The 71,822-nt window shown below is 48.3% G+C and overlaps 1 protein-coding gene across 1 annotated transcript; it reads right to left on the bottom strand.

Annotated features, from left to right (window-relative positions):
* Positions 1-18,084: 18,084 nt before the first annotated feature.
* On the bottom strand, positions 18,085-40,749 carry LOC120380837 (C-type lectin BpLec-like). The gene is made up of 6 exons (XM_039498750.1): positions 40,721-40,749; positions 39,334-39,413; positions 38,005-38,099; positions 27,635-27,775; positions 23,089-23,203; positions 18,085-18,384 (listed from the first exon to the last, which is right to left on the bottom strand). The coding sequence occupies exons 1-6, from the start codon at positions 40,747-40,749 to the stop codon at positions 18,317-18,319; spliced, it is 528 nt and encodes a 175-aa protein (XP_039354684.1). The 3' UTR covers positions 18,085-18,316.
* Positions 40,750-71,822: the final 31,073 nt, after the last annotated feature.

The following is a 71,822-nucleotide window of genomic DNA, read 5'->3' as shown; positions in this document are numbered from 1 at the left end:
GGCTTCTGGGAAATATCCCAGACAAGCTGGTGTTAGCCCTGCCTAGCTGGCTTGATGGCCCATTAAGGACCATCAGCTACACAATTGACCCATGGAGAGAAGGCAGACATGCCTTGTGACTCAGCAAAGTATGCAGAGACTTGTCCATGTGACTGCAGACTCCATTTTGCTGTAATTTTCCACAGTGAGGACAAAGAGATTCTTACACCTGGAAAAGTCTATATAAGGCTAATGCCTCATCTCCATTTTGTCTTCAATCCTGCTTCATACCTCTGGAGGGACTTTGCCACAAACTGAAGCTCTGCACAAAAGGACTGAGGACCCATCCCAGCGGGGGATGTTCTCCAGAGACTTAATCTGAACCTGCAGTTTACTCCATCACTGCTGCAAGCCTGAACTAAGAACTTTGCCATCACTGTATGTAATTGATTCCATTTAACCAATTCTACCTCTCATCTCTATCTTTTTCCCTTTGTAAATAAACCTTTAGATTTTAGATTCTAAAGGATTGGCAACAGCGTGATTTGTGGGTAAGATCTGATGTGTATATTGACCTGGGTCTGGGGCTTGATTCTTTGGGATCGAGAGAACCTTTTCCTTTTATTGGGGTGTTGGTTTTCATAACCATTCATCCCCAGGACGAGTGCGCTGGTGGTGATACTGGGAGACTGGAGTGTCTAAGGAAATTGCTTGTGTGACTTGTGGTTAGCCAGTGGGGTGAGACCAAAGTCCTCTCTGTCTGGCTGGTTTGGTTTGCCTTAGAGGTGGAAAAACCCCAGCCTAGGGCTGTGACTGCCCTGTTTGAGCAATTGGTCCTGAACTGGCACTCTCAGTTGGGTCCCGCCAGAACCGCTCCGTCACACCACCACTGCCCTGCAGGGCTGATGTCCTGCCCCTGGCCAAACCCTTTGGATGTTTGAGCTGCTCCCCTTGTATCACCCACCAGTCACTCACTGTTAGTTCTGGGGATCAGGCAGGCTGCACATGAAAATATCAGATGCTGCTCAACGTCCCACACTCGGTTTCTCATAGATGTGTAGACTTTGAGGCCAGAAGAGACCGATACATCATCTAACCTGACCCCTCCCCACCCGGCATATCACAGGCCTCCTGTAGAGCAAAGTGGCTAGTTGAGGACCAAAGCCTGGTCTTCATTAGAAGACACCAGTAGGTGGAGAAACCACCGCTTCCCTAGGGAGTTTGGAGGAAACTGATGCAGTGAGGGGAAGGGAAATGACGCCAAAGCCACACTTGTGAGTCTGTATCACAATACATGTGCACAACGTCACTGTGCTAAGGTTGTACAAGCAACCTCAACGCTGGCGTTTCCTAACTTTTAAAAGCCTGTTCTACACACAGTTCTTTGTACTAATACAACTATTTTGGTTAGGATGCATTAACATAAGAACATAAGAACGGCCGTACCGGGTCAGACCAAAGGTCCATCTAGCCCAGTATCTGTCTACCGACAGTGGCCACTGCCAGGTGCCCCAGAGAGAGTGAACCTAACAGGCAACGATCAAGTGATCTTCCTCCTGACATCCATCTCCATCCTCTGACGAACAGAGGCAAGGGACACCATTCTTACCCATCCTGGCTAATAGCCATTTATAGACTTAGCCACCATGAATTTATCCAGTCCCCTTTTAAAAATTGTTATAGTCCAGGCCTTCACAAACAAGTTGACTGTGCGCTGCGTGAAGAAGAACTTCCTTTGATTTGTTTTAAATCTGCTGCCTATTAATTTCATTTCATTTATGTATTTAGTGCTACCTAAATAATTGCTCTGGCACAAATTCTAGGGTGGACACAGCCGTATCTCTATAAAAGTGCTTTACAGCAATATAGCTTATTCCCCTCCCTGTACTGGGATATCCTGGTACAAAGCACCTTTACACCGATATGACAGTGTCCATACTAGGGGGGTTGCACCACTTTAACTATACTAGTGCGCTCGAGCAGCACAACTTTCTAGTGTAAACAAGCCCCTGCTCACCAGCACTCATGCACCTTTATACTGAATTAAAACAAGAGAGTCGGTCTCTTGTTCAGAGGGAAGAGAAATTGCCTCCCCCCAGGAAAAATGGCAGTCAGCTACTTGGCCCTCAGGTACTATGGTGATGGGCACCAACTGAAAACCTAGATAAATAGCTCCCGTGTTCCATGGAGACTAGTGAACGTCGGTGCCGAGGTGTCATGGGGTTTGCTGGTCCCTTTAAGGGGAATCTGGCCCAGGTTACGCATGGGAAGCTAATTTAAAAGGAAGGAGCCCGTGTAGCCAGTTGATTGTCTGTCGAGCACCTGGCCCTGACAAGGCCCAGCAGGACTCAGTGGCAAGGCGGTGCTCTTGGGGACAGGAGCGAAGAAGGAGAGCTACAGCCTGTCAAACTCTCTAGGCTGTCAGGTAAAATGATGGAGTAGAAAGGGGACAGCGTTAGCCCCCAGCTCAGCCAATCAGCGTTGAGACACTGAGGGCAGGAAGCTGAGGGTTCTCACCAGTGAGTCAGCTCATCAGATGATCTGAGCATTAAATGAACATGTCCTGGGTGGGTTGGCTTTGGCTGTAGCGCTAGCATTTAGATGCAGCATTTATAAGCACGATTCTGGGAAATTTATTCACTTCAAAGCACTTAGTGTAACCTACTGATCTGCATTCACAATAGTTTGTTTCTGTTGCTTTTGGGAGTTGAAGGGCACTTGTCATCTCCTTATTTGTGCTTTAAATGAAAAGGTCAGACAGCCCAAGTTTTAAAAAGCTGTAACCCTGGCTTCTGTAGCCTATTGGTCACCCCACTCGGAAACTGTATTTTGGAATGATTCATTCCCTACAGATTTAACAATCATTTTTCAGCTACAACCACTATTCATTCACTTTCTACCCCTGGGGGAATTATGTGCCCCAAATAAATAAATAAATAAATTATGCACCTAAAAAATACTGCACACAATATTTTAAAATTCTGCATATTTTATTTTTCCATATAACACAATATAATCACACTGGTTTCAATTATTTTGTAAATTTATTTCAAAATACCTGTCTGTGGTAAGGCGGTGGGATCCCCCACAGCCCCGCAGAGGGACGAGCCTCCCCAAGCACCAACGTGGGCGGAGCCAGCATGTCCTGCGCCCGCCCCCGCCCCCCCAGAGGGCAGGGCACAGGACAGGAAGTGGAAAAGAGGAACTGCAGAGGTCAGGTGCCTGTGGCCCAGCTCCGGGGTGGGACATGCCGGCAGGCTGTGGCTGACCTGAGGACTGGCCAGGCCAGCCCAGCCTACCCCTAGGCAGCTACCCCGAGGAGGAGCCGCGCCTACCCCTCGCCCGTTACCTGGAGGAACCAATGGTGCTGGAAACCTCCAAGGACACTGCCCTAGCCCAGATACCCTACAAGGGGGGGTCCGGAAGTAGCCCAGGGGCAGTCAACCCTGGTCTGGCCACAGGCCAGCCAGAACCGGTGTCAGTGTGTTGCGGTCAGGATCCCCACTGACACAGCAGCATCCCCCCCACCACCCCACTCACGGGTGGCATCTCCCCCTCGCACCCGACGCTCAGAAGCCGGAGCTCCTGACTGTGTCTTTGCTGCCTGGGGCTTGCCAGGAGCAGCTGCTGCGTTCTTGCACCACATCACCCTCGGGTGGGTAAAAGGCAGAACTGCAGCAATTTTTCAGTGGAAGCTATTTTCTGCAAAAATATATATATATAAATAAAAATATGAGCAGCACATGAAATATGGGTATGTGCAGTGGCTCAAAATTCCCCCAGGAGTAATTTTCTCTGGAGATGCCTTGGTTCACCTTCAGCCTATCAAGTACACATGTAAGATCCCTTTTCAAAGAGGCATTTATCAGTGAAATTCTGATGCAGGCTATTCACCTACTTATTGGAAGCAGGGAATTAATTCTCCTTTTTCAAACAAAGAAAACCACACTTTTTTAATATTCCTTGAGTTTAGATGTGGTTATAGAACCATATAGTGCATAAATTGTGATCATGATAATGTGACGCTTTCATCTGAGCTGGACGTAGCATCTGTCCACTATAATGTCGCGGAAATCTTGATTGATTAACGATCTAGACCTCTTTTTAATTACCGTACTTGGCAAGGGTTAATATTTTTCATCCAGGTAAAGAAGCAAACTCCTTCTCTGTGATCCACTAACTCACAGAGGCTGCTTTGCTAACAGGAGCTTTGCTGCAGCTTCACATTGTTTTTACTAAAAAAAAATAACCTGTTACTTTAAAACCTAGAGAAAAACTTTTTAAACTTGTTTAAAATCTTAAAACTCTAGGATTGGTTCATGAAAATGAATTCTATGAAACTGTTGTAAAACAAACTCTGATTGGTTCAATCCAAAGGTGGTAATAACAAGTCTGAAAGGGTCTGAACCAGGAAAGTTGCCTCGTTCTACCGAAAGACTAAAAAGGTAAGAATTCTCTCTCTCTTTCTCATTCTCTCTCTCATTCAACCCTGTGCTGTCTATCTTCCCCTTTGCAAAGGGGGCTCTCTTTTCCCTTTTCTTTCTTTTAACCTCTCTTTTTATTTACCCTACGCTGGTATTGAATAGTTTAAATGCTTTTTTATTCTCTTTTTTACCAAGTGCTTACCAAACAGGCCCTGCCTTAGTAAATTCTCTATTTAAACCTATTTTTATTGTTTTTAATATTATTTAATGATTTTAAAGGCTCTTTTCTTAACCTATAGTAAGTAAGTTAAATGCTTTCCTATTCACTTTTTTACCATGTGCTTACCAAACAGGCCCTGCCTTAGTAAATGCCCTTTTTAAACCTAGCTTTTAATGTTTGTAAAGACTCTTTTTTTAACCTACCCTGATAGTGAATAGTTTAATTGTGTTTTTTTATTTAGCAACCCTTTTACCATGGTCTTACTAAACAGGCTTTGCCTTGTAGCCTGATTTGGGGTGGGTTAGTAGTGTTGATGTAATTTATCCACTTAATTTAATCTTATTAGATTAATTATTTTTAATTAAATAATAATATTAATAATAATTATTGGATATTAATTAGTATGGGTTTGGCTTGCCAATATGTTTGATCAGAAGATAAAGTTCTTCCTAAATCAGGCTTCACAGAGTTTATAAAAGGAACTTCAGGGTCATGACAGGAGCTTACACTGAGACAGATATCACCATAAAGACCTTTTTATTAAAATCAATGAAATAATAAGCAAATGTTAAAACAGTTCAGGATTACAGAGTTACAAAATATCATAGTTCTTTAAGAGATATATTTATGATAATACACTGTTATAAGCTGCAGGCTTAATTGATACTCACACTCTGGTGCAGCAGCACCTTGGGCGTTTTTCACACCTAGAATCATAGAATCTCAGGGTTGGAAGGGACCTCAGGAGGTGTCTAGTCCAACCCCCTGCTTAAAGCAGGACCAAACCCAACTAAATCATCCCAGCCAGGGCTTTGTCAAGCCTGACCTTAAAAACCTCTGGCAGAGAAAGTTACTTCAAGATTGTTTGCGTTCTGATTTAACTCTATATATGCTAAATGCTTTAACTAAAATGAAATATAACGGAGGTTGAATCCCTTTTCACTTACAGTTTGAAAAGAAATAATACTACAGCCTATTAATAGTTAATAGCAGTCATAGATGGGTGACATCAATACGTAGATGAGGGTATCGGGGAAGGTGGAGGCAATGAAGGTATAGACAGGAGCAGATCGATGTGTAGAATTGCCTGTCTAATGGTGATTTGTTTCACCTTTTTATAGAGCATTAGTCGGAAATCCTTCCTCCTATGCCCAAAATTCATCTTTCCCCCACGGAAATGTTAGGGTACACTTGTCTCATAGGCTAACATGTATGTGCGTATGAATGACAGGTATGTACGCATTTGTGGTGTACTTGTTAGATTTGTGGGCAAAAATCCCCTTTTTCCACCCTTTACTGTTGTTGGTTCAGTTAAAGGTCTCCAGACATCTGCGTAGGTATTTTGTCTATTATCACTTTTCTGAGTAAGGGTCCCAAAATGTGCTGAAGTTGCCTTAGCGTCATACAGGATGTTTGGCTTGTAGGTCTCTTGAATTTCAGCCAAACTTATTCTTAATATAAATCTATAAGCCTATTACATCAAATTCTCAAATTCATGAGAAAGACATTTATACAGACCAGCAGATTAATCTTCAGGGCTACACGTCCCCCTTTGAAGAGGTGGTTTGCACCAAGAAACCCTGTCTCCTAACTAGGATTTAGTATCTGTGGGGCCCTTTTTAGTTTCATACCTGGGTAGATTTTGGTAGGTATCTGGAATGGGCACCATGTATACATAGTCATGTTCATCACCATGTGGTGCTTGTCTATGCGTTTGTCTAGGTGTCTGTCTAGGCCGCTCCCTCTGCCTAGTTTTTGGCTTGGGTTTGTAGAATTTATACTGCATGTAACCTAAAATAAGGAAATTAATTCCAATTCCAATTCCAATTCCTTGGATAATCACCCATCCTTTTAATCCAAAATTTTCCCTGGGAGTTGTTGCAGGTTCATTACCTTCATTCATTAATTGGGTAATAACTTGTTGGGCTTTGTCCATATCGTTAGTAACTTGAATGAGGTGAGTCTCCTTACGAGCCATTAATGATTTTAGCTGTAACCCTAGTGGTGGAATATAGGCCAGAAAAGTGGGTGTGCTTTGGATAGTTAAATCCTGATAATCAGGATTAGACTGAATAATGGTAATGTTCTCAAAAGTGGGGATAGGGGAAATAGCTTGATTTCCTATTACAGTGGGTTGCTTTGGGGTAAAACAGAAATTTGGCTCTGACAGGACACTCCAAGGGACCATATTGGTACCTCTTTTGGTTGGTAACCACGCAAAATTGGTTCCTTCCAGCATAGGTCACCCTCTCCATCAGAGTCTTCCATGTGGTCAGCCTCACCAGGCATGACGATGATGAATTCTGTGCTTTCTCTCCCTGTAGTCCACACAAAACAGTGTCTGATTCAAACACATTACACCTACAGATATACTGAGGCCCTTTCTCAGAACAACAGGCCATCTGTGGCACTTTCCAGGTCTGAGTTGGAGTGTGATAGACTACCAGGGGAGGTGCATTAATGCGTTCCCTGTAGATGTCTTCTTCGAGGTGACCTATAGAATGGATAGCAGCCAATTGCCTGTACACATCCCTGTCTGGGTCAAACACTGGTGTAACCCTTCTGCCCCTCTGAGTTGGCAGCAACAAGGGCCGGGTTCAGTATCCAGGGGTTCCGTGTCAATAACACAATGCAAAACCGGCTCGAGCCCCCACCCAGTGACCTGGGACAATTACACACCACCACCACCCCGGGTGCCTCTAGGAGGCAATACTTCCCCACTCGCAAGCACAGAGTCCGAGTGTAGCAAAATCCTTTTAATAAAGGAGGGAAACAATGCGGCATCACGTTGGAGAGACACCACAAACAGGACTATACACAAACCATAAGCAACAAAAACCCACCTCCAAGTACATTTGGCAATGTCCTTTCCCCCTTAGGGTCTTATGTCCAATCACCCCAAAGTCCAACAACCCGAAAGTCTCTGGTCAGTGCCACCCCAGAGTTCAAAAGTTTATCTGCAGAGTTTTACCCCCTCCCCCAGCCTGGGTGGAAATGGGGGGGCGCACACAGGGTGTTAGGGGCACCTTACGTGGGCCAGGGCCAACTACTCCGCCTCTCCATGGAGTTCAGCTGCAGCCTTCACCACGACTGGCTCCACTCCATCAGCTGTGCCGCTCCTCCAGCTGATCCGTGAGCCGCTCCAGCCATCCCCGCAAACCGCTCCACACTGCTCACTGTTCCATGGGCTGCTCCAACGTGCTGCAGACTGCTCCGCTCTGCCAGCCGCTTAGCGATAGATCTTCAGGCTCCCCCACTAGTTAACACAGCACTCAGTAAGATCAGCTCTTTTAGTGATTTCAGCTCTTAGTAGGGGAGCCCCAGTGCTGGTGCACTACTGGCCCAATGTGAATTCAGCTCAGCAGCCTCTAGATGGACTCCTAAGGGAATCAAAATTAGCTCTGCTCTTCAGCAGTGAAGCAAGAAAGATGTGCCATGGGTGTTCTAGGCACTCAAAAGGGGGCCATACCATAAAATACACACACCACTCTCCAACCTCTCTCAATTCACTGGGTTTTGGCACCCATGTCCCTTGTCTAGCAAGTGCTATTTAATGTAGGTTGAGTCATTTCTGTCATAAAGCAGTCTCATAGTTCCTCATTCACATAATTAGGGTGACAGCACTTTTTTTCCTTCCTGCCCCAATAACAAAGAAATTGGGGACCCCAGCTATCAAAATAACCATCCCATGCTGCCGTGGGCTTATGCGATGCAAATGCTTTGCCACTCCTTGAGATTCTTTCTACACTCCCCATAATTCACCACCAGATGTCAGGGTAAAGCTCATCCTGACTCTGCTTACACTGGTAAGGAGACCGTGAATGAAACATACAAAGATCGTGTCATTATACAATCTTTTGCAAGAGAACAACTCTCTCCATTGGGATGAGGTGTCACAGATCCTGCTTCTCTCATAGCACCCACTGACAAATGCTGGCATGAATCCGAACAAGTGGATCTTTCCTTTTCCAGCTTTTGAAAACATTTAGGACAATACCAGCTTAACAGTTGCTTATCTTTCATTAAGCCAGGAACTTCTCCGAATTTTAAGGATCGTAGTGCATCAGTAATTGTACTTAACGACATATTCTCCATATGCAGAGCATATAATTTCTTTTCCCCAATGTTGATCCCTTTTCTGATCATTGTTTAAAGCAATTAACTGATTAATTTTCTGTTGAGTTTCATTAAACAATTGGGTTATATTATGCATATTGTAGACAGTAAATCGTTCTTCCTGTGCCAATCTCTTTATTCCCTGTAACATTGGATTGACTACCCGGTTAGCTTCCTCTTTTAACACATAATCTATATGCTTGTGGATTTTCCTAATATCCACTTGGTTCCAAATTGACATTCCTGCACCAAATAGTCCTGTTAGGGATCCTAAACCTCCAAGGAGATTCAAGCTACGCTTTCTCCTAAGAGTCTGTGACTTAGGGACTTTATCATCCTTCAACAGAACAATATCTCGCACTCATTGCTGATAGGCTACAATTCTATCCACAAGTCATACTGAGAAAAAGGAAGCTACTTTAGTATGCTGACAATAGCTAAATTCTCCTAAGTACCAATTGAACAAATTTAGCACTACAGGAAATAAATTGAACTTGATTAATTTTCCCCATTATGGGCGTTGTGGTAAGACCACTAGCAGGTCCTGGGTTTAACACCGGACAATTTACATAATTTGTTATTGACTGATCATAATCATAGTCAATACCTAGGTCCTGAACCTTAAGTTCAAATGTCATATTTTGGACATATCTTTTGTTTCCTGTTTTGGTTTGAAAGGTAGCTATAATGAGTACCTTGGTCCTCATATTCAAGCTTATACAAGGTTAAACTTCCCCCTGTTATCAAATTATTACAGGTAGCTTTGTTCTTCCAAGTTCCATAAGATACACCATGTTTCAGGGAAGTTGAATTTGTTGATGTCTTGCATCCTCCCTTCTTAGAAGTTTCATCTAAGGGCCACATCTTTTTCCAACCACTAGAGGGTAATGCAGTTACTTCCACCAATTGATATTCAAAAGTAACATCCTCCCCCCTAATTCCCTTAACCTGTTGAATCGGGTTGTTGATAAGTTCTGGGTTAAGTATAATAGTCCGTTCCTTCTTTGTTGGTACGTTCTGTTGCTTGAGCTCAGGCAATTGAGCACGATTGGGTCGTCTGGTTTCCTGGGGTTGCAATAGTTCAGTTCCAGACTTAAGATTTTGGCTTAGTCCTACCCTTAGAGCAACAATAAGGGTGTAATAAGTCAGAAATATCAATGTCAATTTCATTGTTTTGAAACAATCCAGTTGTTGCGATTTCGTCTGATGCTGTTCACTTAAGTCCTGAGGAGGAAGTTGCTCCTGCGACCTGGACGATCGATACAGCTTTAACTGCTTAGCATGATAAATTTTGTCTTTATTATGCTTTCCTCCTGTTACTCTGATCTTATATACTGCTGAACTGAGTTTATCAATGATTTGGAAAGGTCCGATCCATCGGTTAGACAACCCATGTTCTGGTGACTTATGTGACAATAACATTACTTGGTCTCCTACCTCCCAAGTATTCTCTCTCTGGTTTTTGTCAAAGTAAGCCTTTGCCTTACGTCTGGATTTTCCCAATTTAGCAGCTACCTGCAAGTGAATGTGATTTAAATGTTTTTGCAGATTTTGCAGGTAGGTATCCATTTTTATTCCCTCTAATTGAGTGCCACTAGCTTGCCAAATGAAATGTTCTGGTAATCTCATTGTTCGGCCTGTCATCACTTCAAAAGGTGTTTTATCAGTAGATGCAGCCGGTGTCGCCCTCAATGCCATTAAAATTAAAGGCATGAGGGCGTCCCAGTTATGTCCATTGGCAGCAACCAGTTTCCTCAGCATCACTTTTATAGTCCGATTGGTTCGTTCCACCATCCCCGATGACTGTGGTCTGTAGGGGATGTGTGGTCTCTGCGGGACTCCCATTAATTTAAGACAGTCCCTAAAGAACTGTCCTGTGAAATGTGATCCCTGGTCCGATTCTACCTCTGCAGGGATCCCCCAGCGAGAGAAGACTTGTTCTACTAAGACCCTGGCAGTGGCCTTTGCAGTATTGGCTTTAAGAGGAAATGCCTCTATCCACTTTGAGAAAGGATCAATAATCACCAATAGATATTGGTTACCTCTTTGAGTCCTTGGCAAAGGACCTACAAAGTCAATCTGCAAAGCCATCCAAGGACCTTCATACACCTGGGATTTTAGTGGCGCATTTCTTTTGGATGGAGTAGGATTAGCTTGGGCACATGCCAGACAATTTTCACAATATTGTTGTACATCCATCCTAAGAAGTGGCCACCATCCTACAGATACAAGACTTTGGACAGTCTTGTCCACTCCCTGATGGCCTCCTGTAGGAGTGTCATGGACCATGTACATCATTTCCCTCCGTAGGTGAGCTGGAACTACCCACACAGGAAAAGGACCTCCTGTATACATGAGAACTCCAGCTACGACTTGTAACTGCTGTTCATGTCGTTTGTACAAAGGGTCTATTGTTAATGACCTCTCTTTTCCTGTTTTGGAAAGCTCTAGGATTACTCTCATTATGCCCTTATCCAATGTTTGCATATCTTTTAGATCTCTTATATTGGGTTGTACCAATTTAGTTGCAGCTATAGGACATTTAGGACTAGGGGTAATAACAGAATACTCCTGATCCTTTCCTTCCCAAAATTCTCCTGATCGGCCTCCTTCTCGGGCCAATTTATCAGCTTTCTTATTTTCCATAGCATAAGGGTCTAATTTCCAGTGAGCTTTCACTTTTTTTACTTTAATTGGCCGCTCTGGAACAGTAACTATTACTGCTAACCAATGGATAGATTTCATCAGTGATGCATACCTAATAGGTGTGCCGTCAGAAGATGTGAACACATTTGTTTTCCAATATGGTAGAAACTCTGTGAGAGAATTGCATACCCTCTCACATGCGACACTCCCCTTCCCCTCCAGCGCTCCCCTCTCCCCGTTGGTTTGCTGCAACAGAGAAGCCCCAGAACTCAGGGGTGACTCATGTGGCTTCACCTCCCGCCCTGGGGGTGCTGAGTGATGGCCCTGCTGCTGCCACTGCTCCCACTGTCGCTGCTGTCTCTGTCCCTGCCCCTTTGCTGTGGGCTCATCGCTGGTTCTGCCACATTTGCCGTTTGCCACTTCTGCCTCGAGCTGGGATGCTGAGTCCTGAGGCTCTGGCAATTCACCCAGCGCTTAGTGATTTCCCTGGGTACGGGGGGGACCCCACTGCTGCTGCATCCTGTATCGATCTGGGGCACGTTGTCTTTAAACAGAGCCCCCAGCCCAGGGAGGAGAGAACACCTGCCCCCCCACCTCGGGCTCTCACTGGATTTGGGGTCACTCACCCTGCTCAGCGCGTGAGGGTCCATCAGGCAGGCTGGGGACGGTTCTGCTGCCCTCAACTCGTACACTGAGGAGAACAACATTTCACACCCCTGCCTCCCATATTAACCCCGACCAGCCCAAACTGAGTTCCGTGGCAAAGCAGGTCTGTCTGCCGAGCACCTCGGCAGCCCAGGTGTGTCAGATACAGTCTGCTCCTGAGATCTGTTCCCCAGCTCACCCCACAGGGCAGGGGGGAGCCCGTTCAGATCCCGCTCACACACACAGAGCTGATTTAGTCCAGATTGTGCTAAATCAATGGATTCCTTGAAAGGAATTGTACTGGGGGTTGGTCCCTACCTCTGGTACCCCTGAGCCGTGCTTAAAGAGACTGAAATCCAGGACCTCTGTGGTGGTATTCTCCGAAATGCTTCCAGTTCCACACACAGGGCCAGGTAGGCAGGCAGAGCTTCAGAGTCTCATTGTGTGGATGAGACGATGGTGTAGAGAGGAGGGGTTTTCATTCATTGGGAGCTGGGGAAACTTTTGGGATGGGGGGAGCCTATACAGGAGAAATGGGCTCCACCTAAACCAAAGTGGAACCAGACTGCTGGCACTTAACATTGAAAAGGTTACAGAGCAGTTTTTAAACTAGGAGATGGGGGAAAGCCGACTGCTGCAGAGGAGCACGTGGATCGGACACAGATTTCTCTTAGGGGAGAGTCTGATGATAGAGAATCTCCAGGTTATAGTCAGGAGCAGAGGATGGAAGAGGATAAAATATGGGCCAGAGCAGACGAGAAACATTCACATAAAAAAAGAATGAGACACATTAGAAAAAGGCAGACAAATAAACAGACATGTTTTTAAAGTACTTTTACACAAATGCTAGAAGTCTAAATAAGAAGATGAGTGACCTACAGTGCCTCATGTTAAAGGAGGATATTGATAAAATAGGCATCACAGAAACCTGGTGGACTGAGGACAATCAATGGGACAAAATCATTCCGGGGTACAAAATATATCGGAAGGACAGAACAGGTCGTTGGGGGCGGGGAGGGGGGAGTGGCACTATATGTGAAAGAAAATGTAGAATCAAATGAAGTAAAAATCTGAAGTCAATCCACATGTTCCATAGAATCTCTATGGATAGAAATGTCATGCTCTAATAAGAATATAACATTAGGGATCTATTATTGACCACCTGACCAGGACAGTGATAGTGATGCGGAGATGCTATCAAAATTAAGAACCCAATAATAGTGGGGGATTTCAATTATCCCCATATTGACTGGGAACATGTCACCTCAGGACAAAATGCAGAGACAACGTTTCTCGATACTTTAAATGACTGCTTCATGGAGCAGCTGGTACGGGAACCCACAAGGGGAGAGGCAACTCTAGATTTGGTCCTGAGTGGAGCGCAGGAGCTGGTCCAAGAGGTAACTATAGCAGGACCGCTTGGAAATAGTGACCATAATATAACATTTAACATCCCTGTGGTGAGAAGAACATCTCAACAGTCCAACACTATGGCATTTAATTTAAGAAAGGGGAACTATGCAAAAATGAGGGGGTTACTTAAACAGAAGTTAAAAGGTACAGTGACTAAAGTGAAATCCCTGCATGGGTGCTTTTTAAAGACACCATAATAGAGGCCCAACTTCAATGTATACCCCAAAATAAAAAACACAGTAAAGGAACTAAAAGAGAGCCACCGTGGCTTAACAACCATGTAGGAGAAGCAGTGAGAGATAAAAAGGCATTTTATTAAAAAATGGAAGTCAAATCCTAGTGAGATAAATAGAAAGGAGCACAAACACTGCCAACTTAAGTGCAAGAATGTAATAAGAAAAGCCAAAGAGGAGTTTGAAGAACGGCTAGCCAAAAACTCCAAAGGTAATAACAAAATGTTTTTTAAGTACATCAGAAGCAGGAAGCCTTCTAAGCAACCAGTGGGGCCCCTGGACGATCGAGATACAAAAGGAGCGCTTAAAGACGATAAAGTCATTGCGGAGAAACTAAACAAATTCTTTGCTTCAGTCTTCAGGGCTGAGGATGTTAGGGAGATTCCCAAACCTGAGCTGGCTTTTGTAGGTGACAAATCTTAGGAATTGTCACAGATTGAGGTGTCACTAGAGGAGGTTTTGGAATTAATTGATAAACTCAACATTACCAAGTCACCGGGACCAGATGGCATTCACCCAACAGTCCTGAAAGAACTCAAATGTGAAATTGCAGAACTATTAACTATGGTTTGTAACCTGTCCTTTAAATCGGCTTCAGTACCCAGTGACTGGAAGATAGTTAATGTAACACCAATATTTTAAAAGGGCTCTACAAATGATCCCAGCAATTACAGACTGGTAAGTCTAATGTCAGTACCGGGTAAATTAGTTGAAACAACAGTAAAGAATAAAATTGTCAGACACACAGAAGAACATAAATTGTTGGGTAAAAGTCAACATGGTTTCTGTAAAGGGAAATCGTGTCTTACTAATCTATTAGAGTTCTTTGAAGGGATGAACAAACATGTGGACAAGGGCGATCCAGTGTACTTAGATTTCCAGAAAGCCTTTGACAAGGTCCCTCACCAAAGGCTCTTACGTAAATTACATTGTCATGGGATAAAAGGGAAGGTCCTTTAATGGACTGAGAACTAGTTAAAGGACAGGGAACAAAGGGTAGGAATAAATGGTAAATTCTCAGAATGGAGAGGGCTAACTAGTGGTGTTCCCCAAGGGTCAGTCCTCAGACCAATCCTATTCAACTTATTCATAAATGATCTGGAGAAAGGGGTAAACAGTGAGGTGGCAAAGTTTGCAGATGATACTAAACTTCTCAAGATAGTTAAGACCAAAGCAGACTGTGAAGAACTTCAAAAACATCTCACAAAACTAAGTGATTGGGCAACAAAATGGCAAATGACATTTAATGTGGATAAATGTAAAGTAATGCACATTGGAAAAAATAACCCCAACTATACATACAATACGATGGGGGCTAATTTAGCTACAACAAGTCAGGGAAGAGATCTTGGAGTCATCGTGGACAGTTCTCTGAAGATGTCCACACAGTGTGCAGTGGCAGTGAAAAAAAGCAAACAGGATGCTAGGAATCATTAAAAAAGGGATATAGACTAAGATGGAGAATATATTATTGCCCTTATATAAATCCATGGTACGCCCACATCTCGAATACTGTGTACAAATGTGCTCTCCTGATCTCGAAAAAGATATACTGGCATTAGAAAAAGTTCAGAAAAGGGCAACTAAAATGATTAGGGGTTTGGAACGGGTCCCATATGAGGAGAGTTTAAAGAGGCTAGGACTCTTCAGCTTGGAAAAGAGGAGACTAAGGGGGGATATGATAGAGGTATATAAAATCATGAGTGGTGTGGAGAAAGTGAATTAGGAAAAGTTATTTACTTATTCTCATAATATAAGAACTAGGGGCCACTAAATGAAATTAATGGGAAGCAGGTTTAAAACAATAAAAGGAAGTTCTTCACACAGTGCACAGTCAACCTGTGGAACTCCTTGCCTGAGGAGGTTGTGAAGGTTAGGACTATAACAGGGTGTCATAAACAGATAGTTAAGGGTTAATGCCTCTTTTACCTGTAAAGGGTTAAGAAGTTCACCTAGCCTAGCTGGCACCTGACCAGAGGACCAATGGGGGAACAAGATGTTTCAAAAGGAAGGAGGGAAGTTTCCTTTGTTTAGAGTCAGTTTCAGTTTCAGCCGGACTAGAAAAGATCAGGGAACCAGCCTCTTATCAGAGTAGTAAGGTTTAGAAAAAAATAAATAGGTTTATGTTTATTTTCTTTTTGTGACTTTGTCTTTGTGCAATTGGGAATTCTTTTGTGTACTAAGTTTTGCCCAGGGGAACAAGCTCTGTGTTTTGAATCTGTTGTCTGTGAGAGTAGCTGGTATGCTAATCTCTCCCAGAGGTTTTTTTTTTTACCTTTCTTTTCTTTAATAAAAAGTCTTATTTTTAAGTATCAGAGGGGTAGCCGTGTTAGTCTGGATCTTTAAAAGCAGCACAGAATCCTGTGGCACCTTATAGACTAACAGATGTTTTGCAGCATGAGCTTTCATGGGTGAATACCCACTTCTTCGGATGCAAGGGTTGCATCTGACGAAGTGGGTATTCACCCACGAAAGCTCATGCTGCAAAACATCTGTTAGTCTTATTTTTAAGAACCTGATTGATTTTTCCTTGTGTTAGAATCCAACGGGATTGGATCTGGACTCACCAGGAATTGGTGGGGGAAAGTAAGGGGCATGGTTAAATTCTCCTTGTGTTAAGATCCAAGGGGTTGGATTGGTGTTCACCGGGAAATTGGTGAAGTCGTCTCTCAAGACTACCCAGGGAAGGTAGTTAGTACTTGGGAGTGGTGGCAGCAAAACCAGATCTAAGCTGGTAATTCAGTTTAGGGGTTCACATGCAGGTCCTCATATCTGTACTCTAAAGTCCAGAGTGGGGGTGAAACCTATGACACAGGGTTTAAAAGAGAACTGGATAAATTCATGGAGATTAAGTCCATTAATGGCTATTAGCCAGGCTGGGTAAGGAATGGTGTCCCTAGCCTCTGTTTGTCAGAAGATGGAAATGGATGGCAGAAGAGAGATCACTTGATCATTGCCTGTTAGATTCACTCCCTCTGGGGCACCTGGCATTGGCCACTGTCGGTAGACAGATACTGGGCTGGAGGGACCTTTGGTCTGACCCGGTACGGCCTTTCTTATGTTCTTAGGACTTTGCCAGGAGGCCAGTTAGGTTTTAAAGCTGAAATCTCACAAACTCAGTTTGCCAGTTTAGTGACTATTCTAGCTGCTATTTGAATGGGATTGAAGCAGGAGTGCCTGTGACGAACTGGGACTGTTCTTACTGTGGGCTATGAATGCTGAGTTGGGAGGGTTGGCCTGGGAGGACAATCTGCTTTGACCTTGAGGGAAGATGCCTGAGCAGGTAACATGAGAACCCAGGAAGGGGTTAGAGGCCAGGTGACACCTCTGCCCGGGAAGCTGAACAAAGGCTGGGGAGTGAGAGGGTTTTCAGGAGCTGGCTGGGGAATGGAGGGAAGCACAGACAGGGTTCTGACCCTCCAAGAGGGCTGCGGTGCTCCAAGGACCCCAAGATGGACCTAATTGGGGAGTATCAGAGGGGTAGCCGTGTTAGTCTGGATCTGTAAAAGCAACAAAGAATCCTGTGGCACCTTATAGACTAACAGACGTTCTGCAGCATGAGCTTTCGTGGGTGAATACCCACTTCTTCAGATGCAAGTGAGCACTTGCATCTGAAGAAGTGGGTATTCACCCACGAAAGCTCATGCTGCAGAACGTCTGTTAGTCTATAAGGTGCCACAGGATTCTTTGTTGCTAATTGGGGAGGATCCTGTTGTCTATGCCTGCAAAACCTGTCTTGGACTGTGTTCCTGTCATCTAAATAAACTTTCTGTTTTACTGGCTGGCTGAGAGTCATGGTGAATTGCAGGAAGGTGGGGATGCAGGGCCCTGACTCCCCCACATTCCATGACAGAGCCCCCTTCCCTGGAGGAGAGGCCTGGGGCCAGCACAATAAGGGGAGGCTCTGGGAGAGGCTGTGTGGAGGCTGGGGGCAGAGAACACCCCGACAGTCAGGGATAGAGATAAATGTAACAGGGAAGAGGAGAAGGGATGTTCCCAGGGTCACGCAGGATCCCTCCAGCAGAGGTGGGATTGGAACCCAGGAGTCCTGGCTCAGTCTTTTTTGGTTTGTATTCCTGTTCTGCAAGATGGGCAGGTGCATGGCAGGCAGGCTAGACAGGTCCTGCTCTGGAGAGCGCTGAGATGAAGACAGGAGGGATGAGCACCCGAGGTGGAGGGTTGCGGGGGCAGAAGGGAGCGGGATGAATGGGCTGTGTCTCAGGGGTAGCGATGCCCCATAGTTTTATCAGAAGGTCAGGGCCCTCATTCCTTTTTCAGTCCCTTTCCTGCCCCTCAGGGCCTGGCTCTGGGGTGCTGAGGCTGGGGCCAGGCGACACAGGGAACTGTTCATGCCAGAGTCAGGAACACGAGAAAGGAGACACACACTGAGCTGAATGCTCAAGGGAAAGTTTATTATCACTGCACTGTGCTGAGATGGCTGAGAAGAGCAGAGCGTGGGTGCCACAGGGAGAGAAGGGGGCAGAGCAGAGCGGGAGTGACACAGCGTAACTCAGCGATGCTTTGCAGAAGGGACTTTGCAGCCGGGGACACAGGATCTGGTCTCCCCGGGGAGCTGGAGGGACACGATTCACTCACAGCCCAGGTACTGGGAGCCCCCAGGTGCAGGCGAGCTGCCTCCCCTAGGGTTTGCGCTTACAAATGAAGGGGTGTCTGTCTTCACAGGGATAATCGTGCCATTTCTGAAAATCTGGAAAGAAAAACAGAGATGACCCCTGGGGTGGGGCAGGCTGGGCCGTTCCTGCTCATACAGTGACCCCTCCCCCGCCCCATTCCCTGCCCCTGGGAGAAGATCCCAGCTCCTGTGCAGAGCCCTGAGGAAGAGGAGGGTGGGATGGAGCCCTGAGCACCCCAGATTGGGGCAGCCCCATCCTGCAAAGAGAGGCCGAGGCTCAGTGTGAAAGGGGAGACGCCTGGTCCATGTGCTACTGCTCCTACCTCCCCCACCCCACGTGCCCCCCACCCCAGCCAGAGGGCAGAGGAGAGAGCGAGAGCCCTGCCCCAGGACTGGGGCACCCGCTCAGGAACTGGGCTGCTGCCTCCTCCCTGCTGAGTGAGCTGCCCCCAGCCAGGCCCCCTCCATGCCCTTCCCACCTGGGTCTGGCTACACCCATGGGAACCTCTGTCCCAGGCAGGGCTCAGCCGCCGTGCAGAGGGGATGTGTCCCTGCCCCAGGAGTCAGTGTCACTGGCCTGCTGTGCACGGAGCAGCACGTTCCTCCCTCAGACCCGTTACCCCTCTGCTCTGGGGGTGTCTGTGCCCGTGCCCGGGGGCTGCCCGGCAGTCGGATTCCTGCGTAGCCAGGCCAGAGAGCGCCCAGGGAAGGAGAGTCCTGGGGCTGGGCTGGGTGGGCTCAGCCCCTCAGCAGCACCCCAGGCCCAGCAGGGAGCTCCGCGGGGGGCATAGGCTGTTCTCAGTGCCCTGTTCCCTGGGGTGCGGGTTTCTGCTGCTCTTTGACTCTATCCCCGTCCAGTGACTGCGGCCCTGGCTGTGCCCATCTGCCGGCATCAGGCCTGACGGACAGTGAGCCTGTAACTCAAGACTGTATCATGACTCACATGTACCAGGGGCTCCATTCAGGTTACATGGGCAGCCCTAGTCTGGCACTTCCTTGACTTTGGAACCTTCATGATCCTTTAACATATTTTTTTCAATGTAATTTACTAATAGTTTATAAAAGTAACAAATTATGACTATTTTGCTGGCCTTGCTGGAGCCCTAGGCATAACTAGCAGTGTGAATCAAAGGCTGTGACCCTGCGTAGGCCTGGCCTTGGAAGAACAGCAACGCACTAACTAAGTGAGCACTTTCCTGACCTGAGAGGATGGTAGAAGAACATCCAGAGTTCCCAAGTAACTGTGCAAACAAATTCCCACACGAGGGCACAAGAACTCCCCGACTCTTGTAAAGGTAGGAGGGGATGCAGGGCCGGTGCAACCATTTAGGTGACCTAGACTGTCGCCTAGGCTGCTAGGATTTGGGGGGTGCCATTTTCTTCGACAGCGACTGCGGCAGCCGGATCTTCGGCCGCCCCAGTCACCGCCGGCATTTAGGCGGAGGGAGCTGGGGTAGGGGGGCATGGGGAGGGCTGCCTGCAGCAAGTAAGGGGTGGGGCGGCACGCAGGGGAACTCCCCGCCCCAGCTCACCCCTGCCCCGCCTCCTCCCCGAGCTTCACGTCTCCCGCCTCCCAGGCTTGCAGCGCCTAAGCTGATTGGCACCGCAAGCCTGGGAGGCGGGAGAAGTTGTAGAACTGATCAATGAAATTGTTTTTAATTGTTCACTTTATTAATGTAACTTCTGTTCACTCTTTGCCATGTTGTAATTCAAACCCCATTTTAAAATGCTCACTCCATTTTGTAAGAGCTTCCTCCAACCTTCATTTTTGCAAACCCTGCTGTAATCTTATTAGTTTAGTTTAGACGTGTGACTGAGGGATGGATGGATGATGGAATCAACCTCCAGCCCCAGCCTGTCCTGATGAAACAGAGTTCAAACCCCACTGGCTGAAGATGCAGACAAGAGCCCTAACAAAGTAAGCAGAGGCCACCCTAAAAAGAAAAGGTACAATAGAAGGAAGATCAAAGCCAGGTCCCAGGCTGACAGTCACGCCTGCAATTGATGGGTGATCGATCACCAAACCCAGAGGCAGCGGGACACAGCAAGACCTATAGACTCTGGATTCAAACTAAAGCCTACAAAAAGGATGGGTGAGATGGGAGACTTTGGAGGGGAACATTCTGCTGCCAACATGGAAGGGCATCGGTGCCTGCCCAACAGAGACCCAGCTCGTCCTTGCGCCCGGCTTTCCTGGCCAGTTACCGCCACAAGCTACGAACCCAAGCTGCAAACTCAAGCCACGAACTCAAGCTATCTTCAGGGCTGGGAACTATGCAGCAGCTGCAGAGCATCTGATGGGTGTGTGTCTATAGGTATTAGGTATAATGTGTGTATAAGGATTAAGATATTAGTTATTGGTCATAATAAATCAAATTGTTATCATAATAAATGTGGCATCTTTGTCTTGCCCCCTGAGAAGATCCTGTGTAGTTTTGTCTGTACAGCAAAGTGAAGCAGCGACGGCGTGCTCGGGGTGCTCATGCGCGGAGCAGGGGTGAGCTGGGGCGGGGGTGCCTCAGGGAGGAGGTGGGGGATGGGGAGCTGGGGCAGAGGTGCCTCAGGGCGGCGGGTGGGGGATGGGGAGCTGCCGCAGGGGGGGCGCCTCAGGGGGAAGGTGGGGGAGCTGCCGCGCAGGTGGGGGGGTGCCTCAGGGCGGGGGCTCGGGGACGGGGGAGGGCCAAGGTGGAAGTTTCGCCTAGGGAGCGAAACATCCTTGCACCGGCCCTGAGGGGATGACAGGATAATGGATGAGGATGTTTGTTTGAACTAGCAGGTATAAAATCTGGGTGGTACCTAACAACATCTGGAGTGACACACGTAACCGGTTTGTATCGGTGTGTGCCAGGGGAAGTCATCGGAGGGAAATCTGTGTGTTCGTCCAGGGAACAGGACTGAGGCTTTCCCTCGTCACAAGCACCCCTGTGTTAGTGTCCCTGGGACCCGTTGCACAGGACATTAGCACTGTGCTTTGCTGGCAGTCAGCCTGGCCGAGCGCCTTTGCCACCGAACGGAGCCTGGGGTCCGTCTTTACGAGTAAGCCGGAGGCTGGCGGGACGGCAAGGTGCACTCTCTGCTAGCGCAGCTGGCAGCAGAGCTCCAGCCACAGCAGCACTGAGCAGCCTTAACACCTTGCAGAGGGAACAACCTTCCACAGCACGAACAACAGCTTTAATCAAAGGTTAAACAATTGCTACAGAGCCCAGTGCTCAATGGGCTGCTTGTTACCGCTGCGTGTGACTGTCTAACACACCCGGCTCATGGCGGGCCCAGGCCTGTCCCAGTGATAAATGGAATTGGTCTGAGCCCCGGCCCTGCCCCTCGCTTCCCACACCCACTGGCACTGCAGGCCCCACACAGACACAGTGCCCAATGATCGGGGCCAGGCAGGGGATTCGTTGTGAATTTCACCCCTCTCCTGTTCAAAATCTGTCTGCAAACTGACCCCTCGTTAAAAAAAACAGGAGTACTTGTGGCACCTTAAAGACTAACAAATTTATTTTAGCATGAGCTTTCGTGAGCTAAAGAAAGTCTCTACGCAAAAGAATAAATGGACACAAATCTGACATCAGGAATCATAACATTCAAAAACCAGTGGGAGAACACTTCAACCTCTCTAACCACTCAGTGACAGACTTGAAGGTGGCAATTTTGCAACAAAAAAACTTCAAAAACAGACTCCAACGAGAGACTGCTGAACTTGAATTAATATGCAAACTAGATACTATTAACTGTGGTCTAAACAAAGACTGGGAATGGTTGGGTCATTACACCAATTGAATCTATTTCCCTATGTTAAGTTCTCCTCACACCTTCTATGGGCCATCTTAATTATCACTTCAAAAAGTTTTTTTTCCTCCTGCTAATGATAGCTCATCTCAATTGATTAGACTCTGCCTGTTGGTATGCATACTTCCACCTTTTCATGTTCTCTGTATGTATAAATATCTCCTGTCTGTGTGTTCCATTCTATGCATCCGAAGAAGTGAGCTTTAGCTCACGAAAGCTCATGCTAAAATAAATTTGTTAGTCTTTAAGGTGCCACAAGTACTCCTGTTATTTTTGCGGATACAGACTAACACGGCTGCTACTCTGACCCCTCATTATCCACCAACGCTGGCTACTCGCTGCCTGGGCCACTCAGAACTTCTTCCCCTCCCCGCTGGCGCTGTGAGCACCCGGTCACTTACACCACGTCCTGCGGGCTCTGCTCCCTGGTGCAGCTTCTGCTAACGATCCCCTTCCGGTGCCAGTTTCCATGGGAACAGTCATTCATGTTCATTGTGTGAACGTTCCGAGACTGGGCAGCACTTTCACAAGCAGCCGGCGTGTGTGCGAATGCTTGTGAGTAACACGACCCCACGAGGGGGAGCAAATGCAGCTCTGGTGCCCACATCATTGTGTGGATCAGTGTTTGCACAGCAGGGGTGCAACAGTGACTCAGAGCCATCACCCATTAACAGTTCAGCAGAGTCCCCCTCTGGGGCCAGCCGTGTGTGTGCGTGTATGTCTGTGTGTGTGCACATCTCTCCTGCCTGTCACTAGAGCAGAGATGTGAACTGACCCAGGCTAGCTAGAAAGCAGCAGCAGTTTTACCAGGTCACACAAGGGGTTCTCTCCTGACTGCCCTCCCAGCATGGGGCAGGGAAGAGAGAGGAGCAAGGATCTGTGCTCCAGGGCACGCTGGGGCCAGCCCGGATCAGTATCTCAGGACCTGTGTGGTCAGGGCGCTGCCAGGGTTCCCTTGTAGTTGCATGTGGGTCTGAGCTGCCGACTTACCTGGACTGTTTTCGAACACTGTGCAGTGCTCATTTGCTCCCTGACTATCAGGTTGCCCTTTATCCCAAGCTCTGAAGTTGACCAGGGATTTATCAACCCAGCTCCAGCTTTGATCCTGCAGAGACAAAGGAGAGCAGAGACCCTGTCAAACCCAAGGTTACACAGCTAGAGACGTGCCCCGGAGCCGAGGGGCCATAGGCAGGGCATGGGCAGAGGCTGCCCAGTGACCCTGGAGACACTGATCATTGCTATGAAATGTCAGCGCTGACAACCAGGGCTACATTTACTGGCAGCTGAAGTTACACCAGGACCTGCCCAACCCTCAGAAGGATGAAAATAGCAAGTGAAGGGAGAGTCTCCAGCACCCCCTGCCCCTGCCACCCCCACATCACTGAGGGGAGCGCACCCCGACCTGCCCTCAGGTTCCACTTCCATCTCCAGCACAGCCCGACAGGCAGCACCTGCTGCGTCATCCCACGCGCTGTCCCGCAGCCCCACGCTGCTGCCCCCGGTCTCTCTCGTGTGCACAGACCCACGCGACGACGCTCCCAAAGCCCAGCCACAGGAGAGTTACTCTGCTCCCCGCTGCAGAGACCACGGCCAGGGCCGGCTCTAGACCCCAGCGCAGCAAGCACACGCGTGGGGCGTCCCTTTCCCGGGAGGGCGGCAGGCTGGGCCGGCAGACCTGCCGCAGTCATGCCTGCGGGAGGTCCACCGGAGCCCCGGGATGACTGGACCTGCCGCAGGCATGACTGCGGACGGTTCGCTGGTCCCGCGGCTCGGCTGGACCTCCCACAGGCATGCCTGCGGCAGCTCCAGCGGAGCCGCCGGACCTGCGAACCGTCCGCAGCTGCGGGAGGTCCAGCCGAGCCGCGCGACCAGCGAACCCTCCGCAGTCATGCCCGCGGGAGGTCCGCTGCTCCCGCGGCTCCGGGGCGCCTCCCAGGCATGACGGCTTGGGGCGGCCAAAAACGTAGAGCCGTCCCTGACCACGGCGGTCGGTCTGGGGGACGGGGGCGCTGGATGAAGCTGGGGGTCGCACTGTCGGGGATCAGGGGCTGCAGCAGAATTAGTCACCTGGCGACCCACCCAGGGCAGCCAGCCGGCTGCAGGCCGCCCGCCTGACTGCACCCCCTGCCTGGGCAGGAAGGGCAGCTGGCCGGCTCTTAGCCCAGCAGCTCTCGGGCTGCTCCGTGTGTTCATGCCACGGCCGCCATCCTCCCTGTGTCTGCTGCTCCTCCCCGTGCTCCTGTCCTGCTCCAGCCCTGCTCCTCCTGCTGCTCCTGCTTGTTTCCCAGCCCTGCTCCTGCTCAGTCCTGCCCGCCCCAGCTTGCTCCTGGTCCCGGCTTCCTTACCCTGCCCCTGGGCTCCGGCTCTGACCCTTGATGTGCCGCCTGGGTCCCCTCCTGCCTCTGACCCTCGGCCTGGCTATTAATGCCTGACTCCGGCTCTGACCATTGTATTGGAGCCGCTTCCTGCTCCTGCTCCGACCATTAATCCTGACAGCCCATGGCCCCGCCTCTATCGTGTGTCCCTTGGGCTGTTTGCTGGGGAGGGAAGCAGAAGCCGTATGCGCCTGGAGTGGGCTGCCAGCACCTGAGCCGATGGAAGGAGTTCTAGGAGATAGGTATATCTCCAATTATTAATTGGAGGGAGAGAGAGCTCAGTGGTTTGAGCATTGGTTTGCTAAACCCAGGGTTATGAGTTCAATCCTTGAGGGGGCCGTTTGGGGGAACTGGGGGTAAAAATCTGGGGATTGGTCCTGCTTTGAGCTGGGAGTTGGACTAGATGACCTTCTGAGGTCCCTTCCAATCCTATGATAGATCCAGGAACATTGGTGATGATCCCCTTGTTCTGTCTGTGCATTCAGGGTTTTAGGTGAGTTCTGATTCCCTTGGCCCTGAATGGAGTTTTGAGGGGTTTGGAATGGGTCCCATATGAGGAGAGATTAAAGAGGCTAGGACTTCTTAGCTTGGAAAAGAGGAGACTAAGGGGGGACATGATAGAGGTCTATAAAATCATGAGTGATGTGGATAAAGTGAATAAGGAAATGTTATTTACTTGTCCCCATAATATAAGAACTAGGGGCCAGCAAATGAAATGAAATTCTTCTTCACACAGCACATAGTCAACCTGTGGAACTCCTTGCTTAAGGACATTGTGAAGGCTGGACTGTAACAGGGTTGTGGCAAGGCGATGACTCACTGGCACGGCGCCTCCTGCTGGTCATCCAGGGAATTAGCTCTTCCAGCACAGAGCGCCCTCTGCAAGCCAGTGTCACCTGCTGCTGGCCCCATGTCCCTCACAGACTTTGGTGCCCTTTGCCCAGGGGTTCTGCCCACCACAGTACCCCCTCGCTCCGGGTCGCCCCTCCAGGGGAACCCCTAACCTTCTATCTCCCCTTGGGTCAGTGGCTACTGCCAGTCATCATCCAGCCCCGCTCCCTGGGGCAGATGCAGTCTGTGAACCACTCAGCAGCAGCAAGGGGGTTAGGCAAAGGCAGCAGGTCCTAGCTCTGGGCTGCCCCTCTGCAGCCCCAGGACCTATTTGGCCCTTTTGGCAAGGCCGCAGCCTGGGGCTTTTCCTGGCTGGAGCTCCCCAGCTCCCTCTGCCCTTCCTCAGCCCTGCTCCACCTCGGGTACCCGGCTCAGCCCCCAGAGAGAGAGAGTGTGTGAGCTCCTGGTTCACAGCCCTTTTCTAGGGCCAGCTGTGGCCTGATTGGGGTGCGGCCCCCAGCTGTCACTGTTTCCCCAATCAGCCTAGTCTTTTGGCTCAGCCCTGGCCCTCTCCAAGGGCTGGCTTGGAACCCCTCTTAGCTGGAGCGGGGTGACTGCCCCCCTACAAGGGTTTAAAAGAGAACTGGATACATTCCTGGAGGTTAAGTCCACTAATGGCTATTAGCCAGGCTGGGTAAGGAATGGTGTCCCTAGCCTCTGTTTGTCAGAGGATGGAGATGGATGGCAGGAGAGAGATCACTTGATCATTGCCTGTTAGGTTCACTCCCTCTGGGGCACCTGGCATTGGCCACTGTCGGTAGACAGATACTGGGCTGGATGGACCTTTGGTCTGACCCAGTCTGGCCGTTCTTATGTTCTGTGTAATTAATTCCCCAGGGTTTTGTACGGGGCCGTGTCCCTCGTGGGCAGCTCCTCCGTGGGCGGGTGCAGGGGGAGCTGCCAAGGGGCAGAGGCTGATGCTGCCCCGGGCTCAGTGGACCCCCCAAGGGGTGAAAGGCTGCGACGTGGCCCAGGAGGTCTCTGTCTCTGGCATTTTATCACGGTGAGAAGTGAGGAGGCCAAGAGCAGTCGGGCGTGTTTAGCAAGTGACGACAGCCTGTGGGCTGGAGGGAGCCTCATGCAGGAGTCTGCGCCGTCACCCCCCGAAACACCAGCCTCTCCCACGCTCCGGGGCCAGACAGGAGCGGCTGCAGCAGGGTGCGTCTGTGCTGCCCAGCAGTGCTGCCCACGGAACTCCCCCGTCTCCCATCGGTGCCACCGGCGGCATTGCTCTGCGGCTGCCGGCCGGCCAGCAGGGCCAGCAGCACCCACCGCGTGCGCCCAGCCCCGAGCTCTCAGAAACGTCCCGTTCAGCCTCGGCAGCTGGGAGTGTGGATTAACAAGCAGGGGTTGGCCATGGCCTGGCTCGGGGACAAGCAGCACAGCGAGCCCGGAGCAGCGGAGACGCTGGATGCAGAGGAACCCACCGAGGAACAACGTGCAGCCCCAGGAGCCGGGGGCAGCTCTGTGCAGGGTTTATGGGGGAACAGCAGCAGCTGAGCAGGGCCCCAGGGAGAGACACTAATTGAGCCTGGCCTGGAAACCAGCCTCTTCGCTGGACTAGAGACTGGACTGGATGGGGGCCCCCCAGCACTGGCCTGCAGAGCCCTGACTGGCGACTGCACTGGCCCCGGGGCCAAACAAGAGCCGCAGTGGCTCCCTTTGAGCTGTAAGTGATGAAGCCTCTGTAGCCAGGGGGGATCTGCAACCTCCCCGTTCCCGCCAGCCCCAGTCGCTGCCCTTTCCTGGGCCTGTGTCGGGGGGGTATCGGGACCCACCGGGGCTCCCCCTACAGGCCTGGAGCTGACGCGCCTCTGGCCAGGTGACCCCCCCGTCCCTGAGCCCACCCTGAGGACGAATACACAGAGCGACAGCACTCCCAGGGCTCTGCTGCCCTCGCATTGGTCGCTCTGCCCGTGGGGCTGCCCCTTTCCCCGAGCCCTCGTCTAGACGCCTCGTCCGTGTGGGGCGGGGCTAACTCTCGTGCCTGGTGTGCACGGTCTGAGCACAATGGGCTGGTGTGGTGGGTCCCTGGGCGCTAGTGTCACGAACGTGAATATTAGTAACAGCAGCTTATACTCTGCACCGGGCGCTGGGGATCGATCCTGTGACTGAAAACCCAGGCGGTTACAGCCCCTTTTCACCCCGTTCCAATGGAAATCCTGCTCTGGGGCCACCCCCGCCCCAAACAACAACCTCACTGAGCAGAGACCCAGAGCCCAGGGGCTGGGGAAGGGCTGCCAGAGGCAGAGCGGGCACCAGGTACTCACCCCACGAGGGTCTGAGAGTCCGATCCAGACCGGACTGTTCTTTCTGTGGTACAGCTTGATGTAATGGGCCAGCATTTTATTTTCTCCAGTACTGTGAATGGAGACGAGATGGGCCCCGGGCCCCTGGTGCTGGCAATGAACCTGAGACAAGAAGAAACAAAGACCGTTAAACAGGGACCAGGGGTCTGTTCTCAGCCCAGGGCTATTCAGACTCTGCCTCAGGGATCTGGGAGACAAAACAAAATCAGTGCGGGTGAAGGCTGCCGGTGACAGTGAGGTTGCTGGAGCGGTAAATAGTGACGGACGCGTCAGGTCTACTCAGGGATTGGGATCGCACGGTGAGCTGGGCTGACTTGACCCACGTGTGCTGTAATACAGCTAAACGCAGGGTCGCAGGGCCGGGAACCAAGGCAGCCGGCCACACTGACAGCCGGGGGATGTAGCCTGGGAGCCGGGACTGAAAAGCACTGAGGGGTGATGGCAGCAACCAGCTGAATGTGAGCTCTGAGTGTGGTGCTGCACACGAGGGCAGGTGTGAGCCTTGAACGTGCAAGCACAGGGTGATCGCGTTGGAGCAGGGACGGAGTGTTACACGTATACGGCACAGTGAGACCAGCACTGGGCACCGTGTCCCGGTCTGGGATCCGCTCCTCAGACAGGACGTTAACAAATTGGAGAGCTCAGAAAAGAGCTCCAAGAACGACACGAGGTCTGGAAAACCTGCCTGACAGAGGGAGACTTGCAGGAAAGCCAGAAGATTTCTGACTGTCCCTCCATCCAGGCCCAGCTTCCCAGAGAGACATGGCCAGGGTTTAGCATAATAGGTGCCCTGGGGAGGCACCGTCCCTGGGCCAGCTGCCAGCCCAGCTGGGCACTTCTGCTACTGGCCTTTCCCCTCACCCAGCAGCATGAGGAGAGGAAACCTTCCCTGGCTCCTAGCTGAGGTCCCCACAGACGGCCTTGCCCTGTCCCCATGCCCCACACACAGCCCTGCTGGGTAATGGGTCTGTGACCTGCCCCTGTTCTATGCCGACCTGGAGCAACTGCTCCCACAATAGCTACAGGCCAAAGCACTAAACAGCATTGCAGGTGCACTATGGAGCGGAGACAGCAGAAACCACAGCCCCTCCCAGAACATGGGGAATTCAGCCTCACAGGCACATCCACATTCACTCAGTGCCCCACACAGCATTACACGGGGCTCCAGCCACATGCCAGCCAGCAATGGGGATCGAACCGGAGACCTTCAGCACAGCCCTGCCACTGGAGCTAAGGGAGCTGCTTTGGTAACACTAAGTAAGGAACAGGCCCTTCCAGAGCCAGCCTAGAGGGAGACTGACACGCCGTACCCCAAAGCAACACCCTGACACCCCCACATTTACCATGGGGATGTGATTATGATGCGTTTCGTACAAAGTGAACCTTGTGAAGTATCATTCTAAATGTCTTGATCTGTTGGACATTAATATCCTGTTGGATTATACGTGCTGTCATTGTATGTGAAGTTATGAAGTTTTGCTGTGTGTGTTACTGAAAGATGTTGTGAGGTTGGGAACACCCACAACCAGCTGTTCAGATGCAACAATGAAGAAGCTAGACAGTGCTAATGACTGTCTCAGGAACTGTGTACAATGGAGGCTTCCCAGAGGGAGCATGTAGGCAATGGAGGATTCCTGATCGACGGGGGGACAGACCCCACATCATGAGCAAAGACCTTTCCAGCAAGCTGGAAGAAGCTATAGAAGGGGGAAGTGACATCATCATTTGGCCTCACTCACCACTCAACTGAACACCTGAAAACATGTCTGGAGGATAAAGACTTGGACTGGGGAGGTTGTCCCAGGTGGGAAAGAGAGAATCTCAGCCTGAGTATGGAAGATTGGTGAACTGTTTGTACCACCTGGGTGAGGTGCTACATGGCTCTGGGAAGAAGCATAAAGGAGTTGGAGGCACTAGTGGTATTCTCACCCATCTTCCCTGTGGAAGGAAAAGGCCACATTGAATCGTAGAAATCAAAGACTGGCTACACAGGTGCGGGGTCAAGCTGCCCTTTCGGTGGCACCCAAAACCCCGTCCCCTCCTGCCTTGGTCAAGCTGAGACTTGCTTTTAACAGCTTGCTGGCTAGTTGTCTTTAACAATAAGCCATAGTGGATTGAGGCACTTTACTGGTTTGCAAGTCTCCTTGTACAGTTCCTCTCCTTAAAGGTCACCTTTCACACAAGGGGCCTTTACGTGATCGCTGTCAAACCTTGTCTGGATGCACCTGAGTTGAGATCCAACGAAAGCTCAAGGCTCTCAGCCAAGACTGAGCAAATTATCTTCTTGTTGGCATCCTATACTTAGCACACAAGCACAGCAATTGACAAGTGATCGCCTTAGCCTCCTTTCCCATGTAAGGGAGGGGTGATGAGCTCGATATGTTCCTTTCCCTGGGGTAGGAGTGCCAATGGCAGTAACCACTGACTCATCTGTTGGGGGACTTGCAACTGCCGGATTTTGCACCAGGTCCAGCATGTCATTAGGCTGGTATCAAAAACCACTACTATTTGGCACCCCAAGATTACTATGATGGGGTGTAGGGCCAAACTCAGAATGTCTGTTCCCACCAGTGGTGTGACGGGTCCTGGCCAATTCTTGCAAATACCCATTTAATTTCATTGGCATTACGATGCACGGTAACCATGACTCTGTGCCCTTACTGTTTTGCAGAATGTAACTGGTTCTGTAAATTAGGCTGTAAAAGCAATGTTTGTAAAGCAGTTAAATCCATTCCAAGGGGCACAGGTGTTACAACAGAATACAAAGTATAAGACACTTAACTGACTATATTTAAATTCGGGTACATGAAATTCAAAGATTGGAAAAAGGAGGAGTATAAAAATATTGCTCAGGCACGCAGGAGTGAAATCAGGAAGGCCAAATCACACTTGGAGTTGCAGCTAGCAAGTGATGTTAAGAGTAACAAGAAGGGTTTCTTCAGGTATGTTAGCAACAAGAAGAAAGTCAAGGAAAGTGTGAATGAGGGAGGCAACCTAGTGACAGAGGATGTGGAAAAAGCTAGTGTACTCAATGCTTTTTTTGCTTCTGTCTTCACAAACAAGGTCAGCTCCCAGATTGCTGCACTGGGCAGCACAGTATGGGGAGAAGGTGACCAGCCCTCTGTGGAGAAAGAAGTGGTTCAAGACTATTTAGAAAAACTGGACAAGCACAAGTCCATGGGGCCGGATGCACTGCATCCGAGGGTGCTAAAGGAGTTGCCGGATGTGATTGCAGAGCCATTGGCCATTATCTTTGGGCAGGTCCATACTCACCGTGCGGGTCGACGCGGTGAGTTCGACTTCTCGGAGTTCAAACTATCGCGTCTGATCTAGATGCAATAGTTCGAACTCCGGAAGCACCGTGGTCGACTCCAGTACTCCACCACTGCAAACAGCGGTGGTGGAGTCGACGAGGGAGCTGCGGAGTTCGACCCCGCCGCGTCTGCACGGATGAGTAGTTCAAATTAGGGTACTTCAAATTCAGCTACGCTATTCCTGTAGCTGAATTTGCGTACTCTAATTCGAACCCCCTTTATAGTGTGGACCAGGGCTTTGAAAACTCATGGCGAACGGGGAAGGTCCCGGATGACTGGAAAAAGGCTACTGTAGTGCCCATCTTTAAAAAAGGGAAGAGGAGGATCCTGGGAATTACAGGCCAGTCAGCCTCACCTCAGTCCCTGGAAAAATCATGGAGCAGGTCCTCAAGGAATCAATTCTGAATAACTTAGAGGAGAGGAAAGTGATCAGGAACAGTCAGCATGGATTCACCAAGGGCAAGTCATGCCTGACCAACCTAATTGCCTTCTATGAGGAGATAACTGACTCTGTGGATGACGGGAAAGCAGTGGACGTGTTATTCCTTGACTTTAGCAAAGCTTCTGATATAGTCTTCCACAGTATCTTGCCAGCACGTTAAAGAAGTATGGGCTGGATGAATGGACTATAAGGTGGATAGAAAGCTGGCTAGATCGTCGGGCTCAGCGGGTAGTGATCAACGGCTCCATGTCTAGTTGGCAGCCGGTTTCAAGTGGAGTGCCCCAAGGGTCGGTCCTGGGGCTGGCAATATCTTCATTAATGATCTGGAGGATGGCATGGACTTCTCCCTCAGCAAGTTTGTAGACGACAATAAGCTGGGAGGAGTGGTAGATACGCTGGAGGGTAGGGATAGGATACAGGGAGACCTAGACAAATTAGAGGACTGGGCCAAATGAAATCTGATGAGATTCAACAAGGACAAGTACAGAGTCCTGCACTTAGGACAGAAGAATCCCATGCACTGCTACAGACTAGGAACCGAATGGCTAGGCAGCAGTTCTGCAGAAAAGGACCTAGGGGTTACGGTGGACAAGAAGCTGGATATGAGTCGACAGTGTGCCCTTTTTGCCAAGAAGACTAACAGCATTTTAGGCTGTATAAGTAGGAGCATTGCCAGCAGATCAAGGGACGTGATCATTCCCCTCTATTTGGCATTGGTTAGGCCTCATCTGGAGTACTGTGTCCAGTTTTGGGCCCCACACTACAAGAAGGATGTAGAAAAATTGGAAAGAATCCATTGGAGGGCAACAAAAATGATTAGGGGCTGGAGCACATGATTTATGAGGAGAGGCTGAGGGAACTGGGATTATTTAGTCTGCAGAGCAGAAGAATCATAGAATATCAGGGTTGGAAGGGACCTCAGGAGGTATCTAGTCCAACCCTCTGCTCAAAGCAGGACAAATCCCAACTAAATCATCCCAACCAGGGCTTTGTCAAGCCTAACCTTAAAAACCTCTAAGGAAGGAGATTCCATCACCTCCCTAGGTAACCCATTCCAGTGCTTCACCACCCTCCTAGTGAAAAAGTTTTTCCTAATATCCAACCTAAACCTCCCACACTGTAATTTGAGACCATTGCTCCTTGTTCTGTCATCTGGTACCACTGAGAACAGTCTAGATCCATCCTCTTTGGAACCCCCTTTCAAGGGTTCATCCCTGACTCAATTTTGAAGCACTTTGAGGAGAGGAAAGTGGGCGGGTGGCGTATGTGTGCATTCGGTGCAAGGAGCTCCTGGCCCTCAGAGACCATGAACGGACTTTGGAGGCCAGGATGGCAGAACTGGAGGAGCTAAGACAGGCAGAGAGGTATGTTGATGAGGCTTTCCAGGACACTGTAGAATTGTCCCACCTCTGCTCAGACAGCCCCTGCGCTGTTGAGGAGGATGAAAGGCCCAGGGAAGCAGAGCAGTCAATGGGAGCAGAGGGAAACCTTCCCATAGTTGGTACCCTCCTTCCAGATGGTGCTGGGGTTGCCTCTCGCACTGAGGTTACCTCTCCGGGGGAGGGAACTCCAGTTGCTAGGAAAAGGCAGGTGTTAGTAATGGGAGATTCGATCACTAGAAACGTAGATAGCTGGGTTTGTGATGACCGGCAGAACCGTATGGTGACTTGCCTGCCTGGTGCGAAGGTTGCGGATCTCTCAAGGCATCTAGACAGACTTATGTGTAGTGCTGGGGAGGAGCCAGTGGTCGTGATACATGCAGGTACCAATGACATAGGGAAGGGTAGGAGAGATGTCCTGGAGGCCAAATTTAGGCTGCTAGGAAAGAGACTGAAATCCAGGACCTCTATAGGGGCATTCTCAGAAATGTTCCCAGTTCCACACGCAGGGCCAGATAGGCAAGCAGAGCTTCAGAGTCTCAATGCGTGGATGAGACGATGGTGTAGGGAGGAGGGGTTTACATTCATTAGGAACTGGGGAAACTTTTGGGATCGGGGGAGCCTATACAGGAGAAATGGGCTCCACCTAAACCAAAGTGGAACCAGACTGCTGGCACTAAACATTAAACAGGTTGTAGAGCAGTTTTTAAACTAGGAGATGGGGGAAAGCCGACTGCTGCAGAGGAGCATGTGGATTGGACACAGACTTGTCTTAGGGGAGAGTCTGATGATAGAGAATCTCCAGGTTATAGTCAGGAGCAGAGGATGGAAGAGGATAATGTAAGGGCCAGATCAGTTGATAAACAGTCACATAAAAAAGAATCTGGCACATCAAAAAAGAGCAGACAAATAAACAGTGACAAGTTTTTAAAGTGCTTGTACACAATTGCTAGAAGTCTAAATAATATGGGTAAACTAGAGTGCCTTGTGATAAAGGAGGATATTGATATAATAGGCATCACAGAAACCTGGTGGACTGAGAGCAATCAATGGGACACAATCATTCCGGGAAACAAAATATATTGGAAAGACAGAACAGGTCATGCGGGCGGGGGTGGGGTGTGTGGCACTATATGTGAAAGAAAATGTAGAATCGAAGTAAAAATCTTAAGTGAATCCACATGTTCCATCTCTTGCATCCGACGAAGTGGGTATTCACCCACGAAAGCTCATGCTGCAAAACGTCTGTTAGTCTATAAGGTGCCACAGGATTCTTTGCTGCTTTTACAGAACCAGACTAACATGGCTACCTCTCTGATACTTGACATGTTCCATAGAATCTCTATGGATAGAAATTTAATGCTCTAATAAGAATATAACATTAGGGATCTATTATCGACCTCCTGACCAGGACAGTAATAGTGATGATGAAATGCTAAGGGAAATTAGAGAGCTATCAAAATTAAGAACCCAATAATAGTGGGGGATTTCAATTATCCCCATATTGACTGGGAACATTTCACTTCAGGACGAAATGCAGAAAGAAAGTTTCTCGATACTTTAAATGACTGCTTCATGGAGCAGCTGGTACGGGAACCCACAAGGGGAGAGGCAACTCTAGATTTAATCCTGAGTGGAGCGCAGGAGCTGGTCCAAGAGGTAACTATAGCAGGACCGCTTGGAAATAGTGACCATAATACAATAGCATTCAACATCCCTGTGGTGGGAAGAACACCTCAACTGCCCAACACTGTGGCATTTAATTTCAAAAGGGGGAACTATGCAAAAATGAGGGGGTTAGTTAAACAAAAGTTAAAAGGTACAGTGAGTAAAGTGAAATCCCTGCAAGCTGCATGGGCCCTTTTTAAAGACACCATAATCGAGGCCCAACTTCAATGTATACCCCAAATTAAGAAAAACAGTAAAAGAACTAAAAAAGAGCCACTGTGGCTTAACGACCATGTAAAAGAAGCAGTGAGAGATAAAAAGACTTCCTTTAAAAAGTGGAAGTCAAATCCTAGTGAGGCAAATAGAAAGGAGCACAAACACTGCCAACTTAAGTGCAAGAGTGTAATAAGAAAAGCCAAAGAGGAGTTTGAAGAACGGCTAGCCAAAAACTCCAAAGGTAATAACAAAATGTTTTTTAAGTACATCAGAAGCAGGAAGCCTGCTAAACAACCAGTGGGGCCCCTTGATGATCAAAATACAAAAGGAGCGCTTAAAGACGATAAAGTCATTGTGGAGAAACTAAACAAATTCTTTGCTTCAGTCTTCATGGCAGAGAATGTTAGGGAGATTCCCAAACCTGAGCTGGCTTTTGTAGGTGAAAAATCTGAGGAACAGTCACAGATTGAGGTGTCACTAGAGGAGGTTTTGGAATTAATTGATAAACTTAACAGTAACAAGTCACTGGGACCAGATGGCATTCACCCAAGAGTTCTGAAAGAACTCAAATGTGAAGTTGCGGAACTATTAACTTAGGTTTGTAACCTATCCTTTAAATCAGCTTCGGTACCCAATGACTGGAAGTTAGCTAATGTAACACCAATATTTAAAAAGGGCTCTAGAGGTGATCCTGGCAATTACAGACCAGTAAGTCTAACGTCAGTACCAGGCAAATTAGTCAAAACAATAGTTAAGAATAAAATTGTCAGACATACAGAAAAACTTAAACTGTTGAGCAATAGTCAATATGGTTTCTGTAAAGAGAAATCACGTCTTACTAATCTATTAGAGTTCTTTGAAGGGGTCAACAAACATGTGGACAAGGGGGATCCGGTGGACATAGTGTACTTAGATTTCCAGAAAGCCTTTGACAAGGTCCCTCACCAAAGGCTCTTACGTAAATTAAGCTGTCATGAGATAAAAGGGAAGGTCCTTTCATGGACTGAGAACTGGTTAAAAGACAGGGAACAAAGGGTAGGAATTAATGGTAAATTCTCAGAATGGAGAGGGCTAACTAGTGGTGTTCCCCAAGGGTCAGTCCTTGGACCAATCCTATTCCACTTATTCATAAATGATTTGGAGAAAGGGGTAAACAGTAAGGTGGCAAAGTTTGCAGATGATACTAAACTGCTCAAGATATTTAAGACCAAAGCAGACTGTGAAGAACTTCAGAAAGATCTCACAAAATTAAGTGATTGGGCCACAAAATGGAAAATTAAATTTAATGTGGATAAATGTAAAGTAATGCACATTGGGAAAAATAACCCCAACTATACATACAACATGATGGGGGCTAATTTAGCTACAACGAGTCAGGGAAAAAGATCTTGGAGTCATCGTGGACAGTTCTCTGAAGATGTCCACCCAGTGTGCAGAGGCAGTCAAAAAAGCAAACAGGATGTTAGGAATCATTAAAAAGGGGATAGAAAATACGACTGAGAATATATTATTGCCCTTATATAAATCCATGGTACGCCCTCATCTCAAAAAAGATATTCTAGCACTAGAAAAGGTTCAGAAAAGGGCAACTAAAATTATTAGGTGTTTGGAGAGGGTCCCATACGAGGAAAGATTAAAGAGGCTAGGACTCTTCAGCTTAGAAAAGAGGAGACTAAGGGGGGATATGATACAGGTATATAAAATCATGAGTGATGTGGAGAAAGTGGATAAGGAAAAGTTATTTACTTATTCCCATAATACAAGAACTAGGGGTCACCAAATGAAATTAATAGGCAGCAGGTTTAAAACAAATAAAAGGAAGTTCTTCTTCACGCAGCGCACAGTCAACTTGTGGAACTCCTTACCTGAGGAGATTGTGAAGGCTAGGACTATAACAGCGTTTAAAAGGGAACTAGATAAATTCATGGAGGTCAAGTCCATTAATGGCTGTTAGCCAGGATGGGTAAAGAATGGTGTCCCTAGTCTCTGTTTGTTTGTCAGAGGATGGAGATGGATGGCGGGAGAGAGATCACTTGATCATTGCCTGTTAGGTTCACTCCCTCTGGGGCACCTGGCATTGGCCATTGTCGGTAGACAGGATACTGAGCAAGATGGACCTTTGGTCTGACCCGGTACGGCCGTTCTTATGGTCTTATGATCATGAACAGTCAGCACGGATTCACCAGGAGCAAGTCATGCCTGACTAACCTAATTGCCTTCTATGATGAGATAACTGGCTCTGTGGCTGAGGGGAAAGCAGTGGACGTGTTATTCCAAAGAGGATAGATCTAGATTCTAACGAAATTGGTCCCTGACTTGACAAAGCCCTGGCTGGGATGATTTAGTTGGGAATTGGTCCTGCTTTGAGCAGGGGGTTGGACTAGATACCTCCTGAGGTCCCTTCCAACCCTGATATTCTCTGATTCTGTGATTCAGACCCTGTGTACTTTATAGAACTCAAATTATGATTATTTTATTTCTTAGGTAATTTACTTTGATCCATACACTTACTTATAATCACTTAAAATCTCTCTCTTTCTGTAGTTAATAAACCTGTTTTATATTTTGTTACCTAACACAGTGTGTTGTTTGAAGTACAAGGGAAATCTGATCAGGAACAGGGGCTGGTACATTGTCCTCTCCACATTGAGTGGGGGGGGGGGCAGACTGGGTAATAACTTACACTCTTCAGGCTTCTGACCAGGGCAAGATGGTTCAGCTCTGGGGTCCCAGGCTGGGGAGCTGTGGGGAATTGGTTGGAGTCTCTCTGTTGGTTCATGAGCAGCTGGTGAAAGCACTCATGTAACTGCAGCTGGGTGTGTCCCTGCCTGTGGATGTTTGTGCGAGTGCAGGACCTGGACGGGTTTGCAGCTTGTCACATTACCACAGTGTGAGAGGGAGCCCAGGTTGGTAAGCCAGAGGGCTCAGTGATACCCCAGTTCCAGGCTGCAACCTGGGGAACCCATCACAGAGACATGACCCCACCTGGGCCCAGGCCGTCTCTTGTGTCCCTGGCAGATACATGCCAAGAGCTTTGGGTCCAGAGGAGATTGTGTTCCACCGGGGACAACATTTCCATTGTATTCTGCTCACCAGCCTGGCAAGGGCAGGCTGTCCCCTCACAGCCTGTTCCCGGGGCTCTGTCCGGGGCAGTGGGAAATGTACAGCCCTGGGCTCCCACCCCTCCCACCGGAGTGGATTCCCCAGCCCAGCCCAGCTCACAGACTCTGATATTCAACCTAAACCTCCCCATCCCCCCAGCCTCCGACTCCAGCCCAGCACCCCTGAGCCCCGATGCCCCCAGCCTCTCACCTCAGCCTCCAGCCAGGTTTTCTCTTGGAAGAAGTATCCATAGCAGTAGCCTTGGAAGGGTAGCCAGCCCCTGGGACAGGACACATCTTGTGCCCCTGCAGAGAGAGGGGGTTGCGGGGCAATGGTAGGGACAGAACACCGTGGTTAGAGGCTGTTTCAGAGGAAGAGCCATTTCTTTCCCATTAGCACTAAAACATCGGGATCCCATCTGGGGCTGTGTCTGGCTGGCAGGACCCTCCAGGCCCTGGAGCTGCAGGAAGAAGCTGGGTTTGCCCAGACCCCACATCGGCAGAACAGGGCCCCTGGAACCCAGCTCTGAGCAGGGATCCCAGCAGGGCAGGGCCTCTGGGTTTGGATGGGGCAGGGGCTCCTTTCCCCAGGGCTCCCTAGGGGAAGAAAGGAGCCAGTGCACAGTGGGGTGTCTGATAGACCCTCCCTTCCTCTGCCTCAGGGAGCCCCATGGACCCTCAGCCCCGGAAAGGGGGGGAATATGGAGCTGCCAGCCATAGTGGCTCCCGTTCAGCTGCAGCCCTCGGGCAGAGGGAATTCCTGCCACCCTGAGCTTCTCCCCATCTCCCCTTGGGCCATGCGGGACAGTGGGGCCAGGGAAGCCGGTAGGGGGGCAGGAAGGGAGCACCCAGGGCCACGGGGTGAAGCTGGGGGAGCAGTGGGGTTGGCACAGACTGGGACTAGGCAGGAAATCGGGGCAGGGGCCCAGTTCTGGATGGAAGGAGCTGGGGGGTTGTAGGAGGAGGGAAGGGAGAGAGGTGCCCAGGGAGGTGGGACATAGAGGGGGGCTAGCAGGGATCTGTGGGGCTGGGGCAGAGGGGAGGGGAACACTGGGCAGGCTCTGCCCTTCGCAGGGCTGGGGGCACAGCAGGACGGGGTGGAGCCGCGTCCCAGCGGAGGGAGGGAATGGGACAGTCTGAGGAGAAAGACACAGTGTGCAGGGACTGGGGCAGCCCAGCCGGGAGCAGAGGCCGGATGGGGCAGAAGCTGGGGCTGGAGCGGAGCCATGAGCAGCCCTTGGAGAGGGACCCCGTAGGGACACGGCCGGCCAGTGGGAGGGGACCACGGGAGGGGGGGATGGGAGCCTGGAGCTGACGGGGGCTGAGCGCCCGTTGCCCAGGGACTGGCCCCACCCAATCCTCATGGGAAGAGCCGACCCTGGGGGGCCTTTCACCCACCTTCTCTCACCCGCTCCCTGGGGAGGGGCTGCAGGGCCTGGGCTCCCCCCGGGCAGTGACCCCAGCAGCAGGAGATGGGCAGTGGCTCTGGGAGCGACAAGGGAAATGAATCCACTTCCCGAGGGGCCGGGCAGGGACTCACCTGCCAGCGAGGGGTTAAAGATCAGGCAGCCGAGGAGGCAGAGGCTGAAGTAGGTGACTGGCCCCATCTTCTCACTTCCCCTGGGGAGAAAACACACCAGGGAGATGGGCCATGAGAGCCTGAGACACCCCCCGGAGCAGCCCCCCTTCTCCAATGGGGCATTACACAGGGGGAGGTGGTTCAGAGCTGGGGCTGTTTGTTAAAGGGCCTGGCTGGGCTGGAAGGGCCCCGAGAGGGACACCAGACCCAGGGGACTCAACTCAGAGGCCCCCGTGGGGCAGGGAAGCTGTGCGGGGCCCCCTCCCTGGGCTGGTTTCCAAGGGCCCGTCAGCCTGCAGCTCTCCCTGCCCCTCCTCTCCAGCCACGCAGGGCAGGGCAGGGGCGCGGGGAGCAGACCCCAGGGAGAGGATGCTCAGCACGGACACATGGGGACGGGGGGATGGGGCCGCGCTGTGGGGGAAGGGGTGGGACAGAGACGGCCCCAGGAACTCACACAGGGCAAGTCGGGCCATGAGGCCTCATCACAGGGTTTGACTTCCACCGAGAGCCCAGCACCCAGCAGGGAGGGAGAAGGGTAGGGAGTGGCAGGGACTCACCTGTCCGTCTGTCCGTCTGTCTGGGCGGCTGGTCTGGAGCGATGAGGATCGGGGCTCAGCCTGTGCAGGGCACTGGATCTCTGGGGTATTTGTAGACCTACTGGGGGTTGAGGGAGGGTGAGAAGGGAGGAGCTGAGGATGCTGAACATGCAAATCAGCCCAATTGGCAAATACAAGGATCCCAGCTCAGAGCAAACAGAGACTCTGTGACCCGCCCGGCAGCTGAGCTGGGACCATCAGGAAGCCTTTGTTAGGGTGACATCAAAGGCAGAGGCATTGGGTAACAGGCCCATCCTTGGCCTGTGCCCAAACCTGAGTCCTTCCAAATAAGTGCCACCGTGGCTAAACAATAAAGTAAAAGAAGCAGTGAGAGGCAAAAAGGCATAATTTAGAAGGTGAAACTTAAATCCTAGTGAAGGAAATAGAAAGGAGCATAAACTCAATATAACTAGGAAGGTCAAAAAAGAATTTGAAGATCAGCTAGTCAAACATTCAAAAAGTAATAATTTTTTTTTAAGTACATCAGAAGCAGGAAGCTACTGGGCGATCGAGATGCTAAAGGAGCACTCAAGGGTGATAAGGCCATTGGGGAGAAACTAAATGAATTGTTTGCATTGGTTGTCACAGCTGAGTGTATGAGGGAGATTCCCAAATTTGAGCCATTCTTTTTAGGAGACAAATCTGAGGAACTGTCTCAGATTTAGCTGTCATTAGAGGAGATTTTGGCAGGGCCACCCAGAGGATTCAGGGGGCCTGGAGCAAAGCAGGGGAGCTGCAGCATTTGTACTCACCTGGTGTCTGTCCAGGTCTTCGGCGGCATTTCGGGGGCGGGGGCCCTTCAATCACTCCTCGTCTTCAGCAGCACTGAAGGACCGGCTGCCGAAGTGCCGCCAAAGACCCAGACCGCCGCCAGGCCAGGGCTCGCGGGGGCACATTGCCCCACTTGCCGCCCCCCGGGCGGCCCTGGATTTTGGAACAAATTGATAAACTAAACAGTAATAAGTGACCAGGACCAGATGGGATTCACCCAAGAGTTCTGAAGGAACTGAAATGTGAAATTGCAGAACTACTAACTATAGTCTGTAACCTCTCATTTAAATCAGCCTCTGTACCAAATGACTGGAGAATAGCTGCTGTGACAGCAATTTTTAAAAAGGGCTCCAGAGGTGATCCTGGCAATTACAGGCTGGTTAGCCTGATTTCATTCTGGGCAAACTGGTTGAAACTACAGTAAAGAACAAAATTGTCAGACATGTAGATGAACATAATTTGTTGGGCAAAAGTCAACATGGTTTTTTTAAAGGGAAATCATGCCTCACTAATCTACTAGAACTCTTCAGGGAGTCAACAAACATGTGGACAAGGGGGATCAGGTGGATGTAATGTACTTAGATTTTCAGAAACTTTTTGACAAAGTCCCTCACCAAAGGCTCTTAAGTAAAATAATCTGCCAGGGGATAAGAGGGACGGTCCTCTCCTGACTTGGTAACTGGTTAAACAATAAGAACATAAGAACATAAGAACATAAGAAAGGCCGTACCGGGTCAGACCAAAGGTCCATCTAGCCCAGTATCTGTCTACCGACAGTGGCCAATGCCAGGTGCCCTTGAGGGAGTGAACCTAACAGGCAATGATCAAGTGATCTCTCTCCTGCCATCCATCTCCATCCTCTGATGAACAGAGGCTAGGGACACCATTCTTACCCATCCTGGCTAATAGCCATTTATGGACTTAGCCACCATGAATTTATCCAGTCCCCTTTTAAACATTGTTATAGTCCTAGCCTTCACAACCTCCTCAGGTAAGGAGTTCCACAAGTTGACTGTGCGCTGCGTGAAGAAGAACTTCCTTTTATTTGTTTTAAACCTGCTGCCTATTAATTTCATTTGGTGACCCCTAGTTCTTGTATTAACAAGGAAACAAAGAGTTGGAATAATTGGTAAGTTTTCAGAATGGAGAGAGGTAAATAGTGGTGTCCCCCAAGGGTCTGTACTGGGACCAGTCCTAGTCAACATATTGATAAATGATCTGGAAAAAGGAGTAAACAGTGAGGTGGTAAAATGTGAAGATGATACAAAGTCCCACGCAGACTGTTAAGAGCTACAAAAGGATCACACAAAACTGGGTGACTGGACAACAAAATGGCAGATGAAATTCAATGTTGATAAATGCACAATAATGCACATTGAAAAACATAGTCCCAACTATATATGAAAAATAATAGTGTTTAAATTAGTTGTTATCATTCAAAAAAGAGATCTTGGAGTCATTGTGGATAGTTCTCTAAAAACATCCACTCAATATGCAGCAGGAGTCAAAACAAACAGAATGTTGGGCATCATTAAGAAAGGGATAGATAATAAGACAGAAAATATCATGTTGCCTCTATATAAATCCAATATATACCCACATCCTGAGTACTGCGTATAGATGTGGTTGCCCCATCTCAAAAAAGATATATTGGAATTGGATAAGGTTCAGAAAAGGGCAACAAAAATGATTAGGGCTATGGAATGGCTTGCATATGAGAAGCAACTAATAAGATTGGTCGTTTTATCTTAGAAAGGAGATGACTAAGGGGGGATATGATGGAGGTCTATAAAATCATGACTGGTGTGGAGAAAGTAGATAAGGAAGTGTCATTTACTCCTCATAACACAAGAACTAGGGGTCACCAAATGGGATTAATAGGCAGCAGATTTAAAACAAACAAAAGGAAGTATTTTTTCACACAACACACAGTCAACCTGTGGAACTCCTTGCCAGAGGATGTTGTGAAGGCCAAGACTATAACACGGTTAAAAAAAGAACTAGATAAATTCATGGAGGATAGGTCCATCAATGGCTATTAGCCAGGATGGGCAGGGATGGTGTCCCTAGCCTCTGTTTGTGAAAAGCTAGGAATGGGCAATGGGATGGATCACTTGGTGATTACTTGTTCTGTTCATTCCGTCTGGGGCACCTGGCATTGGTCACTGTCAGCAGACAGGACACTGGGCTAGATGGACCTTTGGTCTGACCCAGCATGGCCATTGTTATGTATTGTTCTCCATCCTGTCCCTTATGTATCCCAATAGCATTTCCTTTTTTGGCCACAGCTGCATATCGAGCAGATGTCACCCAGGGCCCTTTCCTGGATGACACAGAACCCCACCAGGTGTGTGACAGTTCAGAGCATTCCCTCCCCGGAGCAATACCTGGCCTTTGGCAGCACTGAGCTTCCTTTGCCATCGTGTCACCTGTCCCCTTGGCTTCTTTGGGGCCCTGCGAAGTGTCTCACAGTCCTCGCTCGGCCTGACTAACCACAGTAACTCTGTGTCAACTGCACACTTCACCCCCTCGCTGCTCACCCCCCTTTCCAGATTGGTAAGAAATGCAGGAAACAACACAGGACCAAGAAGGACCCCCTAAAATCCCTGCTGTTTATCTCCTGTCATTGTGAATGTCGACCAGTGAACCCTGCTTTGTGTTTCCCATCCCTTAGCCGGAGTCTGATCCATGACAATACTTCACCCCTCACCCCAAGGCCACCCACCTTCGTTAGGGCTGGCCGGGGAGCCTGGGTGACAACCTGGGGAGTCGGTCTGTGCCATCGATGAGTTCTGTGCTAAGTGACGAACGCTTTGGATGTATCTTCACCACGCTGCAATCTCCATTCTAGTGTGGGCGCCGGTTGTCGTCTCTCTTGTGCGTCTGCCCCGTGTGTCGGACTGGAACGTGAAAGGGGCTACGGGCTAACCAACGCGGGCTGCCTACCTAGAGGCCAGCCACAGGCACGTAACCGCTCTAGACAAAAGGCTGCCCCTGCCCAGAGGAACCAGCTTGGCACGGCAAAGGCCGCCTAGCAACAAGGTCACCTAGTGAGAGTGACAGAGGGTCTGGCTGGGCCCAACAGGGCAGGAGCAGAGCTGTTTGCTCTTCCGGCCATTCTCACCCTCTCAGGCTGAGGAGCTGCCTGGAGAAGCCTGACGAGCTGGGGGACCCGGCCTTGCTGAACTCCGACGGCCCCCAAGGACTCTCCAGGGCAGGGGAGCTGGTGAGGGGCCAGGTGTCCAGGGGGCCATTGATTATGGATTCTCCTCAGAATACACAGTACTGGCTAAATCATTTTGGTAGCAGGTGGAGGAGCTCTCCTGCTCCACTGAGAGCTGGAACTGATGCTCAGAATGAGGATGGAGGTAAATGCGTCTGACTCTGCTGTTGGGCTCTGGATTATCTGTGCTCTCCTGTGCTTCCTCTGGTGAGTGAAGAGTGACAGTGTCAGGCCCGTGCGATGCCGGCCTGTGTGCGATGCAGCACCCACCGCGGGCCCTGAGAGCCCAAGTGCTGCAGCCTTTGGTGGGATCCTGGGGGGCCCTAGGCTACTGGGGTGTCTCGGGGGCCAGCGCTGGTCCTGGGGCCTCGGGCAGCGGGGTGAGGGGCTCCGTTGCTGTGAAGGGTTCCCAGGCAGAGAGTCGGTGCCTGGGGTCTGCAGCAGGGCGATTGTTACTCTGAGCAGGGATGTCCTCCCCTTTGCACCCACTTTCCTCTCACTGGTTCTCCCCATGAACTGCCCCTCAGAGCACCAGCGTCCCCTCAGCAGAGACGAATGCTGATTTAGGGCAGGATCCTGTGTCCCTTCCTTAAATCAATGGGAGTTTTGTTTGCAAGAAAGGCTGGTGGCCATTTCATTAGCCCTCATACAGCAGAGGAACAATAAGAGGCTGTAGGCAAATGCCGTGATTCAGGTGAAATGCAAAGCAGGTCAATATTTACTGCTGACTGTGGTCTGGTTTTCAGCCAGTGACTTCCCACCTCCCCCAGTCAAGCTCAACTCTCCAGCTTTCTCCCTGACATCTCCTCCTGCTGCCAGGTCACGCAGCACTGAGCACCCTGCTTTTCCTCCAGCCCGCCCTTCTCTAGCACCTTCGTGCTCTAGCTCAGCCACAAGATATGGGCTCCCTGCCAGGCTCAGCAGGGGAGAGTCTCTGGCCTGTGTTTTACAGGCGATCAGACACTCCTGGCCTTAACGCCTAGGAGCTATTAGAAATGTTGTTTTTCTGCTGGCCCCGGCCTCAGGCTCCCTGTGACGCTGGCAGAGCAGGGCCCACGTCTCCACTGACAATACAGAGCTGGAACCAGGCTGGCTCACGGGGCTTTAGGGTTGTTAAAAGAGGTATTAGAAGGAGAAGTTTGGGTTGAGGGTTTAGACTTTATTGAATGCTCATGAGTTGCTGCCGGCATTTACCTCACTTACAGCACCCGTGTCCCATGTTGTAGACTGCTGAACTCAAATTAATATGCAAATTAGATACAATTAACTTAGGTTTAAACAGAGACTGGGAATGGTTGGGTCATTACACTAATTGAATCTATTTCCCTATGTTAAGTTCTCCTCACACCTTCTATGGGCCATCTTAATTATCACTTCAAAAAGTTTTTTTCCTCCTGCTAACGATAGCTCATCTCAATTGATTAAACTCTGCCTGTTGGTATGGCTACTTCCACCTTTTCATGTTCTCTGTATGTATAAATATCTCCTGTCTGTGTGTTCCATTCTATGCATCTGATGAAGTGGGCTGTAGCCCACAAAAGCTTATGCTGAAATAAATTTGTTTGTCTTTAAGGTGCCACAAGTGCTCCTGTTCTTTGCGGATACAGACTAACACGGCTGCTACTCTGAAACCGGTCATATCTGAGTATTTCCGTTGTAAGCCTCTGTGACTGAATAAATCATCAGACAGGAGAGAAATGTGCACGTGAGATGCTGGCAGACCAGGTGCCAGCTCATGTCAGGGCCCCAGGCCTCAGTGAACCCTGACAAATGCACAGCTGCAAACCACTCTGGCTCATCTGTATGTCCGTGGTGCTGAGATAGATACTAGAGTTGTAAGAATGGGTTTGGTGTTTAGACCTTAGGAATAGCTTGCAGGATGCTGCATGTATTAGGCCATGTCTACACTCGTGAGCTTACAGCGGCACGGCTGGACCGATGCAGATCGCTCGTGGAGCCACTCTATGCCGGCAGGAGAGAGCTCTCCCGTCGACATAATAAAACCACCTCCATGAGCAGCGGTAGCTATGTTGGTGGGAGAAGATGTCCCGTTGATATAGTGCTGTGCCGACCGATGCTTCTGTCGCTGAAACATATCTTGCTAAGGGGGGTGTTTTTTTCACACCCCTGAGAGACATAAGTTATACCGACAAAAGTGGTAGTGTAGACAAGCCCACAGTCTCACTTATCTGTGCCCTGTGTGATAAAGCAATAGCAAATATTTGCACTGTTAACCTCTGGAATTGTGCGACTTGTCAAACAGGAGAGAGGCTGTCTCCAGTGCAAACGCTGGCTTCCCATAGAAGATGTCAGGTCCTGCCGAACGAGACGGCCTTTGAAGCCAAATGAGCCATTGTTGAGACATGAAACAAAGATTTTGTTGAGTGTGTTCCTCCCCCCCTCCAGAAAGGGGAGGCCTGTGCTTGAACTCATCCCATCAGCTTGGCCGCTGGGGAGAAAGGGGCTAAAGCTTCCTGACAAGGAGAACCTTGGTTCTTTGTGGCTGCTTGGACTCAAAAGGTGTAACAAGAGGCCTGGACCTGACATGTTGACCCACCGCCTTCTTGTATTTGGTCTTAGCATAACCCTGAGCCATCTCGTATGCTCAGCCACCATACGTTGGAAACAAAATCTATACAGTCAGGAGAAAGTGGCCTTGATGTAAGCAGACAGATAGCTAAGTATCAGCTGCAGCATTACGAACCGAGACAGATCTATATTCACAAAGTCGTGAGAATGGGAGAGAATGCACAAGCTCACCTTGAGTTCCTGCTGCCTCTTCCTGATAGTAAAAAGTACGAGGTTTTGCTATTGCAAGTGTATCCCACTAAGGAAGCTGTAGTGGGGTGATCACCCGCTCCTGCTCTGAGGGTTTAAAGACAGTGCTTGGAGAGGGCTGGGGTTGAGAGAGAAAACCCTAGTCTGACTGGGGAAACAGCCGCAGCTGGGCCGTGCCCCAATCAGGCCCCAGCTGGCCTGTATAAAGAGGCTGGGAGCCAGGAGGTGTGAGCCTTGAACGTGCAGGCACAGGGTGATCGCGTTGGAGCAGGGACGGAGTGTTACACGTATACGGCACCAGTGAGACCAGCACTGGGCACCGTGTCCCGGTCTGGGATCCGCTCCTCAGACAGGACGTTAGCAAATTGGAGAGCTCAGAAAAGAGCTCCAAGAACGACACGAGGTCTGGAAAACCTGCCTGATGGAGGGAGACTTGCAGGAAAGCCAGAAGATTTCTGACTGTCCCTCCTTCCAGGCCCAGCTTCCCAGAGAGACGTGGCCAGGGTTTAGCATAATAGGTGCCCTGGGGAGGCACCGTCCCTGGGCCAGCTGCCAGCCCAGCCGGGCACTCCTGCTACCGGCCTTTCCCTTCCCCCAGCTCCATGAGGAGAGGAAACCTTCCCTGGCTCCTAGCTGAGGTCCCCACAGACGGCCTTGCCCTGTCCCCATGCCCCACACACCGCCCTGCTGGGTAATGGGTCTGTGACCTGCCCCTGTTCTATGCCGACCCGGAGCAACTGCTCCCACAAGAGCTACAGGCCAAAGTACTAAACAGCATTGCAGGGGCACTACAGAGCAGAGACAGCAGAAACCACAGTCCCTCCCAGAACATGGGGAATTCAGCCTCACAGGCACATCCACGTTCACTCAGTGCCCCACACAGCATTACACGGGGCTCCAGCCACATGCCAGCCAGCAATGGGGATCGAACCGGAGACCTTCAGCACAGCCCTGCTACTGGAGCTAAGGGAGCTGCTTTGGTAACACTAAGTAAGGAACAGGCCCTTCCAGAGCCCGCCTAGAGGGAGACTGACACGCCGTACCCCAAAGCAACACCCTGACACCCCCATATTTACCATGGGGATGTGATTATGATGCGTTTCGTACAAAGTGAACCTTGTGAAGTATCATTCTAAAAGTCTTGATCTGCTGGACATTAATATCCTGTTGGATTATACGTGCTGTCATTGTATGTGAAGTTATGAAGTTTTGCTGTGTGTGTTACTGAAAGATGTTGTGAGGTTGGGAACACCCACAACCAGCTGTTCAGGTGCAACAATGAAGAAGCTAGACAGTGCTAATGACTATCTCAGGAACTGTGTACAATGGAGGCTTCCCAGAGGGAGCATGTAGGCAATGGAGGATTCCTGATCGACGGGGGGACAGACCCCACATCATGAGCAAAGACCTTTCCAGCAAGCTGGAAGAAGCTATAGAAGGGGGAAGTGACATCATCGTTTGGCCTCACTCACCACTCAACTGAACACCTCGTGGAGCCGCTCTATTCCAGCAGGAGAGAGCTCTCCTGTCGACATAATAAAACCACCTCCATGAGCAGCGGTAGCTATGTTGGTGGGAGAAGATCTTCCGTTGATATAGTGCTGTGCCGACTGGTCCTTCTGTCGCTAAAACGTATCTTGCTACGGGGGGTGTTTTTTTCACACCCCTGAGAGACATAAGTTATACCGACAAAAGTGGTAGTGTAGACAAGCCCATAGTCTCACTTATCTGTGCCCCGTGCGATAAAGCAATAGCAAATATTTGCACTGTTAACCTCTGGAACTGTGCGACTTGACAGATCTATATTCACAAAGTCGTGAGAATGGGAGAGAATGCACAAGCTCACCTTGAGTTCCTGCTGCCTCTTCCTGATAGTAAAAAGTACGAGGTTTTGCTATTGCAAGTGTATCCCACTAAGGAAGCTGTAGTGGGGTGATCACCCGCTCCTGCTCTGAGGGGTTTAAAGACAGTGCTTGGAGAGGGCTGGGGTTGAGAGAGAAAACCCTAGTCTGACTGGGGAAACAGCCGCAGCTGGGCCGTGCCCCAATCAGGCCCCAGCTGGCCTGTATAAAGAGGCTGGGAGCCAGGAGCTCAGCAGTCTCCCTCTGCCTGTAGAGGGAGATGGGCCTGGCTGCAGAGAACTAGAGACCAGGTACCTGAGTGAAGCAGGGCTGGGGAAAGGCAGAGGAGCTGGGGAGCTCCAGCCTGGAAAGCCCCAGGCTGTGGCCTAGCACAAGCCAACAGGTACTGGGGGTGGCAGACGGCAGCCCAGGGGTAGGCCAAGGCAGCAGGTCCAAACCCCCCGTGCCAGTGATGAGTAGGCTGGTACTGCAGTCTGCCCCAGGGCGTGGGGTCTAGACGATAACTGGCAGTGGCCTTATACTGAAGCGAGGTGGGGATAGTGGGTGGGGGTTCCCTGTGGAGGGGACACCCTAAGACAAAGGGGTTACTGCCAGGGGGCAGCACCCCAGATAACAGGACACTGAGTCCGGGAGGGACACACGGGCTGAGCAGTAAGGCAGATCACCAGCCTGCAGGGGGCGCTCCAGGACGCTGGAAGAGCTAATTCCCTGAGACGACCAGCAGGAGGCGCCGCAGGGTGAGTCCGGCATGCTCAGAGAAGCATAAAGATAAGTGACCTTGAGATCTTTTTACTAACTTGGAGAAATACAAAAGCTAATGAGCAGATGGTCTTAGGCACGGGAACCCCTGTATAGCGAAAATGATTGGCTAGTGGGTTATACATAGCGATGTTTTAGTAAAATAATTGGCTACGGCATAGAGAAAAGAGCCTCGTTCTAACTATATAACGAGGGCCGGAAGACAAGCTTGTTGGAGCGTAACTCCGGGATACAGCTGAAGACCAAAGCGGCTGGAACTTTTTAACCCCTGCACGACCAGACTGTGCAGAAGCCGGGGCCCAGATGACACGACCCTGACTGGCCATCGGGAGACGTCCATCTTATTGGCAGTGGTGAGCATAAGATGCTTGGTGTGCACATTCCATTATTTGTTACAAGTATTTATTAACAATTAGCATGTGTTAAGGGATATTCACTGGGAAAAGGCCTCACAGACCCATAGAGCTCTGAGTCCACTCGGAGTGGGTATTAGCCCTGAGCCCACAGAGGGGTAAAGTTGGGTCCCTTATGCCCTGAGTGCCCATGAGGGAGGGTAGAGGTGGACTCATAACTGGTGCGGGTACCAAAGGAGCAAGAATCACTGAGCATGAGCAAGTTTCAGAGTAGCAGCCGTGTTAGTCTGTATCCGCAAAAAAAACAGGAGTACTTGTGGCACCTTAAAGACTAACAAATTTATTTTAGCATGAGCTTTCGTGAGCTAAAGCTCACTTCTTCGGATGCATAGAATGGAACACACAGACAGGAGATATTTATACATACAGAGAACATGAAAAGGTGGAAGTATGCATACCAACAGGCAGAGTCTAATCAATTGAGATTAGCTATCGTTAGCAGGAGGAAAAAAAACTTTTTGAAGTGATAATTAAGATGGCCCATAGAAGGTGTGAGGAGAACTTAACATAGGGAAATAGATTCAATTGGTGTAATGACCCAACCATTCCCAGTCTTTGTTTAGACCACAGTTAATAGTATCTAGTTTCCATATTAATTCAAGTTCAGCAGTTTCCTCCTGCTAACGATAGCTCATCTCAATTGATTAGACTCTGCCTGTTGGTATGCATACTTCCACGTTTTCATGTTCTCTGTATGTATAAATATCTCCTGTCTGTGTGTTCCATTCTATGCATCCGAAGAAGTGAGCTTTAGCTCACGAAAGCTCATGCTAAAATAAATTTGTTAGTCTTTAAGGTGCCACAAGTACTCCTGTTATTTTTGAGCATGAGCAAAAGACCCCTGGTTGTTTTGCTTGCGTTTGCCCTAAAGGACATATTGAGTTTGCCTGACACTCCCAACCCCTGCATTGTCTTCGACTCCTCCCTGGGCCAGACTCCCCTCGTGTAGCCATTCACACCTGTGCAAAGGGAGTGCATGGGGGCGAATGGCTCGGGAAGCTGGTGAATCAGGTGCTAGGATTCGAAGGGAAATATCAGGTCAGCAGGAGACTAATTCTGAGCTGGATTCAGAGCTGGGGCGAGCGGGGGCACATCTATGGCAATGAATGGGGGGGCAGGGCCCTGCTTACACCTGGCCTCAGTGTGGCCCTGTCTCTTTACAAACCTGAGCAGGCCAGACCTGGCTGTTAGGTCCGAAAGTGCAGCGCTGCCAATAGCCTTGGTTTGGCTGGGGCCATCTGGGTTTCTAACGCCCACCCTGGTAACTGCTGGTCCAGCCAACATCCAGGGATCCCTGGCAGCTATTCTAACCCTGGACTTGAGAGCCAGCCGGCCTCCCCACTCCTCCTGCTGCTACCTGCTCAGACGCCAGCTGCCCCGCTGTGCTCCTCATCCTGCAGCCCCATGTTCTCCGATGTGATAAAGCTCCAATGTTACGGGTAGAAGCATCCGCCACAAATGGAGCCTTAGAGATGCTGGGGGGCGTCGATAACCAGAGGGAAAAGCTGTAGCAGGGGCCGCAGGCTGGGGTATGTGTTTGCAGATTGCACGGTGGAGAATCATCCTGTCTGTGGGGCTGTGATCCCGATCCCCAGCTGTTTGTTACACAGAGGAAATGCGAGTGCAACGTCCTGGGGCATGGTCAGCTGTCACCTGCTGGGGCCCTGCCCCGCCTGGAGAAATGAAACTCGGAGCAGAGTCAGGCGCATTTACCTTCATCCTAATTCTGAGCATCAGTTCCAGCTCTCAGCGGAGCAGGAGAGCTCCTCCAGCTGCTACCAGAGTTATTTAGCCAGTAGTGTGTGAGGAGACTCCGTATTTATGCTACAGTGAACCACTTTCCCCAGCGCTCTTAAAAACAGTGTGTAGCTTTTCTTCTTGGTGTACACAGAGAGAAAGGCTGGTCATGGGTTGTGAAAATAATCAGCAACTGATATGACTGGATAGGAAGCACAGATGCTGTGGGAATGGAAATATTAGGGAAAGGAGGATGCAAACCAATTTTGGGCAGTGTTGTGCCCACGGTAACAGCCTAAGGTGTGTGTGCTCCTTATTTCTGGATCCATCCAGCCTGCTGACTGTATCCCTAGATGGATGGAGTGGTCAGGTATTCTGTATTTGTGTTGATTTATCTTTGACTCACACTCCCTGGTTAATACATTTGGCTGACTGATTCTTTGATGTCTGATAAAACTGAGAATAGGATTAGTAATAATTCTCATCTACCGGTAAAAAGCACCAGCACGTGTGTCTCGCACTGTCCCTAAGGCAGGCTATCCAATGGCCTGTTCCAAGAGACCATTACAGAGAGTGAGTTCCTGGGGCAAAGCTAACCCCTCTCTAGTTCAGACCAAGTCAGGAATGTGTCTTGTCCTCTTCTTTTGGGACATTCCAGTCCAGGCCTGTGAGCGGAACTCCCTCCCTGCTGCTATGGTAAAGCAACTCATCTGTCCTGCCCTTGACAGCTTCCCTTTAGAGTTAAGCTAAAGCTCACTTCAGTGAGTGCAAGGGGTTATGGGATACAGGGCTGTGTAACTGCTATTACATTACTAGTATGTTATTACATGCTGAGATGTTTGGTGTGGATAATACGTACTGGGAAAGTGGTGGGTGTGGGTGGGGGTGTGGGAGGGGTGGGGGGTGTAGGTGTGTATACATGTAATTATGCTAGCACAGCATATACTAGTCAACATGCCTCTGTTAACCAAAAATAAAGAGGAGACTATTAATTCAAATTAATTCAAAATGTAAATAAAAATGTTTTTAAAGAGATGCAAATATACTTGTGTAATTATGCAAGCTTTAAAGACCTAAACAAACACTCCTTATTTATAAAACCCTATTTAAAATGTATGTGGAATATACATTTTCAATGAATTGGCTTTCAAAAGATTCCACTAAGAATCCATTTGCATTAGTAATTAAAGAGGAGGGTTTTTAATATTAAACATGTAATTGTATGTGTGAGACGAGGTACCGTTAACACAAGTATTATTCGAGTGAGTCACTCATAAATTGCTGCTATGTCTTTACATTGTGATTCTAGTGTGAACTTTCCTTTCAAGTTGCAAAGCTGACAGAGACACTCTTCCGGCAGCAGCCAACACTCCCTATCAGTTTTTGCTAAATTCTTTTAGTTTAAGTTTCAGCCATGGATCTTTAAAAACAACGAGGAGTCCTTGTAGCACCTCAGAGACTAACACATTGATTTGGGCATAAACTTTTGTGGGATATAACCCACTTAGAATATCAGGGATGGAAGAGACCTCAGGAGGTCATCCAGTCCCACCCCTGCTCCAAGTAGGACCAATCCCCAGCCAGATTTTTGCCCTGATCCCTAAATGCCCCTCTCAAGGACTGAGCTCACAACTCTGGGCTTAGCAGGCCAATGCTGAAGCCATTGAGCTATTCCTTCCCTTGCCCCACTTCTTGAGATGCAGCATGATGATGAAGTGGATTGTATCCCACGAAGGCTTATGCTCAGATCAATGTGTTAGTCTCTAAGGTGCCACAAGGACTCTCTGTTTTTGCTGATGCAGACTAACACGGATACCCCTCTGAAACCTGTCACAATGGATCTTTAGCGCTCAAGAGAAACTCACAACTAATGTCCCTTGGCTTTGTTCTTTGCCACTGAACTCTTTGGGGGCCTCAGTGATTCTCCAGAGTTCTGCATCTCTTTGAATAAGGCTCAGCTAATGTAAATGTTAAAGGTGCATTAGTAAATGAGAACAGGGACAAGTCCAGTAAAATTAAATGTTATCTGCTCAGATATTCAAAAAAGTTACAGGAACTTATAATAATAAGAGACATAGCAAACTCCTAGAACTGGAAGGGAACTTGAAAGGTCATTGAGTCCAGCCCCCTGCCTTCACTAGCAGGGCCAATTTTTGCCCCAGATCCCTAAGTGGCCCCCCTTAAGGATTGAACTCACAACCCTGGGTTTAGTAGGTCAATGCTCAAACCACTGAGCTATCCCTCCTGCAAAAACTTGCAATTGGAAGAATTTTTTAAATCTAGATCTATTCCAACCCTTTCCCCCCTTTTCTTTCTTTCTGTATTTGTAATAAAAAGTTAAATAATGTCAATGGTGTTTGTCCTAGTACCAGGCGAGCTGACTGTTTAAAATTGCTTAATGACAAACAGTATTGGCTCATGTTAACTCAATTATTCCATTTACATTCATACAATATTTCTGGAGTTCTACTTAGTACCTGGGAAACAGGCAATTGTTTTGAAAGTATAAGAAATCAGACTGTAAATATCCATTAGTCACTTGGTATAATGAAAGCACAGGCGCCGACTCCATGGGTGCTCAAGAACCCAGGGGAAAAAATAATGGGTGCTCAGCACCCAGGAACCAGAGCTTGTGGAATGTGATGAGTTCTGTGCTGCTAACACCTCTGTCCTTGGGGCAGGGAGTTGCTTATACACAGAGGCAGGTGATTAAGATAATAAAAGACTTGTCGTTAAATTAAGGATCATTAGATGATCCTGGAAGCAACAAAGGGTAGGAATGAATGGTCCATTTTCAGACTGGAGAGAAGTAAATAGCGGTGTCCCCAGAGGCTTGTACTAGGGGCCAGGGCTGTTCAACATGTTCATAAATGATCTGGAAAAAGGGGTAAACAGTGAGGTGGCGAAGTTTGCAAATGACACAAAATTACTCAAGATAGTTGAGTCCAAAGCAGACTGCGAAGAGTTACAAAGGGACCTCACAAACCTGGGTGACTGGGCAACAAAATGGCAGAGGAAATTCAATGTTCGATGCAAAGTACATGGCAAAATATGCTGCCAACTAAACATACAAAATGATGGTCCCTAAATTAGCTGTTACCCATCAAGAAAGATCTTGGAGTCATTCGCAGCACCCTGGAAGCACTATGAACTAGACCCCCAGAGTCCTGCAAATCTATAAATCCTTCTCACTGTGCCTGTATCATCCTGAACTCCTGCTTCAGCTTCAGCAGGCATATAAATTATCTCCAGTCATCAATAGGACAGACACAACTGGCTATCCCAGCTGTCCTTAACGAGCATCAAGAATATAGCCGGGAACTAGATGTAAATAAGATACCTGACAGTTTCATCCAGAAGCTGCAGTGCGACATAATGTCTTTAAACTGGGATGTTAGTGAAGACAGATTCTAGGTGATTGCAATGATTTTAACATGCTGTAATTCAAGATAATGTAATTGTCATTCATAACAATGTAATCGTTATTAAAATAGTAAAACATACCAATGTTAGGCACATTCAGTAACTAGAATATGAAAGATGTGTATAAATATGCTGAAAATAGCTTCCCTCCAAAACTGGAAGAGTATCCCCCTTCCCCAACACACACCTCTTAAAAAGCACCCACCAGCAAAACCAAAAGTCAGCGCCTATGAATGCAAGAGTTAAACAATGTGTTAAAGGGAAACTGTAAATTGACAGAAGGTGTGACTTGATTGTTCTATTATTGAAATTTCAAAGGAAGCACAGAAGGAAGTGGTTAAAAGCAATTTTAAGAATAACTTCGCTGGAACATGTCTCTACCAGCACTGGAACAAAAGCTGTCAAACATGCTGATAAGATCCTGGTGCAGCTTTTGTCCCACATGAAATTAAATGAGTGGTTAAGCTTGCATATTTGGAGATAAACTTAAGCTCTGATGGCATTGTTACCCAACTGTGTTCTCTCTTTCAAAAAGCAACAAACTGATACTACTTTGGAACCATTTTTGCATTTGGTGGACATTGGTAATACCCGAAGGCAGAAGAAAAAACAAACAAACAAAAAGAAAAAACAAAATTGCAAAAAAAGGAACAAGGAAGAATTTTAAAAATGAAACCACTCATGCACAATATTGTTATAGTTTGTGTAAATGTATGACTTGTACCGTGTAAGTTGTTTCATATTTCCCCATTCTGGGCAAACAGCCAGACAAAAAAAAAACATTATTCTTAAACATCTCACAGCCATATAACTGCAACAGTTTCAGTTTTATTCCCTCTACAGCTTTTCCCTCTGGTTATCGACGTCCCCCAGCATCTCTAAGGCCCCATTTGTGGTACAGCTTTGGATGGAGTAGTCCCTAAGAAGGAATCCGTCTGTCTTAGGAAACAAGCCCTTTTTGGGTGGCATGTCAGATCGGCATGGTGTAGTAGTGCCATCAGAGCCAAGAAGTTCGGAGAGCAGGTACACAGGGCAGTGTAAAAAATGTGTAAAGTTCGCATTGTCCCTATTGATGCCAGAAGTGGTTTAGACTAGAGAGAGCAGAAGGGCCAAGATTCCTTGGAAAGTTTCTAGAGATACAGACTGAACGGAGAAGAAAAGAAAGAAGGAAAAGTGTTAATTTCATGTGGGACAAAAGCTGCACCGGGATCTTATCAGCATGTTTGACAGCCTTTGTTGTCAGAGTGCTACCGGTGTGGTGCTCTGCTTTCTCCAATGTTGGTATCACTCGGCTGCGTGCGTGTGTTCCCTCTGTGTGCTGCCCCAGCTCTGCACAGATAGCTGACACAGCAGACCCGACGAGAACTCCCAAAAACCACAGCGTCTAGTAAGATGCAAAGTCACGTCGACTAGGTTTATTGTGACCTTGGACACAATGGCAGTTCCCTGTAGGTTTCTTAGCCTAATTCAGGGCACACTATGAGAAAGTGCCTCTTGGCAATGGATCCAGCTCAGTCAGTGGCGGGACTTTCCACTGCCCCCTCGGCTGGACAAAGACACCGCCCCAGGGATACATTCTTATACACAGGTACAAACAAGTTACACATCACTCCTGACGTATGAGGTGCAACCCTTCTACGTAGCAAGGTACAACCCCTCTACGTAGTAAGGTGCCGCTTCTCACCTTTTACATGTTGGTTCGAACAAAACAACTCTATCCATCATATTACCCTTTCGGCCCTGTCATTGGGATGGGCCAGCCTGTTCCTTGTTATCTGTGTGGAATGTGAAAGTATGTGAATGTTCAGTACCTGTTAGGTACATATCTTCTTGCAGGATCAGCCCTTTCCTTGCCAGCTTCTGTGAGCAGGGCCTGCCTCTGGCTCACAGCTTAACTTTGCTTTATGTTAACAAAGTCTTGACCATTACTTTAGTTTAGGCCTTAGGCCTCATACCAGGCCTTGATACCAAGGTTTATATCTCAGGGCCTCCTCTTACTATATTCCTCCACTTTTTCTCTTTTTATGGGGAGGATGTTTACCCATCGTCCCAGAAAAGCATAATGCAGGGACTAAAGATAACCCAGTGGGCTAAACACTGTTATGTGGGTACCTTATTTTACCATCCATACACTCATGCCCCATCTGTCTGTTTAGTCTGCACATTCCCTCGTATGACTGTTAGGCAGATTGTATTATCCAATTATTTTTTAGTCCCTTATGGTGGGCCTGGGAATGTTAGGCCCGGGACCATGACTGAGGAATGTAATATTATGATTGAGCCTTAGAGGCACTCCCAAATAATTAATATATGTGAATTATATGGATATGGCATATATATTAGTAGCGTATATGGGCATATATGTATAGTATGTATGTGTACCTATGACACCACCTTACATCCAAGCATAACCATGTTTTTCCAGTCTGCTGGTGTCCTCTGGCCCTTTTACTTTGGTGACACAGATAGAAACACACTCTTATTAGGGCAATTCCAGTGACTATTTCTCTCATTATTAGTAGTAGGCTGAGTGTTTTGAAATACTGGGATAGGGATTGTGATAGTGTGTCCCACACTGCTGTGTATATGAGAAGTAAAACAGAAATTTGGAGTAATGACACTACCACTGAGACCTTTATATATAAATATATTGTAATTAGTTACTACATGTACTGTCCATTCATGTTATAGGTTACCCTTACTGATGGTTGTCACCCTCTGGTAAGCTTCACTGGGCAGGAAACAGAAGTGGGTAGCTTCTCTGTTCCATTGGTAGATGTAGATTCAGTTGTTTCTTATGGATGCTGTCTTCCAGATAACCTACTGAATGGACAGTAACCAATTTATGAAATATTGCTGTGTCAGGATTTAATATTGGTACCCAGATGCAGACCAAGATTGTTTTGAATAACATGTGCCTCAGTTAGGATGCAGTGTTACTGACCCAAATTATGACTGGTACTAACAGGCAATTTGTTTACTCAATTTGTAGTTACTATGTAACAGTTTCTTTACCAATTTTGTGGTTTTTTGCCTTCATGTTGTTTGCTGCCATTCGTTTGTTGATTTTTACCTGTATGTTGGTTAAACAATTTAGCAAGGTTACACACATTGTACATGTTGTACAGCAATCATACAATACGGCAATAATACAGCAGTACAATGATAATACAGTAGTACAGCAATAATACAGTTGTTTTTACACAGTAACCAAGTTGAAATTAAATGACAGTTTTTCTGGTCCAGCTAGTGATTTTTAGCTGATTGTTAACTTAATTGTCCATATATGGTAGATAGAGGTGTATTTGACCAGTCTCTTATTTATAAAGCACTTCATTTTTCTTTTCTTGATGCTTGGAGGTTTCTTCACTGTATACTGATATTATCTGGTGTCTTCAGGGTGTGATATTTTCTGGCATTTTTGGTCTGTGGGATGCAACTTAAACAACTTTTGATAGTTAACAGTAAAGTTTTTTTGTTTGTTTGTTTCTTCGTTTTTAGTAACCCAAACTTAATACACAGTTTTAACTTAGTTTGTTTACAATGTAATAGGAACAATGTAATAGGGACCGAGCCTTTTATAACACAAGCTATACTTTTGCAATTGTTGTATAGACATTCATTTTTATTTGGGGTGCATTACTAATATTTCATACTAAATGTAATGCTTAACAGCAAAAATAAATGCTCACAATCTTCCATAAGAAGGTATATTGCTTTCCCTTGCTGAACACTTTGTTTCAGCAAAAGAGTTAATAACATAATTTTAACTAGCTTTTTAGAGTTAATTTGCTTGTAATACCAACTTCATTTTTAACTGTTTAGAAGCACAAACCTTAACAACCGTTGCTTCCCATTAACATAACATAACAAAAGAAAAGCATATAAAACTAAACTAACTATAAAATTAAACCAAAATAATTTTTAAATACAGATACATGCAAATACTTTGAGCGTATTTGAGGGTATACTTTCATGATGCTTTGTTATGTTTGGGAGCCAAAGGTGGAAACCTGTTGAAATTGTTTGGTTAGCTTTATGCATAAATTGTTATTTTAAAACATTTTGGTTATGACATTCTTATAACTATATTTAAAAGTGCAAACAAGTTTATAAAAAGCCCAAACAAGAAATTGACATTTTGTTAATATTATCTTTACCTTAAGGTTGAGATTTCCCCTTACATTTTTAATTTGAATAACAATTAAAAAAAAACAACTGTGATTGATAAAAGAGAATTATTTCTGTTTGCAATTGCATTATTTGTTGCGGCAGAAATATATGTACATATATTTGTAACTGAAACCTTTTTGAACTTTGCACAAAAATTGGTGCTAATAATACTATGATTACACCCCAACCACGATTTTAAAATAGTGTGGTACCACATCTCATATATATATATTTTAAAAGGGTATAAAATTGACTTTTGTTGCAACAAAATAAAAATATTTTTTAAAAAATAGTCACGTGACACACACAACATAGACACAAGACACACACATGACATACAGGACAAACTTACAATTAAAAACAAATGGCGCCAGAATTCTATTCATAACTATACAAAATAACACAACCAAAAATAAAAAGTAAAAAGGGTTAAACATTTGAATAAACAAGTTATTACCTTATTTAAAATTTGTAGCATAAATTTTATAAAAATATATTAATATTTGCCAAATGTATTGTATTAATTTGGTAACCAGGAATTTTACATTACTTTATATTTAACATTATTTTAAAACTCTGCTATATGGAAATAAGAAAAGCCCATGTTTCAAATATTATTTAATGGTTAGGATTAGAAGCAGAGAGTGCACTTCTGTTGCTTGGCAACCATATCTTCAAGAAAGTTAGGAATAATTCCAGCTGTTGCATTCCTGAAGGGTTAAAATAATTAATTTACTGGATTTGTTTAAAGTTTTTACCTTGTTTTCTTTTTGTTTTTTTGTTTTGTTTTGTTTTCAATTGCTTTATTTTTTGGAGATTTCTGTAAAAACTATAACTTTTAACTTTTAAAATAAAGAGAGAGAGCAGAAGTGAGCAGAGGCAGGGGAAAAAGGGGGGTAGGGGTGAAGAGCAACCTAGGAAGGTAGCGAGACCTGAGCCAAGAGAGATTAACTCCATCAAGGTATTTGAAAGTACAGGCAGCACCAGCAGCAAGTTTAGCAAACCGGGAAAACATATAAAGGACAAAACTTAACTGGTATGTAAAAATATTTGAGAAAGAAGGTTCTATTTTCAGATATGAGCGCGGAGTGTGGTTCCGTGGGTCAAAGCAGTTGGGAACTTGCACAGTTGGGAATTGCGCCCCTGTTTTTTATCCTGGCTCTGAGAGGAGATTGGGGGTAGTTACCTGCTCTTGTAAAACCTGAATTTGTTCCCCCAGTGTCTGTTGCTTTTGTGTGCATGCCAAATAGATAGTGGGAGTGCCCTTTTTTGCTGCAGTTAACTGTTTCTGGGCAGCTCCATGTGTTAATGCATCAACTCTAGGCGTTAACCCGCTTAATTTCAGTTTTTTACTTTGAAATTATTTTTTATTCACTCCCCTGTGATCGAGTCGCAGCTCCTGTCCCCTAATGTGCTCTGTGAACTGTTCCATTTTTTCCTTCATTTGATTTACCAATTCAGTGAGAGTATTGTTTGCTATTCTTTCCTTCTGTGCACTTACTTGTCCCATTCTGACAGGCACCAGTCTAGGTTCCGGTTTAAGTTTAACTGGAACCCGGCTTTTATTATAAGGTGATGGTTGCAATGCAGTGGACCCAGTTTCATTTTTTAATTTTACTAGGACCACCCTTTTCCACTTCTGTCCCCATTCTTCAGGCACCGTAACAGCACCTGAAGTACGTTGAACACTAGGGGATGGCACTTTTTGCTTCTGCAGGTTTTCTACAGCTGTCTCCAATTTTTTTATTTTCCTGCTTTACTTGCTCGAGCATATCATGAGTCTGGACTGCCTGTTGCTTTGCTAAAAGAGCTTGTGCTTTCCAGTGCTCGACTGCCCGGGTTGCCTCTTCTACTTCTCCTGTTTTTTCTGTTACTTGTTTGGCCAGCATGCCAGCATGCTGTTTAAGCCATCTCACTGCCATAGACATAAGTTGCAAAATTTTTGCTTTTTTACTTTTATTACTATTTTTCAGAGCCTCGGTTTCTACCATCGCTCTACATATGCCAGTCCATGTTTCCCCACTCTCTTTTTTAAATTCATATGGACCCCCCTTACTGGCAATCTAGCAGGTCCAGGAGTTATCAAACTCCATGGGGATTATAAGGGAGGGGATCAGGGGGTTTCCTAGCTCGAGGTTAGCTGCCATGTTGGATTGTGATTCTTACCATGCCAGGTTCGCTTACTTACCAGATCAGCAGTCGGGGTCACCAGTGTTGTCAGAGTGGTACCGGTGTGGTGCTCTGCTGTCTCCAATGTTGATATCACTCGGCTGCATGCGTGTGTTCCCTCTGTGTGCTGCCCCAGCTCTGTGCAGATAGCTGACACAGCAGACCCGACGAGAACCCCCAATAACCACAGAGTCTAGTAAGATGCAAAGCCACGTCAACTAGGTTTATTGCGACCTCGGACACAATGGCAATTCCCTGTAGGTTTCTTAGCCTAATTCAGGGCATACTACGAGAAAGTGCCTCTTGGCAATGGACTCGGCTCAGTCAGTGGCGGGACTTTCCACTGCCCCCTCGGCCGGACAAAGACACCGCCCCAGGGATGCATTCTTATACTCAGGTACAAACAAGTTACACATCACTCCTGACGTATGAGGTGCAACCCCTCTACGTAGTAAGGTGCCGCTTCTCACCTTGTACATGTTGGTTCGAACAAAACAACTCTATCCATCATATTACCCTTTCGGCCCTGTCATTGGGATGGGCCAGCCTGTTCCTTGTTATCTGTGTGGAATGTGCAAGTATGTGAATGTTCTGATATCTAGTGTTCAGTACCTTTTAGGTATGTATCTTCTTGCAGCATCAGCCCTTTCCTTGCCAGCTCCTGTGAGCAGGGCCTGCCTCTGGCTCACAGCTTAACTTTGCTTTATGTTAGCAAAGTCTTGACCATTACTTTAGTTCAGGCCTTAGGCCTCATACCAGGCCTCTGATACCAAGGTTTTTATCCCAGGGCCTCCTCTTACTGCAGCCTTGTTCCAGTGCTGGTAGAGACGTGTTCCAGCGAAGTTATTCTTAAAATTGCTTTTAACCACTTCCTTCTGTGCTTCTTTTGAAATTTCAATAATAGAACAATCAAGTCACACTTTCTGTCAATTTACAGTTTCCCTTTAACACATTGTTTAACTCTTGCATTTATAGGCGCTGACTTTTGGTTTTGCTGGTGGGTGCTTTTTAAGAGGTGTGTGTTGGGGAAGGGGGATACTCTTCCAGTTTTGGAGGGAGGCTATTTTCAGCATATTTATACACATCTTTCATATTCTAGTTACTGAACTCATCACATTCCACAAGCTCTGGCTCCTGGGTGCTGAGCACCCATTATTTTCCCCCCTGGGTGCTTGAGCACCCATGTAGTCGGAACCTGTGCTTTCATTATACCAAGTGATCAACGGATAGTTACAGTCTGATTTCTTATACTTTCAAAACAATTGCCTGTTTCCCGGGTACTAAGTAGAACTCCAGAAATGTTGTATGAATGTAAATGGAATAATTGAGTTAACATGAGCCAATACTGTTTGCCATAAAGCAATTTTAAAAAGTTAGCTCACCTGTTATTAGGACAAACACCATTGAAATTATTTAACTTTATATTACAAATACAGAAAGAAAGAAAAGGGGGGAAAAGGGTTGGAATATATCTAGATTTAAAAAACTGTTCTAATTATAACATTTTTGAATATCTGAGCACATAACATTTAATTTTACTGGACTTGCCCCTGTTCTCATTTACTAATGCACCTTTAAAGCTTGCATAATTACACAAGTATATTTGCATCTCTTTAAAAACATTTTTACTTACATTTTGGATTAATTTGAATTAATAGTCTCTTTATTTTTGGTTAACAGAGGCATGTTGACTAATATATGCTGTGCTACCATATATACACACACACACACACACACACACACACACACACACACACACACACACACACACACACACACACACACACACACCACTTTCCCAGTACGTATTATCCACACCAAACATCTCAGCATGTAATAACATACTAGTAATGTAATAGCAGTTACACAGCCCTGTATCCCATAACCCCTTGCACTCACTGAAGTGAGCTTTAGCTTAACTCTAAAGGGAAGCTGTCAAGGGCAGGACAGATGAGTTGCTTTACCATAGCAGCAGGGAGAGAGTTCCGCTCACAGGCCTGGACTGGAATGTCCCAAAAGAAGAGGACAAGACACATTCCTGACTTGGTATGAACTAGAGAGGGGTTAGCTTTGCCCCAGGAACTCACTCTCTGTAATGGTCTCTTGGAACAGGCCATTGGATAGCCTGCCTTAGGGACAGTGCGAGACACACGTGCTGGTGCTTTTTACCGGTAGATGAGAATTATTACTAATCCTATTCTCAGTTTTATCCAGCATTGGGCTAATATATATTTTCTTTACATAAGACTCCGAGGTCATTTTATTGTCAGACGACGTGTATGGTTTTTATAGCTGGCGCATTTTGCCCGCTTTAGCTTTTTTTGCTACATATTATTAGTTCATACCAAGTTCAGGAGGAAACAGGAGAATTTTTAAAAACAGGTTAGTGTTTTAAAGAACCAAGGTGCCAAGTCAAGTTGCAGAATCGGGTGTTTATTACATGAGGAGAGGAGAGGGGAAAAAAGCCTGGTGGTGTATGGTAAGTGCCCTGGCAAATGGATTAAATGGATCCTGGCAAAGTCAAAAGCCTCCATTGTTGAAACTGACCCACCTAACTTCAGAAGAAACACAACAAGTGCTGGGACCCATTGTCTACCACAGCCCAACCCCTGTGCTGCAACTCCCCTGTTACCCTAACCCAGGAGGGACCCTGTATTCAAATGGCTTTGATAGAACCCTGATTATTGATGCTCATCAGGGGTGCCAATTGTTACCTGAGGGTTTGGTTCTCTTATCAATCAGACATCAAATAATCAGTCAGCCAAATGTATTAACCAGGGAGTGTGAGTCAAAGATAAATCAACACAAATACAGAATTCCTGACCACTCCATCCATCTAGGGATACATTCAGCAGGCTGGATGGATCCAGAAATAAGGAGCACACACACCTTAGCCTGTTACCGTGGGCACAACACTCCCCAAAATTGGTTTGCATCCTCCTTTCCCTAATATTTCCATTCTCACAGCATCTGTGCTTCCTATCCAGTCGTATCAGTTGCTGATTATTTTCACAACCCATGACCAGCCTTTCTCTCTGTGTACACTAAGAAGAAAAGCTACACACCGTTTTTAAGAGCGCTGGGGAAAGTGGTTCACTGTAGCATAAATACAGAGTCTCCTCACACACTACTGGCTAAATAACTCTGGTAGCAGCTGGAGGAGCTCTCCTGCTCCGCTGACAGCTGGAACTGATGCTCAGAATTAGGATGAAGGTAAATGCGCCTGACTCTGCTCCGAGTTTCATTTCTCCGGGCGGGGCAGAGCCCCAGCAGGTGACAGCTGACCATGCCCCAGGACGTTGCACTCGCATTTCCTCTGTGTAACAAACAGCTGGGGATCGGGATCGCAGCCCCACGGACAGGATGATTCTCCACCGTGCAATTTGCAAACACATGCCCCAGCCTGCGGCCCCTGCTACAGCTTTTCCCTCTGGTTATCGACGTCCCCCAGCATCTCTAAAGCTCCATTTGTGGCTGATGCTTCTACCCGTAACATTGGAGCTTTATCACATCGGAGAACCTGGGGCTGCAGGATGAGGAGCACGGCGGGGCAGCTGGCATCTCAGCAGGTAGCAGCAGGAGGAGTGGGGAGGCTGGCTGGCTCTCAAGGCCAGGGTTAGAATAGCTGCCAGTGGTCCCTGGACCAGCAGTTACCAGGGTGGGCGTTAGTAACCCAGATGGCCCCAGCCAAACCAGGGCTATTGGCAGCGCTGCACTTTCGGACCTAACAGCCAGGTCTGGCCTGCTCAGGTTTGTAAAGAGACAGGGCCACACTGAGGCCAGGGGTAAGCAGGGCCCTGCCCCTCCATTCATTGCCATAGATGTGCCCCCGCTCACCCCAGCTCTGAATCCAGCTCAGAATTAGTCTCCTGCTGACCTGACATTTCCCTTCGAATCCTAGCACCTGATTCACCAGCTTCCCGAGCCATTCGCCCCCATGCACTCCCTTTGCACAGGTGTGAATGGCTACATGAGGGGAGTCTGGCCCAGGGAGGAGTCGAAGACAATGCAGGGGTTGGGAGTGTCAGGCAAACTCAATATGTCCTTTAGGGCAAATGCAAGCAAAACAAGCGGGGGTCTTTTGCTCATGCTCAGTGATTCTTGCCCCTTTGGTTCCCACACCAGTTATGAGTCCACCTCTACCCTCCCTCGTGGGCACTCAGGGCATAAGGGACCCAACTTTACTCCTCTGTGGGCTCAGGGCTAATACCCACTCCCAGTGGACTCAGAGCTCTATGGGTCTGTGAGGCCTTTTCCCAGTGAATATCCCTTAAGACATGCTAATTGTTAAGAAATACTTGTAACAAATAATGGAATACGCACACCAAGCATCTTATGCTCACCACTCCCAATAAGATGGACGTCTGCCGATGGCCAGTCAGGGTCGTGTCATCTGGGCTCCGGCTTCTGCACAGTCTGGTCATGCAGGGGTTAAAAAGTTCCAGCCACTTTGGTCTTCAGCTGTATCCCGGAGTTACGCTCCAACAAGCTTGTCTTCCGACCCTCGTTATATAGTTAGAACGAGGCTCTTTTCTCTATGCCGTAGCCAATTATTTTATTAAAACATCGCTATGTAGAACCCACTAACCAATCATTTTCGCTATACAGGGGTTCCCGTGCCTAAGACCATCTGCTCATTAGCTTTTGTATTTCTCCAAGTTAGTAAAAAGATCTCAAGGTCACTTATCTTTATGCTTCTCTGAGCATGCCGGACTCACCCTGCGGCGCCTCCTGCTGGTCTTCTCAGGGAATTAGCTCTTCCAGCGTCCTGGAGCGCCCCCTGCAGGCTGGTGATCTGCCTTACTGCTCAGCCCGTGTGTCCCTCCCGGACTCAGTGTCCTGTTATCTGGGGTGCTGCCCCCTGGCAGTAACCCCTTTGTCTTAGGGTGTCCCCTCCACAGGGAACCCCCACCCACTATCCCCACCTCGCTTCAGTATAAGGTCACTGCCAGTTATTGTCTAGACCCCACGCCGTGGGGCAGACTGCAGTACCAGCCTACTCATCACTGGCACGGGGGGTTTGGACCTGCTGCCTTGGCCTACCCCTGGGCTGCCGTCTGCCACCCCCAGTACCTGTTGGCCTTGTGCTAGGCCACAGCCTGGGGCTTTCCAGGCTGGAGCTCCCCGGCTCCTCTACCGTTCCCCAGCCCTGCTTCACTCAGGTACCCTGTCTCTAGCTCCCTGCAGCCAGGCCCATCTCCCTCTACAGGCAGAGAGAGACTGCTGAGCTCCTGGCTCCCAGCCTCTTTATACAGGCCAGCTGGGGCCTGATTGGGGCACGGCCCAGCTGCGGCTGTTTCCCCAGTCAGACTAGGGTTTTCTCTCTCAACCCCAGCCCTCTCCAAGCGCTGTCTTTAAACCCCTCAGAGCACGAGCGGGTGATCACCCCACTACAGCTTCCTTAGTGGGATACACTTGCAATAGCAAAACCTCATACTTTTTACTATCAGGAAGAGGCAGCAGGAACTCAAGGTGAGCTTGTGCATTCTCTCCCATTCTCACGACTTTGTGAATATAGATCTGTCTCGGTTCGTAATGCTGCAGCTGATACTTAGCTATCTGTCTACTTACATCAAGGCCACTTTCTCCTGACTGTATAGATTTTGTTTCCAACGTATGGTGGCTGAGCATATGAGATGGCTCAGGGTTATGCTAAGACCAAACAGAAGAAGGCTGTGGGTCAACATGTCTGGTCCAGGCCTCTTGTTACACCTTTTGAGTCCAAGCAGCCACAAAGAACCAAGGTTCTCCTTGTCAGGAAGCTTTAGCCCCTTTCTCCCCAGTGGCCAAGCTGATGGGATGAGTTCATGCACAGGCCTCTCCTTTCTGGAGAGGGTGAGGAACACACTCAACGAAATCTTTGTTTGATGTCTCAACAATGGCTCATTTGGCTTCAAAGGCCGTCTCGTTTGGCAGGACCTGACATCTTCTATGGGAAGCCAGCGTTTGCACTGGAGAAAGCCTCTTTCCTGTTTGAGGAGTCGCACAGTTCCAGAGGTTAACAGTGCAAATATTTGCTATTGCTTTATCACACGGGGCACAGATAAGTGAGACTATGGGCTTGTCTACACTACCACTTTTGTCGGTATAACTTATGTCTCTCAGGGGTGTGAAAAAAACACCCCTCTTAGCAAGATATATTTCAGCGACAGAAGCATCGGTCGGCACAGCACTATATCAACGGGACATCTTCTCCCACCAAGATAGCTACCGCTGCTCATGGAGGTGGTTTTATTATGTCGACGGGAGAGCTCTCTCCTGCTGGAATAGAGCGGCTCCACGAGCGATCTGCATCGGTCCAGCCGTGCCGCTGTAAGCTCACGAGTGTAGACATGGCCTAATACATGTATCATCCTGCAAGCTATTCCTAAGGTCTGAACACCAAACCCATTCTTACAACTCTAGTATCTATCTCAGCACCACGGACATACAGATGAGCCAGAGTGGTTTGCAGCTGTGCATTTGTCAGGGTTCACTGAGGCCTGGGGCCCTGACATGAGCTGGCACCTGGTCTGCCAGCATCTCACGTGCACATTTCTCTCCTGTCTGATGATTTATACAGTCACAGAGGCTTACAACGGAAATACTCAGATATGACTGGTTTCAGAGTAGCAGCCGTGTTAGTCTGTAACCGCAAAGAACAGGAGCACTTGTGGCACCTTAGAGACTAACAAATTTATTTCAGCATAAGCTTTTGTGGGCTGCAGCTCACTTCTTTGGATGCATAGAATGGAACACAAAGACAGAAGATATTTATACATACAGAGAACATGAAAAGGTGGAAGTATGCATACCAACAGGAAGAGTCCAATCAATTGAGATGAGCTATCATCAGCAGGAGAAAAAAAACCTTTGAAGTGATAATTGAGATGACCCATAGAAGGTGTGAGGTGAACTTAACATAGGGAAATAGATTCAATTAGTGTAATGACCCAACCATTCCCAGTCTCTGTTTAAACCTAAGTTAATTGTATCTAATTTGCATATTAATTTGAATTCAGCAGTCTACAACATGGGACACGGGTGCTGTAAGTGAGGTAAATGCCGGCAGCAACTCATGAGCATTCAATAAAGTCTAAACCCTCAACCCAAACTTCTCCTTCTAATACCTGTTTTAACAACCCTAAAGCCCCGTGAGCCAGCCTGGTTCCAGCTCTGTATTGTCAGTGGAGACGTGGGCCCTGCTCTGCCAGCGTCACAGGGAGCCTGAGGCCAGGGCCAGGAGAAAAACAACATTTCCAATAGCTCCTAGGCATTAAGGCCAGGAGTGTCTGATCGCCTGTAAAACACAGGCCAGAGACTCTCCCCTGCTGAGCCTGGCAGGGAGCCCATATCTTGTGGCTGAGCTAGAGCACGAAGGTGCTAGAGAAGTGGGGGCTGGAGGAAAGGCGGGAAACTGGGACCATATAGAACATGGTTTGCAACCAAGGTCCTGTAGTGGCACCAAATCTTAGGTAAAGGGGGTCATATAAGGTGTCTCAGACCAGGTTATGGGTGGCTGGTTATGGTTATGCTGTCTGGGTGCGTGTGTCATTTTGTAGATGAAGTTATGAGTATTGGCTCTGTTCTGTCTGTACTTCAAACTTGTGCTGTGCTTCTGTGTGACATCCCAGACAAGTTGGTGTTAGCTCTGCCTAACTGGCTTGATGGCCCATTAAGGACCATCAGCTACACAATTGACCCATGGAGAGAAGGCAGACACGCCTTGTGACTCAGCAAAGTATGCAGAGACTGGCCCATGTGACTCCAGACTCCATTTTGCTGTAATTTTCCACAGTGAGGACAAAGAGGTTCTTACACCTGGAAAAGCCTATAAAAGGCTAATGCCTCATCTCCATCTTGTCTTCAATCCTGCTTCTTGCCTCTGGAGGGACTTTGCTACAAGCTGAAGCTCGACACAAGGGACTAGTGACCCATCCCAGCGGGGGATGTTCCAGAGACTTGATTTGAACCTGCAGTTTACTCCAGCACTGCTGCAAGCCTGAACTAAGAACTTTGCCATTACTGTATGGAATTGATTCCATTTAACCAATTCTACCTCTCATCTCTACCTTTTCCCCTTTATGAATAAACCTTTAGATTTTAGATTCTAAAGGATTGGCAACAGCGTGATTTGTGGGTAAGATCTGATGTGTATATTGACCTGGGTCTGGGGCTTGGTCTCCTTTGGGATTGAGGGAACCTTTTTCTTTTATTGGGGTGTTGGTTTTCATAACCATTCATCCCCAGGACGAGTGGCACTGGTGGTGATACTGGGAGACTGGAGTGTCTAAGGAAATTGCTTGTGTGACTTGTGGTTAGCCAGTGGGGTGAGACCAAAGTCCTTTTTGTCTGGCTGGTTTGGTTTGCCTTAGAGGTGGAAAAACCCCAGCCTAGGGCTGTGACTGCCCTGTTTGAGCAATTGGTCCTGAACTGGCACTCTCAGTTGGGTCCCGCCAGAATCGCTCCGTCACAGCTCAGTGCTGCGTAAGCTGGCAGCAGGAGGAGATGTCAGGGAGAAAGCTGGAGAGTTGAGTTTGACTTGGGGAGGTGGGAAGTCACTGGCTGAAAACTAGACCACAGTCAGCAGTAAATATTGACCTGCTTTGCATTTCACCTGAATCACGGCATTTGCCTACGACCTTTTATTGTTCCTCTGCTGTACGAGGGTAATGAAATGGCCACCAGCCATCAAATCAAAGCTCCCATTGATTTAAGGAAGGGACACAGGATCCTGCCCTAAATCAGCATTCGTCCCTGCTGAGGGGACCCTGGTGCTCTGAGGGGCAGTTCATGGGGAGAACCAGTGAGAGGAAAGTGGGTGCAAAGGGAAGGACATTCCTGCTCAGAGTAACAATCTCCCTGCTCCAGACCCCAGGCACAGACTGTCTGCCTGGGAACCCTTCACAGCAACGGAGCCCCTCACCCTGCTGCCCGAGGCCCCAGGACCAGCGCTGGCCCCCGAGACACCCCAGTAACCTAGGGCCCCCCAGGATCCCACCAAAGGCTGCAGCACTTGGGCTCTCAGGGCCCGTGGTGGGTGCTGCATCGCACACAGGCCGGCATCGCACGGGCCTGACACTGTCGCTCTTCACTCACCAGAGGAAGCACAGGAGAACACAGATAATCCAGAGCCCAACAGCCGAGTCAGACGCATTTACCTCCATCCTCATTCTGAGCATCAGTTCCAGCTCTCAGTGGAGCAGGAGAGCTCCTCCACCTGCTACCAAAATGATTTAGCCAGTAGTGTGTATTCTGAGGAGAATCCATATTCAATGGCCCCCTGGACACCTGGCCCCTCACCAGCTCCCCTGCCCTGGAGAGTGCTTGGGGGCCGTCGGAGTTCAGCAAGGCCGGGTCCCCCAGCTCGTCAGGCTTCTCCAGGCAGCTCCTCAGCCTGAGTGGGTGAGAATGGCCGGAAGAGCAAACAGCTCTGCTCCTGCCCTGTTGGGACCAGCCAGACCCTCTGTCATGCCCAGTAGGTGACCTTGTTGCTAGGCGGCCTTTGCCGTGCCAAGCTGGTTCCTCTGGGCAGGGGCAGCCTTTTGTCTAGAACGGTTATGTGCCCGTGGCTGGCCTCTAGGTAGGCGGCCCGTGTTGGTTAGCCCATAGCCCCTTTCACGTTCCAGTCCGACACACGGGGCAGACGCACAAGAGAGACGACAGCCGGCGCCCACACTCAGAACGGAGTTTGCAGCGTGGTGAAGATACATCCAAAGCGTTCGTCACTTAGCACAGAAATCATCGATGGCACAGACCGACTCCCCAGCTCGTCACCCAGGCTCCCCGCCCAGCCCTAACGAAGGTGGGTGGCCTTGGGGTGAGGGGTGAAGTATTGTCAGGATCAGACTCCGGCTAAGGGATGGGAAACACAGAGCAGGGTTAACTGGTCAACGTTCACCATGACAGGAGATAAACAGCAGAGATCTCAGGGGGCCCTACTTGGTCCTGTGTTGTTTCCTGCATTTCCTAACGCTCTGGAAAGGGGGGTGAGCAGCGAGGGGGTGAAGTGTGCAGTTGACACAGAGTTACTGTGGTTAGTCAGGCAGAGCAAGGACTGTGAAACACTTCACAGGGCCCCAAAGAAGCCAAGGGGACGGGTGACATGATGGCAAAGGAAGTTCAGTGCTGCCAAAGGCCAGGTATTGCTCTGGGGAGGGAATGCTCTGAACTGTCACACACCTGGTGGGGTTCTGTGTCACCCAGGAAAGGGCCCTGGGTGTCAGCGTGGAAGCTCCATGGACACGTCTGCTCGATGTGCAGCTGTGGCCAAAAAAATAGCAAACGTTGTTAGGATGCACGAGGGACGGGATGGAGAATAATACATAAGAACGGCCAGATTGGCTCAGACCAAAGGTCCATCTAGCCCAGAGTCCTGTCTGCCGACACTGGCCAGTGCCGGGTGCCCCAGAGGGAATGAACAGAACAGGGAATCATCAAGTGATCCATCCTCTGTCGCCCATTCCCAGCTTCTCACAAACCAAGGCTAGGGACACCATCCCTGCCCCTCATGGCTAATAGCCATTGATGGACCTATTCTCCAGGAACTTATCTAGTTCTTTTTTGA

The sequence above is a fragment of the Mauremys reevesii genome, linkage group 1, assembly GCF_016161935.1.
Source record: "Mauremys reevesii isolate NIE-2019 linkage group 1, ASM1616193v1, whole genome shotgun sequence".
Lineage (NCBI taxonomy): Eukaryota > Metazoa > Chordata > Testudines > Geoemydidae > Mauremys > Mauremys reevesii.
The sequence above is the reverse complement of the archived record's forward strand: the minus strand, read 5'-3'. Positions and strand labels throughout refer to the sequence as shown.

What these genes read in the sequence shown, in the direction of transcription:
- LOC120380837 (XM_039498750.1), bottom strand. Translation starts at nt 40,749, where the DNA reads ATGCCGCCGAAGACCTGGACAGACACCAG. An exon ending in AAACCTGGCTGGAGGCTGAG is followed by an intron (nt 27,776 to 38,004) that starts GTGAGAGGCTGG and finishes TTCTTGTCTCAG; the next exon opens with GTTCATTGCCAGCACCAGGG. An exon ending in AGTGTTCGAAAACAGTCCAG is followed by an intron (nt 18,385 to 23,088) that starts GTAAGTCGGCAG and finishes TTTTCTTTCCAG; the next exon opens with ATTTTCAGAAATGGCACGAT.